Source organism: Ceratotherium simum, chromosome 20 (assembly GCF_057802395.1).
Source record: "Ceratotherium simum simum isolate JZ-2026a chromosome 20, ASM5780239v1, whole genome shotgun sequence".
Taxonomy (NCBI): domain Eukaryota; kingdom Metazoa; phylum Chordata; class Mammalia; order Perissodactyla; family Rhinocerotidae; genus Ceratotherium; species Ceratotherium simum.
The window spans coordinates 289,377-361,465 of record NC_141919.1 but is presented as its reverse complement, the minus strand read 5'-3'; the positions used below and the strand labels follow the sequence as shown (position 1 = coordinate 361,465).

General features: G+C 42.7%; 1 protein-coding gene, 1 long non-coding RNA gene and 1 pseudogene across 2 annotated transcripts; 2 read left to right on the top strand and 1 right to left on the bottom strand.

Annotated features, from left to right (window-relative positions):
• The first annotated feature begins 3,851 nt into the window (after positions 1 to 3,851).
• On the top strand, positions 3,852 to 3,951 carry LOC147914321 (U6 spliceosomal RNA; annotated as a pseudogene).
• A 15,650-nt stretch (positions 3,952 to 19,601) lies between these two features.
• On the bottom strand, positions 19,602 to 45,452 carry FAM240B (family with sequence similarity 240 member B). Its single transcript, XM_087444244.1, has 3 exons — positions 45,391 to 45,452; positions 32,862 to 33,007; positions 19,602 to 20,338 (listed from the first exon to the last, which is right to left on the bottom strand). The coding sequence occupies exons 2-3, from the start codon at positions 33,002 to 33,004 to the stop codon at positions 20,245 to 20,247; spliced, it is 237 nt and encodes a 78-aa protein (XP_087300370.1). The 5' UTR covers positions 33,005 to 33,007; positions 45,391 to 45,452; the 3' UTR covers positions 19,602 to 20,244.
• On the top strand, positions 32,939 to 38,245 carry LOC147914320 (uncharacterized). Its single transcript, XR_015555336.1, has 3 exons — positions 32,939 to 33,077; positions 34,197 to 34,323; positions 36,809 to 38,245. It is a non-coding gene; the product is annotated as an uncharacterized LOC147914320 (long non-coding RNA).
• Positions 45,453 to 72,089: the final 26,637 nt, after the last annotated feature.

Below are 72,089 nucleotides of genomic sequence, written 5' to 3'. Positions count from 1 at the left end.
ACGAGGAACCGACACCTCAAACCAACAACCAGTACCAACATGCCAGCGTGTGAGTTGGCCAATATGCGTGTCGATCTCCAGCCCATAAAGCTATCAGATCTTGTGGCCCTGATCTACCTTTTGACTACAGCCTCGTGAGAGACCCGGAGCCAGAACCACTCAGTTGAGTTGCTTCTAAATCCTTGCCCCATGAAAACTGCAAGAGATAAATTGAGCCAGCCCTGATGGCCCAGCGGTTAAAGTTCGGCGCACTCCACTTTGGCAGCCAGGTTTGTTTCCTTGTCGCGGGACCACACCACCTGTCAGTTGCCATGCTGTGGTGGTGGCTCACACAGAAGAACTAGAAGGACTTACAACTAGGATATACAACCATGCACTGGGGCTTTGGGGAGGGAAGAAAAAAAAAGAAGATTGGCAACAGATGTTAGCTCAGGGTGAATCTTTCTTGGGAAAAAACAAAACAAAAAAACCTGCAAGAGATAATAAATGTTTATTGTTGTTTTAAGCCAGTGAACTTGGGGGTAATTTGTTATACAGCAATAGACAATATCTATCCTCAGATTTAGTGGTTATGTTTGAGTAGGAGACTTCACACCTGTAAATGATTGAAATGTTTGAGGTTCTTTATATCTTATGTTCTAATCTAGAAAACCAGTTTTGAGTGCTGTGTATAAGGTATTATTTAAATTAAAACATATCTGGGCCTGATAATAAAAAATGCAAGTAATACTATGTTATTAAATTTCTAGTTGTCCCTTTTCACTTTTGGGCCCCAAATGAACACAAAGTCTCTGCATATTCAGAATAGGTTCACTGTAGCCATGGTGGGTAATGTTGGAGCAAACCACTGAGTGAGAACGAGAGATTCATAATAAAGTTCCTCTGAGGAATTTTCCCTTGTGGCAAGCCAGGGCATGAAGACTGAAGACCCCTCTTGTCAAAGTGACCGTGTGAGAGAGCACGAGGAGGAAGCTGCCCCTTCTCCGTGAACAGTTCTTGGCCTCAGTTGCTTGTTGGTCTCATTAAACTAATTTTGTTCTTCTAAACTAGATTTCAAGTCCCTATAAATCATCTTCTTGTTTATGCTTTTGAAGCACTGAGAAGTCAGGTTGGTACTCATCAGATGATGAATGTCTGGTTAGTGCGCATCACAACAGCTGCCACCCAGCTGGCCGTGTGCTCACGGCCACCTTCAGCTTTCAGAACTGGTTACAGTTGCTGTCATTCTTACAACGCACACACTGAATGATCCTACGTAGAAAAGCACAGGGATCTTTCTTGTTGCTTATTGCTCAGCGCATTCGGAGAAATTTAATTCCTAGCAACATGCCTGTTTTGCAGCCCAAGGGTTTCTCCTTCAGATTAGCCCTTTCAGGATTAGTGGGAAGAAAACTGCACAGATGCTTCCCGCTCAGTGTGCTTGTCTTTAACACTGCTTTCCTAGCCTTGCTATTCGGTCCAAAATTTCAACAGCAAGTTTGTTAAATGAGCCTTTCAAAATACATGGTCATGAATCATTTTAAGAGTAAAATGGTTTAAACTATAGGTGCTGGAAACAGGTAAGCACCTGATAATGGATATGTAAGAATTTCCCCTCAAGAAGTCATTAGTATTTCTCTACAACCACTAGTGGTTTTCTTAGGGCATCGATTTTCTCAGGAAAGGAAGGAAAAGTTAAAGGACAGGAATAAATATCTGAATAGCCAGGCTCTTCTGTGCTTCTGGGGAGTTGTTGTCCCTGAGCTCAGGCATGCTCTCGACGCCTTTCACACACACAGTGTGTCCTTGTGTGAAGCCTGACGCTAAAAAACAGTTGGAGGGGAAAGATGAGCAGGTACAGATGGTAAAATACAGACATCAGTCGAAACTATTCTTAAGCTGACAAAGTCAAGATTCAGTAATAAAACCATTAATTTCAAGGATACAGAAGCAGAAGGGTTTTATGTCAGAAGAGATAATTTTGTAAGCAAGGATCAGAGTGGAAATCAACGCTTAATAATAATGATAGTGATGACAGTGATGATGATTTAAAATATCATGAAAATAACATAAAAACACTTCTTCCCTGAAAAGCTTGAAGACCTTTCAGAATTAGGTGGAAAATGAGAACACTGAAGTAAGATGATAGAACCCTGAGAAAATTTCTTTTCTAAACAAAGGAGCTTTGGAAAACCTAAGATGGAGGTAGATAATAAAAGTTTGGGGGATGTGTGCATGCACTGTTGTGTGAATAAAGCTAAGTTGCCTGCATTCTGCTCCAGCTGGAGTTTTGACAGTTAACATGAAATGAAATGAGCTGTGGTCAAGGGAAGAGGAGGTGAGGGTCCTGGGGAGCTGAGGGGAACACGCAGCAGAGGTGATGAAAGGCAGATTTATAGACAAAAAAAGGAAAACCTAATGGGGAGATGGGAAATGTCAGACTGAGGGACATTTTTGGTCACTGGAAACTTTGGCTCAGTGGGGCCAAGGCTGGACACGGTGGTGGTGGTGAAGGGACAGGTGTCAGAAGGTTTTGGTCCATAACCTCAGGACAGGCGCCTCTCTCCCTTTCATCGCCTCCTCAGCCAAGAGCCCCTGGGCTTATGTACATTTGATCCTGCAGTGGGAGTGTTATGCATTTCGTTCTCACTTTGATCCGAGAGATTAGTGTGTTCTTCACCATGTTCTTCATGAAGAGGGTGGGGACAGGCAGGATTTAGAGGAACCCAGGGGACCCAGCCTACAGAGGCTATGCTTGGAGGCAGAGGGCGTCGTAGCTTTTTCCCCAAGACAAAGTGAAACTTTGCAGAAAGCCAGGAGAAGACTCAGCTCCCAGAGTGTGCTTGTGTACACGTTTGGCATCAAAACCAGATGCCAAATCCAGCCCAGCCCCTGCTGAGGGATCTTGGGCCAGCTGCTTGACTTCTGCGAGCGCTCCTCTCATCTGTAAAATCAGGACATTGTTGCTGATGATGATATGGCTCCTTAGCTCCTGGTGTTATGAATAACACATAAAATGTGCAGGGGCGCATGCATGTCAGCTGTTCTTGCTGTAACTCAGGGATGGAGTCCTTGGTCCCATGAAATCCCAGATCCACCGCATCTGGCCTGTAGCAGGGCTTCCTGGAATAGGGTGTGACAAATTCTTCATGAACTTGCTGAGTGCAGACGCACCTCAGGTTCCAGGGAAAGCCATTTCCAGACCCCTGATCAGCCCCAGTAGGCGGTAGGGGCTCCTCTGCAGACACGGTGGGGCAGGAGCAGACCTAGTGTCTTGCAGCTTATGCAAGACAAGCTCCACTTTACATAAGTTTCAGCAATTACAAACTGCTTCAGAGGTCTGAGTCTAGATTCAACAGTTTGAAACCTTGATGAATAGAATCAAAGAAAACATACTATTCAAAGGCTACCAGGTATTTTCCTCTTTTCTGAGAGGTAAAGTCTGAATTAATAATTATTCTGTTTGAGAAAAGGAAAAAAGAAATCCCACTATTGGTTTTAGGTTTTCAGAGGTGAAGCCAAGATCCTACTCTGGAATGGAGTTCAAGACAATGCAGAACTACATGTTTTTCTACACTAATGTCCAAGGTGGTCCTCACTGTGGGTAGATTTGCATTTCTGTGTTGATTTGTTCACTCATTCATTTAACTAGGATGCACTGAGTCCTACTATGTGCTTCGCTCTCCACTAGGCCCTGAATGCTGCCCTCGTGGAACTCAGCCTAGTGAGGGAGACAGACACCAATCACACCATCATGTCTCTCATGCTGAGTGCTGTGCAGCCAAGGGCATGCGTGGTGGGAGACAGGCTTGGTCTTGGAAGACTTCCCTGAATAGTGACTTTTAAGCTGAGATCTGTAGGATGAGTCAGACTCGCTTCAGCAGCAGACAGACTAAAATTGGAACAATACAGAGATTAGCATAGCCCCAGTGCAAGGATGACATGCAAATTCGTGAAGTGTTCCATATTTTTGCACAACAATGTGAATGTATTTAATGCCGCTGAATTGTACACTTAAAATGGTTAAAATGGTAAATTTTATGTTATGTATATTTTATCACAATAAAAAAGAGGAGTGTGTTGGGAAGGTCCCATCCTAGGCAGAGGGAACAGCAGGTACATCTTGTGGGAAGAGGGAGCGTGGATGAGAGGGAATGTGGGTTAAAGCCATCAGAGCTGGTTTGTCAAGATTTGGGGGATTGTGTTGTCGGGGGAAGAGGGTGAATCTCCCTCTGCCCTTTTCCTTAAGGTTCTTATGGCTGGCCAAATAATTAACAAGACAGGTTAGCAGGAGAAAATAATACCAAGTTTAATAACATGTATACATGGGAGAAAGCAGGGACACTGCGTTTCTCAACACAATAGCAGAAATTCTCATCTTAAATACCATGTTCAGCCAATGACAAAGGAGGATTTTGGGGGTGGGGAGAGTCAGTTATAGGAGATTACCACTAAAGCACAGTAAACAAGAGTAAGGTTTATTATGCAGCCCCAAGGCCTCACCTTCCACATTGATAAGTCTCTAGAAATGAGCTCATCCCCTCTCTTCTCAATACAGAGAGGGAGATACCTTTACAAATGGAGACTTCCCTTGTAAATGATTGTCTGGCAACTCTTCGCAGGGCCATCCAAAGAATGTGGCCAGAGAGACAGAACTCCCGATAAGATGGGCTTGTTGGTACCTTTTCTATTGTAACCTCTATCCTACATTATCTTTATAGCCATCATGATAGATCTGTTCTAGGAAGGAGCCACCATGTCAAATTCTTTAGGCAGTTAGTGGGGGAGGTCAAATGTCCTTCAGAGAAAACAACCAAGGCAAAGAGATAGATTTCAGGGTGGCCAAATTTTGATCTCCCACAGTGTGTAGAGCAAGATGAGGCTGGAGTCGCAGGCAGAGGCCAGACCACAGGCCAGAACCTGGACATTGACCTGTGTCCTGAGACTAGTGGGATATTGTGGAGGGCTTTCATCAGGGTAGTGACATAATTTGTGTTTTAAAAAATCACCCTGAACTAGGGTGGAGAGCAGGTGGAGGGGCAGTGATATGGCTGACCATTTGGGAAGGTGTCAGTGTGCTTCAGGTGAGAGATGGATGCTACTTGCACTAGGGTGTTGGGGTTGAGTTGGAGAGAAGTGGATAGATTTGAGAAAAGTTGGAGGGCAAAGGGCTGAACTTGTTGATGGGTTGCTCTGGGGGTGAGGGAAGGGACCAGTCAAGAAACACCTCTCTGTTTCTGGATGGATGGTGATGCCAGGGACTGGGACAGGAAGCAGAGAGAAGGATTTTAGAGAGGCAACTCTTGATTCTTGTTTTGAACATGTTGAGTCTGTGGGCCTCAGGGAGGTTTGCAGCTGCCAGCGCAGGAGATCCTATGCACAGGGCGTTGGCTCAGGGCTCACTTAGGCCCACGCTGGTTTCTGGCAGGGTCTCTGGTGATACTACCTGGGTCACAGCACAGTGCTGTTCTCTGAGGCATATCTGTCACCAGGCACGTGAGGACATAAGGCTACTCCCGAGAGAAAACAGACAGAACGCCCAGTCTGCCTCATGCAGCAGGCTGGCCTGCTCAACTGGGCAGCTGACAAAAACAATTTCTTCTTCTTCTTCTGAGTGGCTGCTCCCAAAGAAGCCCCGTTGGCTTTGTGACAGAATCTTGACTAAACCATCCGTGGCGTGGCGTAGATCAAATGGGGTTGGGTGCACACAGCTGGGCTGCCATCTGCGTGTCCAACTGGGGTCCTCTAGACTCGAGGGTGAGCCGTCATCAGAGCGCTTCTGAAATGTCAGCGTGGAGGGCAGATCCTGGTGCTGAGCGACTGAAGCAGTGTTGTGTCCAGTCACAGGCTTGATTCTCTGAACAGCCACCTTTTCATTTAATGATTCTGGAAAATCAAAAACATACACATTCAAGATCCACCCAAGGCAGAAGTAGCATTGTATTTTTGAGCTTCTCTTCTCCCTGCCTCTAGCCTCTCCATAATCCTGAAAACCATCCCAGACCCATTCTGAAGTAACCTCATTCTTTATTCACGCCCCACTGATAAAAGATGTATAAAAGCTTCAGCCGAACAATCAAATGTCAAGAAAACAACATTTTAAAAGGCTCTAACTCTAGGACATACCATCTAGGCAACTAAGCACATAATAAATGCCTGCAATTAGTCACACATGCCTCAAGAAGTAAATCCTGGCAGGACTGAACGGCAACTTCTCATCTTGCTCAGGACTGAGTCCTCTCAGCATACAAATGTGGGGTGTGCTCAGAAATTTAATGCTCTGGAAGGGGCTGGTCATAATTAGTTTAAAAGTGGATAAGGGTGTGAGACAAACCCTTCGGTTTGGTAGTAAATATGTCCTGAGGGAAACTAGTTAATCTACAAAGGTCAGCCAAGATGACCTTGATGTGTTCTCAAGAAAATACAAGACTATGTATGTAAAGCTACAAATAGACAGATAAACATTATAAGCGTGTCTGAGGAAAGCATTCTATTATGAAAATAGAAGGGGAATAGTACACCTGGAGTGGAGGAAAATGGGTCAAACAGCAAGAATGTCGGGTTTTGCCACGGCTGCAACTCCACCTTAACCAAGCAGCATTCTTTAATTAATTTGGCTCTGAATGTTGGCTTTGCTGCAGGTGGAAGAAGGCGCCAACAAGCTGGTACAACAATTCTGAATCACTGAACAAAATATTCCTTACTGTAAATTGCTACATTGTTATTCAGATTTATATAAACTCTTTGATAAGTCTGGTTTGTGCTAGTCAGTTCCATAGCCTCTACACTGCTTTGATCTTCCTCATGAACCCACAATCTGTCGGGTGGCAGGACACTTTAGACAATTAACAGTATTCTGGCTTAAACAGAACATTTTGAATTTGAGCATTTGGTCTATTTAAAGTTCCATTCTGGTTTAGGGCTGGTTTAAATATTCTCTTCTGTGTGGCTCTTAAACAAAAGCTCAGTCTTTGAAATGTCACCATCCTGTTTTCCCCCTTCTACAAAATGGTGTCCCAGAGTATGAAGCTTGTTGTATAATAACAAATTTGACTGGGCTTTGTCCCTGGATCCTGGGAGACTAAATCCTAGGAATTTCCTGAGTAATAGGAGTGTCTTTGTTATTCATGAGCCCCTTGGATCACACCCCAGTTTATCCTAACAAGATGACTCAGAATGGAGGACCAGCCAGGTGATTAGAGGGCTGGGGCTTTGGGCCTGCCCCACCTCCAGGGAGCAGAGGGGAGCTGGAGATTGAGTTCAGTCACATGGCCAATGGTTCTGTCAATCACGGCTATACCATGAAACCCCAAAGAACTTGGACACTGAAGCTTGTGGAGCTTCCTGCTCGGTGAAGACCTTAGTATGCTGGGAGAGTGATGCACCCTGACTCCACGGGTACAGGCCATGGAAGCTTTATGTTCTTGACTCTTCCAGACCTCGTCCTATGTATCTATTCATTTATCTGGTCCTGATTTGAATCCTTTATAATAAAACTGTATTTATAAGTATAGTGCTTTCCTAAGTTTTGGGAGTCATTCTAGTGAATTATCAAAACTAAGGGGAGGGGGGCATGGGAACCTCTTGGAACTCGGGCCATTTGGTCAGAAGTGCAGGTGGCGGGGGGACCCCCAAACTTATAGCTGACATGTCGAGTGGGGACAGTCTTGTTGGCACCATGCCCTTTAAGCTGCGGAGTCTGATGCTAACTCCGGGTATTTGCATCAGAGTTGAATTGTATTGCTGTGTGCAAAGGCTGTACTCGTGCAGGGATGGAGAGTACCTGCCCTGCCTGAGTGTCCTCTGGATTCTTGCTGGGCCACATCGCCCCGGTAAGATTAGTTTCTCTTAACTTCATTTCATTCCATGTCTTTTTGTCTCTAGTTCACATATGTCTTGGGAAAGAGTCATAAATGCATAAGTTGTTATTTTGTTTATTGTTATGCCATTCACACAGCTTGTAACTTTTCTTTTTTAAGTAGTTAAAAAGTCAAAATTTCTCAGGAGGTCTGAAAATCATATTTTCAACAACTGGGGTCTGTGCATCCAGTATATGGGCCGTTATCCAGGATGATGTTGAGACGAATGATGACAGTACACTTCTCTGAAAAACTGATTCCAGGATCAAGCACTGAAGTGATGTAAGGACCTACTCATGAACACAGATGCTCTGCTGCCTTAAGAAACAAACTCCTCCCAACTCATTACTCAGGGGAGGCAGAGGTGGGGATCAGCCGCTGCCACCACCACTCATCTCAGTTGGCTACACAAGATTCCTTGAGCATGGGTTCTGCTGAGGGCCCTCTGCTCCACCCCTGGGGCATCTGTTCTCCTTGGGCAGCAGCTGCCATCCTCCACCTCATCACTAGTGCAGGTTCCTCCACCCTGGCTGCAGGTGAGCATCACCACGGGAGGGTGATAAAATGCCCACAGCTGTCCTTACCTTCAGAAAGTCTTGCCTACCTAGGATAGGTAATTCTCCTGGGCTCTGCTAGTCATAGCCTTGCAAGGCACTGTGCTCTGTGCTTGCCTGCAGCTGCTGGCTTGGTTAACGCCAGGGAGAAAAGGTCTCTCACTGGCTGTGTCTCCTGATGCACTCTTGGGCCAGGCACATTCCGTCTCACTCTTAGCTTTTACAACTAGAAAGAGAGTTGTCAGTTTGAAATCCTTCATCTAGTTTTGCTGGTCCAAATAAGCTTCTCCAAATTAACATTAATAAAACCAAAAACTACCTTATTTCATGAGAACTTATGCTGTGTTAAAGGTTTCACATGCATTTTCTTTTTCTTAGCCTTTTTATTGTGAAATATGACACACCTATACAGAAAGACTACAAAACAAAAATATATATCTGAGTGAATTATCACAAAGTAAACACTCATGCAAACATCACTTAAGTTAAAAAAGAGATACAGCATGGCCAGCACCCCAGAAACCACCTTCTCACCAACCCCTCATTCCCCATCAAAGGTAGCCTCCACCCTGACATTTAAGGTAACCACTTCCTATTCCTTTTGATTGTCCATCACCAAATATGCATCTCCAAAGTTGAGTTTTGTCTTGCAGTTTGTCAGTTTCACACACATGGAATCTCATGTCATGCGTTCTTTTGTGTCCAGCTTCTTTTGCTCAATATCACATTTGAGATTCATCCATATTGCTGTATGTAACTGCAATTCATTCATCTTCATTGCTATAGAACATAGCATTGCAGGAAAAAAAATCCATTTATCCACTCTATTGTTGAACAGCATCTGAGCCAATTGTAGATTATGGTCATTGTAACAATGCTGCTATGAACATTCTTAATGTGTGTCTCCTGATGCACACAGGAATTGCTGGGCCGTGGGCCATGCTCCTCCTCCAATTGAGTAGATGATGCTGAGCCATTTTCCAAAGTGGCTGCATCAATTTACATTCTCACACTCCGTACTCTGGTCAACGCTTGGTATTGCCAGTCATCCTCAGGTCAGCTGTCCTGTGAGTGTATATGACAGCCACTATGGTTTTGCTTTGCATTTCCCAGTACAGTGAGGTTGAGCACCTACCCTCTTATGTGTTCATTGGCCACCTTGGTATCTTCCCCTGAAAAGCGCCTGTTCAGTTCTTTTCCTCACTCCTCCACTGGGTTATCTGCTCATCTCTTATGAGTCTCAGGACATTCTGAATGCAAGCCTTCTCTGTTATATATGATAAAACACCACTTTCGCTCCAAGGCCTGACTCCTTATTCTCCCAAATGATATACCCAGATGAACCAAGGTTCCAATTTTAAAGTATACCATGTACCTTTTCTCATGTGATCCTTCCAAAATTCCTATGAAGTAGAATTATTGCCCCCATCCTGAGGGTGAGGAAATCGGTGCTTATGGAGGTTAGCTGACGTGCCTAGTAAGTGGCAGACCTGAGATTAGTTCTCAGATCAGCCTGACTCCAGAGCCCATGCACTTAATCCCTAGGCTCTGCTAGTAACGACTTTGTGTTTGAGCCTTGGTCATAGTCCCAGCAAGCAACACTTGAAAAGCATATTTGTGGATTTCTGTTCCTTTGTTAATCACTCTCCCACCCACTACTCCACACAGGACAGGTACACATTAACTGTTGACTGCTAAGTATTAAATATTTACTCAAAAATACTGTGAATTTAATCCTGGGACAAGTCTTGGAAGAGAAATATTATCAGGCTACACTTGATAAAAAGTTAGCTCTAGTTAACCTCTTTTATTTTTTTCAACCAAGTTTTAACACCCAAGCTCAATCACTTGGCATGGTCCTCTGAATCATAAGACTTGGCATGGGAAAGATCAAAGGTGAGAATTCAAGCGACATCTTCTGTGTCCCCCACGTGTCCACTCAGCATCACAGGGTCCCTGCCCTGGGTTGCATTTGGGAGCACTTGGCTGACTGCATGTGGTAAAAAGGACAAGAGTGATGTCAGACTCATGGTGTTTTGTCCTATGTTCAGTGTATGTCAGACACAGGACAGCGAAAAATAGAGGGATGGAAAAGGAATACCCAACAAGTGCTAACCAAAGAAAGCTGGGGTAGAAATATTAGTATTAGAATAACTCTAAACTCTGTGATTTCTTTGTTACACACAACAAACATTTCCAACCCCACCTGCCAGCCGCTCAGTCTTCGGCATTCATCCAGGCTACCAGTCCTTGCATTCTATTTATTTTCAAGTGGTCTTGTAAGAAAGCGTAAGGTATCTTCCCTTCTGCTTGTGGGTAAAGAAGGGCAATGCCTGGTGGTGAGCTGGACACTCTTCTAGTGCAAGGCTGATGAGAGAAGTTTCAGCTTTGACCTGACCTTGAGGCGTCACCATTGATTCTGAGGTTTTGCACCAAGACTAATTTCTCTTGAGTCCTGGCTCTATTCTCAGCTATATTTATGACCAAATTCTCAGAGTCAGATCTTTTGTGTTAAATTAACCTCTGGCAGGAAGAGAGGCATGTGTCAGTTGACCTAGAAAGAGGGATGGATCCTGAAGGCTCCACTACTGACGGAGGGCAGACTGCTGGGACAGATGTCTGGAGGTGCCACTGCGGGCCTCACACAGTGGACCCTCCCAGCAACACAGGGGGCCTGCAAAGAAGTGAACTCTGCTGAAGAAAAGTTAGTTGCTTGGACTTAAAAAGTTCAGTTCGCTCCTCCTCTCCCTCTTATTTAAACTAGAGAAAAAGGTGAAAAGAGTAAGTACAGAGAAACAGAGAGTGGAGGGAGGGAAAGAATTGGTGTCTAAAATGCTGATCCTTTGAAGACATCTGATCAGTTTCCAGGACTGGCCTCCCTTGCAGCTCCCTCAGCTTCCTGTGCTGTGGGGCCTCTGGGGAGCAGCTCTGTGAGGGAGCTGTCCTTGGCGTCGTACTCCTCTGGGTACTTTGAACTTTTGTCTTACTGTGGGTGTGTGATACTGTTTGAATTTTTAATATACAGAAATAAACGAGCAACTGCCCAACATCTGTTTAGTGCTCTGGGGTGACAAGGACACTTTCCTAGACATCAGTCAGCCCAGAGCAAGGGGGAAACTTCTCTCCTGTCCTTGCTATGGGGCAGGGGTCCCAAACCTCCACTGCTCCAACACCACAGACACAATTTTTACCAATATGTGAATATGTATACACTTCTATTAAGATTCTACCAGAATCTCAATCAGGTTTTCCCAATATGAATATGTAAACATATCCATTAAGCATTTTTAAAAAGCCTTTTACCCATTGTCTAATTGCCACATAGTAGGAGGTGCTGGAGGTGAGAAAAGACTGAAAAGACTCATTCCAGTTGGGGTGAAGTAAAGGAGGCTTCCTCCAGCCCAAGGCTTCTGAGAAGCTGGCCTGCGCCACTGAGGATGGATAGGTTTTTAAGGAACCAGCCTGTATTTATTGCACTGGGGTGCCGCCTGGGCATCAAGGAGATCTCTGAAGAGATGAGAATTTTCTCCCTGGGACGAACTGTAGCGTACTTTAGGACCAACCGAAAACAAACGATGTTTAGAATATTGAGCCCTTGGCGGAAGTTCACAGGCAGGGGTGACTGACAGGTTAAGATCACCACCACAGGAAGTGTCCTTCTGAGATGCAGTGCAATCATAAACAGTCCACTCTCTTGCCTACCTGCCTCTTGCTCTCCTAGGCCCAAGAGAGTGGGATGTGTGGGATCTAGAATGTTCCACATCTCCATTTACTCCAGTTACTCCAGTGTGCACCATTCTAATCAAAACTTTCATTTTGAATGTCAACATTTCTGAGACTGTGAATTCCAAAGGTACAAAAAGAGAAAAGGAAAAAAATGTCCTGAATCACAGTCCTGAACAAACCTCAGCGGAGAAGAGCAGCTCCTCCGGCAGCTGCACTGTGACCACAGTTTACACCTGAAAGACCGCAGTGGGCACTAAAGCCAGTGTGGAGGCCAGCAGTCAAGGTGACCTTGGCTCCCAGCTGATTCATTTGATCTTGTTGCTTAAACCACACCTTTCTACTATCGCCTCCTCTCAACAGGCCTCCGGCCACATCAGCAAGCAGTGGAGCCCGATCTGCTAGCTGCCCCTTGAGGGTTGTACGTGGGGTATAGACACAGGGGCAAATAGAATGTAGGGGACCTTGCATTTGGTCAAGAAGACAAGTGTCCTCAGAAGAGGCAAAAATGGAAAAAGTACATTGTAGACTTGAATGCTGAAACATTACTAGCTGACATTTATTGCAGACTTCTGATGTTTCAGGAGCTGTTCAGACACTTTGCTTCTGTGATCTTCACAGCAGCACCAAGAGGTAGGAACTTTAGCAATGAGGGAACTGAGGCTCAGACAGGTTCAGGGACTTGCCTAAGGTCTCCAGTGTGGAAGGTGCAGGCCAGGACTCTCACCTGGCAGCCTAGGGGCTTTGGAGAGTCTTGATGCATATAAGCATGCTAATTAGCCTGAGGAGTTCAGCAGTAAACCTGGAAAAATGAAGCTATTTATAGCTCTTCAGAGTTTCTCACACTTAGTTCTAACAATGAGCCCCCCTTGCCCACACCTCCCCCTGCCTTTTTAAATGAGGTTATGATTCCCCAGAACATAGAAGGAAGTGAGCCAAGGTCCCTGTGGCCATCTTGGTGCAGGCGTGGGGGGAGCTTCTCTTCCCAGCTCAGCTGCTGACACGGTTGTCTCAGAGCACACCCGTCTCTGGCCAGGCTCCGGGCAAGTGTCCTGCCCAGGATCAGTTACTGCGGCCAGACAGCTGGGCGGGATCGCTAGGTGCCACGTAGTCAGGGCCCTGGGGCTGGTACCTGTGTACTGGGGCCCAGAGAAGGACTTTTTTTTTTTCCCTTATTCAGATTTTTTTTAATTACAAGAGAGAAAGACAACTGCAGTGATTTGAGAAAAAACAAAAGGAAGGAGTATCTATGTATATCAGCTCAAGAAATCAAAGGATCTAGGGGATAAAGCTGGCTCCAGATCTGTCTGAGTCCAGGGACTAAAATAAAGTCTCTCTGCGTCTTCCCATCTCTCAGCTTTGCCTTCCTGTGTGTTGTCTTCATTCTTGGGCAGCAGGCTCCCTGCGGTGACTGACAGCAGGTCCAGGCTCCATCAGCTGTACTTCTGGCAGACCCTATAGCTCCAGCCCAGGCCCAGGCCCTGGCACTCCCTGGACCCATTTGGGTCATGGGCCATCCCTGGGCCAATTTCTGGCATGTCTTTGATTGGCCAGGCTTGTGTCACAGGCCTAGGGGTAGGGTTAGCCCTCCCTTTACCACGGAAGGTGAGTTGGAGAGGTGCATCTCTCCCTGCCCCCATTGTAGTCTGTTTTATAAGGGAAAAGGGGGAATGGATGCTGGTCAGGCAACACAACAGCCCCAGCGTGAGGGGGTTGCTGTGAGCCAGGAGTGTCTACTCTGGATCATCCTCCCGCAGAACAGTTCCACTCCCTAGAGTTTATCCTAAGCAGATAATCGGACAGACACAAAAAAACATATACATATATATGATGTTCATTGAAATGTTGCTTATCATAGTGAAAAAGTAGAAAGTCTGTCAAAAGGGAGTTGTTTAAATAAACTATTCATATCCAAATGCTATGCAGCCTAAACAAAGAGGATGTAGATCTGTAATTATCAATTTTAAGATGTCCAGAGCATATTGTTGTTTTTGTTTTTGTTTTTTTTTTTTGGTGAGGAAGATCAGCCCTGAGCTAACATCCATGCCAATCCTCCTCTTTTTGCTGAGGAAGACGCCCTGAGCTAACATCTGTGCAGATCTTTCTCCACTTTATGTGGGACGCCACCGCAGCATGGCCTGACAAGCAGTGCGTTGGTGCACACCTGGGATCCGAACCTGGGCCGCCAGCAGTGGAGTGTGCGCACTTAACCGCTACGCCATGGGGCCAGCCCCCAGAACGTATTGTTGAATGGAAAAACAGGTTACAAAAATCATTTGTGGTAAGATTACACTTTTGGAAAATTATTTATCTTTTTGAGTCTACAGGAATGGAGAGAACTCGCTAGTTTACAAAATCTTAGCATGCTTTTGGCTGTGTGGTGGACTTTGGGTAATTTTTACAAGCTTTTTACTTTCCTGAATTTTTACCACCAACATGTATATTTTGAGTGCAGTTTTTCATTATTTTTAGAGAAATCTCTTATTATTTTCTCAGCTAACGTAAGGTTTCCGGCGTGGGAGAATCCCACTGTTTCACCTCAGAATCTGTATGTTCTCAAGGAGCATGCTGGCGAGGAGACTGAGGAGACTGCCTGGAGCCCCATTCTTCTCCCGTCCCAGCCGTGGCCGTGGGGAGGGCTGGCTGTGTGCATCAGTGTGCACAGGGCATCAGTGTTCCTGGTGTTTGGGTAAGGCGGCCCGGTGCTGTCAGAAGTCCTCCGATTGACCCAGTGGTCTTTGAGCACTGCCCATCTTGTCTGAACATCTAGGACAGTAAATCTTTTCTGACCAGTGTCCCTGCCTCTCTCCCCTCCTCCCTGTTTGCAATGTCTCTGGCAGCAAATCCTCCAAGTGCCATTGTGTCTCCTTGCTGGGCGCACGAATTTCTGCTTGTCTGCACCAAAAACAGCCTGGAGGGTGGGCGCTCTTCACAATTTTACCATTAAATTGCTTTGTGAAAAGAGCCACTTTCTGCTTTAACTTCTTCTGTCACTGACACTGAATCATTTGTCGAAAGGACTAAAGGACCTTTTGTTGCTACTCATTGTGGATCATAAATAAAGCTGTGGTTTAAATTCAGTAGAGCCTTTTTGAGCAGCTGAGCTCACCTCTAAGTTGGTTTGATTCAAAATTTTGCCATTTTTCAGTCTACGTTTCACACAAGGTTATTGAAGGAAATATGCTAATTAATTTTGAAATAAAAAGCTGGAAGTGTAAAGGTGTTTAGCTTGAGTCGTGGCATAAGGCAAATGGCCATGTTCTTCCCTGGATTTCATCATGCAGACCACACTCTTATTTGTACTTGCACTCACCTTGAATGGAGTGGAGGATCACATAGGGCGTCTGTGTTCCAAATTGAGCTGTTTGGATAATCATAGTTCTAACAAAGACAATCTCTCACATCTGTAGAGTGCATTCTCTAGCCTGATGCCAGGGTTGTTTCCCTCAGTTACTAAGACAAGTTCTTAGCAAGTTACTGCCCTGCTTAAAAACCTTTGATGAGCCTCCATTGCCTTTGTGATTAAATCCAAACTCCTTAGGCAGCATTTCAAGGGCCTTCCCATTTAACACCAACCTCCCTCTCCTTTCCCTCCATCCACTCCCCATGCTGACGGCACAGCTGATTCCCATAGAGGATGGTCTTCCCTCTCCTTCAAGGCTTGATCTCATCCTCTCTGTGAGACCTCCGTGCCTTCCCCCAGGCTGGGCCCCCATAGCACATAATAAGTCCTTCTTACGGCCTTCTCATCTGACTCAGTTTCCCCATCTCTTTGTTGAAATATAATTGACAAATAACAATTGTATGTATTTAAGATGTACAAGTGATGTTTTAATACACATATACTTTGTGAAATGGTTACCAAAATCAAGCTAATTGGCACTTCCATCACCTCACATAACTACCTTTTTTTGTGTGCTGAGAAAACACTTCCAGTCTACTCTCTTAGCAAATTTCAAGTATACAATACAGTGTTATTAACTATAGTGGTTGCCAGGGGCTCGGGAGTGGGGGATATGGGGAAATGTACAAAGTTTCATTTGTGCATGATGACTAAATTCTGAAGATCTAATGTACAACCTGGAGACCAACTCAGTTTTAACTGTTTGTCTTCTCCACTAGGTCCGGCTCCCTCTGGAGGAGCTGTTCCCAAGTCTGGCTAAGCATCAGAATCTCCTGGGCAGCTTGATAAAAATAGAAAATTCCTGAGTCCCACACCAGACCAACAGATTAGAATCTCAGGGAGGGGAGCCCAGGGATCTATACATTTAAAAAATTTTCCAGGTGATTCTGACCAGCAAGTGGGCTTGGTAACCACGCCCCAGGATGAGGCATGCATTTTCAGTGGGCCCAGCCCAGTGATAGCAAGAGGTGGAACAAGGCAGAGAGCTGAGGTGCACCGAGGTCTTGCTTTGTGCCAGACCCTGCTCTAGGAGCTTTCACGCGTATCATTTAGTCTCAACCTTCTAGAGAAACAGATGCTAATGCCCATTACTACAGACGAGGAAACCACAGCTCAGGGGGTTAGGCCCTCATCCAAGGTCCCCCCTGGTAATGGAACCAGCTCTGCTATCTCTTTATGCTCATATTGTTATCAAATATAAAGACATGTTCGTTTACCCACTGCACAGGAGGGCCAAAAACTGGAAACACCTGGCTTGTGGCAAGGAAAGAGGTTTATTATTGAAAAGCAGCCAGATGAGGAGATGTGAGTTAGAACTCAGATCCACCTCCTAGAAGGGAAAAAGCTAGGGGTTTTTGTCTGGGGTTTAACGTAGGAGAGGGGGAGCATGTGGCCTTGCTTGCTGGTGCCTTCCCACCAGCCTGCATTTGGCCTTGAAGACTGAATTTCTTTTCTGTTGACTGGACTTTTCTGGTTAGTTTTCATCTTCAGCCTACGTTTGGCCCTGTGAGGCTGAATCTTGATGTCTGGACCCTGACTTCCTGGGAAAGACAGCTCACACATATACTAAGGAGGGACAGAAAGACCTGGTTAGTTTGAAGCAACAGTTGATTATGCTGAATATGCACAGCTGCAGTTAGCAAAGCTCATCTCAAAGTTTTTTGCTCTAGGGAAGATTTTTTAACTTCTTTGTTCTTGGTTTCAATATTATTTTACTTAACTCGTGTTAATTAAATATTAGTTATAATAAATTCACATCTATATTTTTAGAATCTCCATGCTTTGCTCCTGTACATTCAATCAACCTGTAAGATCCATCCACTCTGTCCGTTCATCTCCATTCTCTGTCACGTAGACCTGGGAAACAACCTCCTAATTCATCTTCCACCATCTCCTGCCGTCTCCCTGCTAATCCATTTGCCCAGCTGCAGCCAAGTGATCATTTAAACTCACAAATCTACCAAAGCCACTCTGCTTATGGTACCTGTCAGCACATATAAGCTTTTCATTTTTACATAGAGAAATATGTCTATTTTTTCCTTTAAAGCTTCGGTTTTCAGATTTGATAATGGGTGTTTAAGCAAGCCTTCCCTGCCCTCCAGATTTCTAATGCAAACAACAGTCCAGGGGGAAAGTTCTACAGTGTATGGAGAGTTTATACATATTGTAGAAAGGCAAACCTTAGAAAAATGGGCAATAGGTCTGAGTAAGCAATTCACAGATGAGGAAATTAAGCTAATAAACAAACAAATGAAAAGAAACCCCAATCACTAGTGGTCAAAGAAACAAAGTGATGCCACTGTACACCCTGAGGCTAGAAAAACATGAAAAACGGCCATGACACTTATTGCTGACAGTGAGGTGGGGAGGAGGGCACTCTCGTAAACTGCTGGTTCAAACGGGAATTCCGCCAGCCTTTCTGGAAAGCACTGTAGTAACATTTTAAAAGTAGGAACTGTAATACTGTTTGTTCTAATGTCCCATTCCTGGGGCTCTATCTATTTTCCAGCACAAAACCACTAGTATAAAGAAATTGTGGACAAGAGCATTTACTGCTGCATTGTTTACATGGCAAAAACCTGGAAATTGCACAACTGTCCATCTCTAAAAGAATTGTTTGCTTTATTATGGAACATCCACATGATGGTATCATATGATCCCATTAAAAATGTGAAGTGGGGCTAAATTGACCTGGGAGCATTTGTATGAGGTGCGGTTGAGTGAGGAAAGCAAGACGCAGAAAAGCGTGATATGATCCTATTTTGTAAAACGTCAGCACACGAACACATGCACACAAAGCCCTTTAGATGTAGAGCGTGTGTGTGAGTGTATGTGTGAATGGGTGAGTGTGTAAGTGTGTGTGTGTCTGTAATGGCTTTGTGAACACAGAGAAAACTGCAGGAGGACTCACAGCAGGTTATGAACATGGGTTAGGGCTACTGATGGTAGGGAGTGGAGGAAAAGGGAGGGAGCAAGCCAAGAGAGTAAGGACAAGGGAGAAAAGGTTAATAACAACTGTAATCAATCATATCAGCATGTATTATATGATCATATTTATGCACTTATATAAAATTATAGATTTGGATGTCCGTATATTACAAAATCTGAAAAAATTAAAAATGCAAATCTAGTCAGTTCATTCCTCTTCCTAAAACCTGTGAATGGCTCCCTGATTCCTGTGGATCAATCCAGAATCTTTAGCCTGGGCTCCAGAGGCCCTGCCCACCTCTCCACCCTCCTACCGAACAGCTCCCTCCTCATTCTGTGTCACAGACACATTTCCAGTTCTTCACCTCGCCATGGACGCCCAGTCTTCCTCTGCCCTGCAGCCCTCCTGCTCCTCTTTAGTTCTTCACATGCTGTTGCTCTCTGCCCAGGGCGTCCCCCCTTCCTATTTTCCTGGATGACTCTTGTGATTTTTGTAGGTCTCAGCTTAAATGTCAGTTCTCAGGAGGCTTTCTCTGACCCACAGACGTGGTGAGGTATCCCAATATTTATTCCCATAGTTCTCTGTCCTTGCTAAAATTCTATTTTATTATGAGCCTGTTTTCTCACACTTTGCTTGGATTTTCCCAGCTGTAGTTTACTGCTCATGTGTTGCATCCAAATTGGATAAGAGCCCATGGCAGGGACGTGAGCACTGTCCCCTGGATCTCAGAACTGTGGGGACGTGGTTTCAGCCATGACGAGCCCTGCCGGTTTTTCAGGGGCAGCAGTTTATGCCAACATGTGGCATCCGTGAGGGCTGCGATGCCCACCCCAGCACCTCTCAGAAGATCTCCCACCTCGCCCTCTGGGTCCCTCTGGCCATCTGTGTTCCGTGGCTTCCCAGGGCTCCCCACTCTGCTCCTGTCCCCCAGTGAGGAACCCCTGGGCAGAAGAGCCCTAGTTACTGTGACTGGTAGGGTCTCTTCCCCTCTGCACTCATGATCATGCTCTGGGCCCAAGAGGTGGCTACAGTGAGGGTGACTTTAAGTCCCAGAAGGGGGTCCAGGGGCAGCTGGAGCTGAAACCTGCTGTGACATCAGTGAACCAACCAAGACGGGCACGAGGGGGGTGACACAGGGCACACACCAGTGAGGGCACAATAACCAAGTTTATTAAGCATGATTTTGCTCTCACTGCATGTTTCTAATTAAATATGTTTGCAGGGAAAAAAAACCTAATTCATATGAAGAGGGAAAAACTTAGTTCATTTTCAAACCATATTGTTAATAAATTCTTATTTTTTATAATAATTGCTTTATTTCTGTAAGTAGTTGCATTTCCGTATTCACAAAAAGGGGGGACAGGAAGAAAATATTGTATGACTGTTTTTCCAGAAGACCCAGGAAAGCCAGATTCCCACCAAGGTCGTTGCTTAGATAACCTTGTTCTAAGCTTAGATAAAACATTCAGACTTCAAAATGAGAAGAAAATGTGGAAATAAATTACACTACATGGATCTTTGAAACCTGGGGAGTGCTAATTCCAAGAGCTTTTTATATTAAATAACCCGAGCTTCATATCCCACTGGCAGTCATCCTGTCCTCTGTGCAGAGAGGACTGAGCTGGCTAATGACTCCCATTAGCACTGGGGGAGGTTTCACATGTAGATCCCCTCACAAATGGGACAGCAAATAGAGTGTCCTGCTTAGTAAGTCAACATAACTTGGGTGTTAGTTTTTTCTCCTACGAAAGTGCCCTTGGTGCTTGTTGTCTTTGAAGTCCATGAGGCAGGAAGCTCTCAGCCCATGGTGTTTGCCTGCTTTCCCTTCTCATCAGGATTGTCCAGCATCTGCAATCTTTTCTCCAGCCTCTGCTTCCATTCTTCTCTGAGCCTAAGGAGGGGAAACAACACACAGTTAGTGTATTTGTCGGCACATCTGCTGGTCCAGTGAAAATTTTTTTCCCTTCTAAAGAATATTTTTAAAAGAAACATATGACTTTTACAAATTAATGAAGAAGAAAAATCAATAGACAAATGAGCAAAGTCTGTGAATATGTAGTTTTCCCCCAAATTTATTCCTTCCTAAATTGATATGTGGATTCAATGTAATCTCAATCAAAATCACAGCAGGACTTTTCCGTAGATACCAACAAGCTGATTCTAAATTTTATATGGAAAGGCAAAAGAAGTAGATTAGCCAACACAATTTTAAAGTAGAAGAAATTTGGAGTACTCATACTACCTGATTTTGAGACTTAATATAAAGCTACCACCATTGAGACAGTGTGGCATTGGTGAAGAAACAGACAAATAGATCAATGGAACAGAATAGAGAATCCAGAAATAAATATGGCAATTGATTTTTGACAAAGAGAAAAGGCAACTCAATGGAGGAAGGATAGTTTTTTTTAACAAATGGTGCTAGAACATCATACGTCCATATTCAAAAAATGGACTTTGATCCATACCCCACATCTTATACAAAATTAACTCAAAATGGATCATAGATCTAAATGTAAAATGTAAGACTTAGACTTCTAGAAAAAAGCCACAAAACAATATCTTCATGATCTTGGAATAAGGAAAGAATTCTTAGATACAACACAAAAAACATGATTTATAAAAGAAAAGAAAATTCGGGACTTTATCAAAATTAAAAAATTTGCTCAGTGAGAGACACTAGAAAGAGAATAAAAGACAAGCTACAAACAGGGAGAAAATATTTTCAAATCCCACATCTGTTAAGGGACTTGTTTCTAGAACATATAAAGTTTCAAACTCAAAGATAAGAAAAGAAACAACTCAATATATAATGGGCAAAAATTTGAGCATTTTACCGAAGAAGTTATATGGGTGGCAAATAAGCACATAGAATATGTTCAACATAATTAGGAAAATGTAAATCAAAACCACAGTGAGGTACCACTCACCTCACAGAATGACCAAAACAAACAACAAACAAAAAAACCTCCAAAACCAAAAACAAACAAACAAAAAACCCACCAATAAAAACAAAAACCTCTCACAATAAAATCCAAACCAAGTGTTGGCAAGCATGCTGGGTAACTGGAACTCTCTTACCTTGCTGTGGAAATGCACAATGGTGCAGTCAGTTTGGAAAACAGTCTGGCAGTTTCTTATACAGTCAACCACACATGCACCATACCACCCGATAGTCTCGGTCCTGGGTATTTACTCACGAGAAGGGGAAACTTACGTTCACACAGAAACCTCTATGTGAATGTTTATAGCAGTTTTATTCATAGCCAGCAAAAAGTGGAAATAACCTAAATTTCCTTCAACTGGGGAGTGGGTCACCAAGTTGTGATATGTCCATACAACAGAATAGTACTCAGCAATGAGAAGGAATGGATGATCGATACACACAAGAATTAATCCCAAATACATTTTGCTAAGTGAAAAAAGCCAGACTCAAGACCACATACTGTGTAATTCATTTATGACATTCTAGAAGAGGCAAAATTACGGAGCAGAGAGCAGTTGCCAGGGCTTGGAAGTTGGCAGAGGAGTTAACCACAGAGGAGCAGCATGAGGGAATTTTTCCAGGTGATGGAGCTGTTCTATATCTTGATTATGGTGATTACATGACCCTGAGTGTCTGTCAAAATTCCCAGAACTGTACAAATAAAGAACAGAAACTCTCGGTGCTTATAAATCAATTAAGACAAAGAAAATCTAGAGTCAAAAGGGCACAGACTATAAATAGGGAGCTCAGAAGAAGAAATCCAGCTGTTTCTTACACATGTGAAAAGATCTCAACCAAACTTGTAATTAATTAAATTCCATTTAAAACAGTAAGATGCCATTTTCACCCGTCAGATTAACAATGATGAAGAATTTGACAACCACAGAGTGCTAGTGATGGTGGAAATTGGCACTTCCATGCTCAGGCTGAGAGTTTAAATTAACACAACCTCTTTGCAAGACAAGGAGGCAATAGCTATCAAAATTTTAAAAGCTCTTAACCTTTGACCTAATATTTTCATTTCTATGAACTTATCCCATAATACTTATCCATGTAGGCAAAAATGTATATGCAAGTATACTTATTACAACATTATAAAGCCGGAAAATGAAAAACAACCGAACTCTCCTTTCATGAGATTGGTTAAATATATTGTTGCATCGTTGCAATGGAAAAAATTAAAGAAGAACTAAATGTATTGATACAGAAAAACTTCTAAGACAGACTAAATTAAAAAGGCAAAGTGCACAAGAGTGAAGATAGAATAGTCCCATTTGACATAAAAATACAGGATACATGTTCTTTTGCTTATTCAAACTGGAGTTTGGGGGAGAGATATACAAGAAAGTGTGAGCGGCAGTTTTCTCGAGAGGGCAGGCCTCGGAGGTAAGTGAGAAGGAAACTACCTCCTAAATATACACCCTTTTGTCATGCTCGAATTTAAAAAAAGTATGCACTGGTGTTAGTTTCCTAAGAATAAGAATAACCAAAATGAAAAGATTAGATAAATGTTTTTATTAGTTTGCTAGAGCTACCGTAACAAAATACCACAGATTAAGTGGCTTAAACAACAGAAATTTATTTTCTCAAGGTCTGGAGGCTGCAGCGTTGGTTTCTCCTGAGACCTCTCTCCTTGGCGTGTAGATGGCTGTCTCCATCGTCCTCACACGGTCTTTCCTCCGTGTGTGCATCCCTGCTGTCTCTCTGTGTGTCCATCTCCTCTTTTTATAAGGGCACCAGTCAGATTGGTTTAGGGCCCACCCTAAAGGTCTCATTTTACTACATCACCACTTTTAAAGGTCCTATCTCCAAATATTGTCACATTCTGAGGTCCTGGGAGTTAGGACTTCAACATATGAATTTTGGGGGGACATGATTCAGTTCATAACAATACTAAAGCATAGTAATGCATGCTGTTCCAGGAAGGAATATACAATAAAGAGTAAAGGAAAATTATTGGATTCAAACTTACTTTTTTCACTGATATCTGAGTGTGATTATACACTCACCATAAAATGAGTATAATACCTAATACTCTTTCCATACATCAGTCTATTTTCCTTGGAGAGACTCCCAGAGGTGAATAATTTAGAGGGTATAAATATTTTGAAGACTCTAAGCACCCACTACCAAACTGGCTCCTGGAAAATTCTTACTTAAAACTCTGCTCAATTATGGGCCCAAGAAAGAATGGAAAGAATCTGGAGTTGGTCTCTTGTTTGGTGGTGTTTGTTGCTTAAGCACATTAGTAATCAAGGATTGAAAGTTGAAATATTGAGAGAAGAATTAGGACATTGGGAATATTGTTAAGACATTGGTTATCATCCTCATTCCACCTCAAGTTTAAATAAAAGTGAATGACATAAAAATATTGTTTGCCTGTTTGAAAGGGGAGATAAGGGCTGGTACTGCTGCCCTCCCGCTGTGGCGGCTGCCTCATACATGGGTCCTTGCACACTTTACTTAAGGAGTGATGACTGACTGAGCTATATGACCTTCTATTGATACCCACCTATTAGTAATTTTCATAGTTATATTTCTTCATTATGGTTATTAAGTATTCATCCTATATTTTAATTTGTAACCAACCTCTCTAACCCGGAGAATATCCAGGCTCACAAGCTCTCCTTGTTAAGCATCTCTGAAAGGTTCCTTAACTAAATCCACCTCCAAAAGTACATGATTTTTGACACTTGGGATCTTTTAAAGCTGACTAATAAGGGTTACTGCCTGTGTGCTTCACTGAACTTGACAGGCTTCCTAATAGAATATGGATTCATTCGTTAATGAAAGGGGCTTTCAGTTTTCCTTGGTGTGGTGGGCATGAAAGTGTGCCACTGAGAGATCCTGCTGTTGGGAGCACACATGACTTCCCATCTGCATCTGCCCCAAGCATTCACACCAAGGCCAGACTTCTCTTGGGCTGCTGTCAGCCACTGACTGAGCGTGGCAGAGGTACTAATAATGCAGGCCCATCTCTGCAAGATGCAGGACTTCTTTAACTGTTGACTTAGACTCCCCACTAGTCTGGCCAAAACTTTATTAGGCCTGCCCTGCCGTCTACCCAATCTCACTTCCTTCCCTTTCTCCTTCATGGAGGTCAGAACTGCATCGCAGTCTGATGACTCTCCTTAACTTGTCTGGCTCCCTCCTAGTGGTATGCTATTAGTTTGTGAGGGCAATTATTAATTTCTTAGGAATTCTGTGAGCTAGTTATTAAACACAGACATTACTAAAAGTAAATTATACATGAGCCAGCCCTGATGGCTTAGTGGTTAAAGTTGGGCGCTCACCGCTTCAGCAGCCAGGGTTCGTTTCCCGGTCTCGGAACCACACCACCTGTCTGTCAGTTGCCATGCTGTGGCAGCAGCTCACATAGAAGAACTAGAAGGACTTAAAATTAAGATTGACAACCATGCACTGGGGCTTTGGGGAGGGAAAACAAAAGTAAATCCTACAAATTTATAATTAATTAAATTATATGAAAAAACAAAGATAACTGTGGAAAATTCATCACTTCCTAATTATTTCACTACATTTTACAATAATCTATGCTCTTCAGGTTATTTAGGTCTCTTATATCTGTATGGCAAAAGTACCATATGGTGGGGTGCTCTGACCATACATCCCTTCTCAACTCACCTCCATTGATGTCACATTGGTAGCTTGGAGTAGACCATGGTGGGAATATTTACATCATGAAAGTTGGCAAACACTATAATATAAACACTATAAAGGCTTGATTTATTCTTTTGCTCATTGTCTGGACAAAGGATTGTCCATTTGACCACAGGCCAAATCTAAGCACTTGCTTGTGTTTTGTAAATAAAGTTTTATTGGAATACAGCCCTGCCCATTTGTTTGTATATTGTCTAAGGCTGCTTTCACACAACAATGGCGTAGTTGAGTACTTGAAACAAGACACATGCTCCCCAAAATATTTACTACCTTGTCCTTTATAGAAAATATTTGTTGACCCCTCGTCTAGACTTAAGAAAGTGATGGAGAAAATTTTTTTTTTGTGAGGAAGATCAGCCCTCAGCTAACATCTGCCAATCCTCCTCTTTTTTTGCTGAGGAAGACTGGCCCTGAGCTAACATCTGTGCCCATCTTCCTCTCCTTTATATGGGACGCCGCCACAGCATGGCTTGACAAGCAGTGTGTCGGTGCACGCCCGGGATCTGAACCTGGGCCACCAGCAGTGGAGCGTATGCACTTAACCGCTACGCCATGGGGCCAGCCCTGGAGAAAATCTTAATAATGCAGATTAAACTTAGAAGTGTGCTGTGTCTGTAGCTATTACATTGTGAATAGCAAAAAAAAAAAAAAAAAAAATTGTGGAAATATTCTTCCAGTACTAGAAAATTATCTTTAATGATCTAACTTATTTTCTGAATTAGATAGTAATTAAGCATTTATTTGTCAAATCATTGTTGAATTGCAAGCATAGGTTGGCTATACATAAAAGAGGTTGACAAAAACCAATAAAAGCATACTGTGAGAATCAGTTGGCTATATGGAATTTATAATAAAGAGCATTGTGTATTTTCTTATTGCAGGCATCCCTCTTTATCCTCTGGGTTTATGTTCCAAGACCCCCAGTGCATGCCTGAAACCAGGGATAGTACTGAACCTTATATATACCATGTTTTTTCCTATATATACACACCTATGATAAAGTTTAATTTATAAATTAGGCACAGTGAGAGATTAACAACAATAACTAATAATAAAATAGAACAATTATAACAATATACTGTAACAAAAGTTACCATAGATTTTAGCAACCTCTGCATATGATTCTTTCCTTTCCTTATTAAGTTGAGAACTTTCGTCTTTTCACTTGAAGGAAGCACTTTATGGCTTCTCTTTGGCATCTGCCAATGGCCAGCATCACTACTTTTGTGCTTTGGGTCCATTATTAAGTAAAATAAGTGTTATCTGAACACAAACACCGTGATACTGCAACAGTCGATCTGAGATGGCTACTAAGTGACTAACGAGCAGGTAGTGTATAAGGTGTGGATCCACTGGACAAAGGGATGATTCATGTCCTGGGCGGGACAGAGTGGGACGGCGTGAGATTTCATCATGCTACTCAGAATGGTGTGCAATTTAAAACTTATGAATTGTTTATTTCTGGAATTTTCCATTTAATATTTTTGGACTGAGGTTGACTGCAGGTAACTGAAACTGAGGAAAGTGAAACCGCAGCTAAGGGGAGTTACTGTATTTGTAAATTGTGTACTACACATCCTTTACACCAGTACCATTTATAATAAAACTTACGTATGAATATACGTGTATACATTTTTTTCTGCAGAGAGCCAATTGTTATATATTTAAAGCACAGTACAACATCTTCCTCATTTTTCTTTGACAGGTGCTTCCCCCAATAAATCTCACACCCATCTAATCTGGCCTTGCCCTCTGCTTCTTGGAGGACCCGAATTAACCCATTTGGAATGATGAATTTATTCTAGGAACAGAATTTAGGAATCTGGGGTTTATGACATATTTATTCACTTTTTATAGCAGCTATATCACTATTTATTGTCAGATGGTGAAGGATTCAGGGCTCCATCTACCCAAGTTCCCTTTAAACCCTGTTTTATGAATATTTAGATTGTTTGCCGTCCCTTTCTGATCAATATCTTTCATCACTGTGTTGCTTCCATTTATATTCAGGTTCTCAGTAAATCGGTGAATACAAGTGCATATATGGACTTTTATTTTGTAGTAAGAAAAGGGCAATATGAGGAAGATAACGCTTAAAAATTGAAGTGCAGACTCATACAGCAGAGGAGCAATACGACTAGCACTAAGGGAACATTTTTTCCTTAAGCTTAGAAATATTGACCTCACTTTTCAAGTGGAGACCAAAAAATGTTTACTGTTTATTGTTTCAGATTCATCTGATTTGTGGAGGAATTGTAGTTAATATCTAGGAACACAGATTCTCCTTGATAGGTATGCAGTTTGACTAGACAGCAGGATGTTTTTTGTGAGGTCCTTAAGCCAGAATCATAATGTCTTTACTGGGAAACAGTGAAGATCAGCTGGGAACATAATTAGGTTTTTTTCTATCATGTTCTAGGCACTAAATATATGTGTCAGTTTAGGTCCTCCAAGAAGCAGATTTGGAGGAATCACCCATGAAAAATAAACTGAAGTGGTAAGAGACAGCCTTCAGACTTCCATGCTGGTCTGATGCCTGTGAAAGGAGAGAGGGAAGGAAGGAGTGACTGCGTTGGAAGAGCCCCACACCTAGCACAGTTCTGAGAAAGCTTGGGCTGGGCCTATGGGGAGTCCCTGAGCAAAGGCTGCCCGCCAAAGGAGGCCTGGCACGCAGGGATTGCCCAGGACTGGTCCCACTGCCGTGTTTGTCATGGGATAGGAGTAGTCGGGATAAGTGTGGCTTCAGCTCGGATGCAACAGCTGATCCAGAAGGCAGCAGCTGGAGCTCTCATCACTTGTGCTCCCAGTACAGGTGGTCTTGAAGGAGCTCTGAGCAGAGCACTTCTGCGGCTACCCCAATACGTAATGAAGAGCAGTGGAGTAATAATCCATCACCAGGAGGTTATAGTTTCCTGAGCTCCTGATGTCCCCTTTCAGATCTCAGTGCTCTAATCTTAATCTCTGTACTTTTGTTTCAATATGAAAGGTCAGATGATGATTTTGCTGCTCCTGCTCCTGTGTAGGAACACACATGCCTTTGCAGTATTTTCTCGTTGGCAAGGAGAGATGGGCCGGGTCCTGGTTTCCCTGTGACCTGCAGCTCGCTGGCTGGCTCTGGTCATGGTCAGGTCAATCACTCAGCACCGGCTGGCGGCCTCGGCATGCCCATCTGATCAACTTAGTCTACTAGCCGCATTCCCCATCCCGCAGTTTGAATGAAAAATCTAAGTAAAATTTTTCTCACTGGTTATTCTTTGTAGACTAAGTCTCATCTTATAAAAACTTTGAATAATGATTTCATCTGACTGGGAGGTTTATGAGTTGCATATTTGTTGCCCGCAGCTGAAAGCATCCTGAACGACACAGTTGATAAGCAGGAATCAGAACAGAGGGAGGTGAGTGGTTGTGGGGTGAGGCTTCTAAACCCCTCTCCCCACTCAAGTCCACCAGACTTAGTGTCGACCTGGCACTGTGAGTTCTGCTAAATTCTGAAGAAGTAATTTGAAGACTGTTCTTGCAGTAAACCATTATTTTTTCATATAAACACTGTACAGTTTCTCAGTTATAGTTACAGGCTGGCATTTAGACTTAGATGTCCGTATAACTTATCATGTAAACTGAGTAGTTTTGAAAATTAAAGGGAGTGCAATCCAGAATTATAATGGAATGATAGGCGTCCCCCTGGTGTGTCCCAACAAACCAAGAGGTTTGGTCATCGCGCCTATACTGCACTTGACTTTTCTCAAATTGCCTCAATCAGTTATTTGCAGTTTGCAACTCCTCCAGGGGGCCAAACCCACCCCTGCTCTGTTGCTTCTTTCTGGCCAGATGCAGAGAGAGTAAGGGGTTTCCAGCCCTGGAGCCTTGTGCTCTCACCTCTAGGGCCTCTGCCAGGTACATCAGTTACCAGGGTGAATGGATTCTCTGCAGTTCTGGCTGCCTTCCTCCCCGTCAGTGAACCTGCAGGTGAGTGCTAATGCGCATGCCCATGGCAAAACACCTGTTTCCACTCAGCCAGCTTTGGCTCAAGTTCTTGCCAGTCAGCGAGGCAGAGAGAGAGGAATAAGGCAATACTGGCTTTGTCCTATCAGCAAAGAGGTTGGTGGAAAATTTGAGGTTTTTGTCTTCTACTGTTCACTTAGAACATTTCTTGATTGCATAGTGACTTGAGTCTGCCTTTTACAACTGGAGGGTAGAAAAAAAGAGTGAGTGTTACATGTTGGGCACATGTGCTTGTGTATAGTGGAGTGTGGAGAGGCATAGCCCACAGGGCTGGGATCGTGACCTGTGGGTTCACAACATTCATTGGTCTGCAAGTGTACGCTGGAAGATTATTCTGTTAGGACAGCATTTCAAACTTTGCTCAGATCAGCAGGATTTGAACAAATGTTCCAACATTCTGGTTTTGGTTTGAAAACATCTGGTTCATCTGAGATATATGTGGATGTGTTTTTTGTTTTATTTTTTAGCAAAAATAATAAAACCACTAGGTTTTCATTCATTGTTTACCAAATTAAGAAGGCTTTGGGGTTTTATTCACAGTTGTTAAGGGCAAAAGCTCTAGTAAGTGCGACAAGAATAGAGGTGGGACCACAGGATGCTGCCTCTGCTCCTTGGCTCCAGTGATCTTCCTCTGCTCCCAAGCAGTGCAGCGGCTCTGTCCACATCTTTAAACACTTATTTGGGGGACACAATGATGAAATGTTTCATGATAAGCACATTTTGAAGATTTATTCTCTTGGCTATAGAAGGAAGAAAAAACTGTTCCAAACTTTGAAGGGGGTCATTTCTGGGGTACACGGGAGCCTGGAGAATTAATGCATTTGTTCTATGGACTATTTGCAATTGGTTTCCTTTTTTTATAAATTTTTTTTCCTAATTACAAAATGGCACAGTATCATTGTAGAAACTTTGGAAAAAATAGGAGAGCACATACATACAAAATCTGCCATCCTACCAGCCGAAATAACCTTAATATCTCTGTATTTTCTGCTAATGTTTTTCCTTTACATATAGATAGATCATATATATATTTTGACAAAAATCAAATCATATTGCAAATTTTGCTTTTAATTCTGCAACCCAGGGCTTCTGGAAAGGAGGACGCAGTACAGAGCCCATGCTGGGATCTGCCTCCCGGTGAGCTTGTGGGCCGGGACTAGGGGAAGAAGACGGCAGGGCCCACACAGCTGACTCTCCTGGCTCCCCTGGAATCTGCAGGACTGGATGCTTTAACACGTGACTCCTCCAGCATGTAGGAAAACTGGTTTTGCTTGCTGGACAACCAGGAGTGTAGCTGGAATGATGCCAGAGCTCTTCTCTGGGTATGGAGGGAGGTTATTTCCCCTCAGGGGCTTAGGAGAGGTTTTTAGAAGTTAATATTGGTTCAACACATGTGAATTACACGTGTTTTCATCTCAGAAACATGGAGGCATAGTGCCTTGCTGGCTGGCAAAACACACAGCTGCCACCTGGGAGTGGGCATCTTAGCAAACAGACAACCTGCTGGGCTGTTCCCATTTTAGGGATGGAGAATCCAGACAGTCCCTGAAGAGTTGAGCTGGTCTGTCTGCTCCAAGGCACTGCACGTGTGAGGGCAGGACTGACCCTTTCAGCGACGTGGACACATGTGACTCGTCTTCTCAGAGAAGGAAATGTTCCCCTCTCAGCAGACGCCTTTGGCTAGAACAACAAGTTCACTTGCCAGTGAGGGGAAGACCACATTATCCTTCCTCCAAGAATCTAAATATGTATCATCTCAGACTGGGCTCTTTCACACTTACATATATCTGTTGACCTAACCCTGAAATTTAGTGTGACTTCATGTGCTGGGGATGACAACAGAGGCAGGGTAAGGAGGAGATATTTTCAGTTTATCAAAATATAAATAACAGAACTTCATTTTTGTTACATAAAAAAAGCCTCATTCATATCTGTAAGTCATTGGTTCTCAGTCAGGGGTGACTTTGCGCTCCAGGGGATCTTTGGCCAAGTTAGATTGTTTTCAGTTGTCACAGTGGGGGAGAGGAGTCCTACTGGTATCTCATGTTTTTTATTATTTTTCTTTTTTTCTGAGGACAATCATCCCTGAACTAACATCCATGCCAATCCTCCTCTTTTTGCTGAGGAAGACTGGCCCTGGGCTAACATCTGTGCCCATCTTCCTCCACTTTATATGGGATGCTGCCACAGCATGGCCTCCCAAGTGGTGCGTCGGTGCGTACCAGGGATCTGAACCCGGGCCGCCAGCAGCGGAGTGCACGCACTTAACCACTACGCCATGGGGCCGGCCCCTGGTATCTCATGTTTTGAAGGAGGCTGCTAAACATCTTGCAAAGCACAGGACAGCCCCTGCAAGAAAGAATTATAAGGCCCTAAATGTCAATAGTGCTGAGGTTGAGAAACCCTGGTATAGATTGTGGGAGATCAAGATTTGGCCACCCTGAAATCCATCTCTTTACCTTGGTTGTTTTCTCTAGGGACATTTGACCTCCCCCACTAACTGCCTAAAGAATTTGACATGGTAGCTCCTTCCTGGAACAGATCTATCATGATGGCTGTAAAGATAACATAGGGTAAATGTTACAATAGGAAAGGCACCAACAAGCCCCTCTTATCAGAAGTTCTGTCTCTCTGGCCACATTCTCTAGATGACCCTGCGAAGAGTTGCCAGACAATCATTTACATTTATAAGGGAAATCTCCATTTGTAAAGGTATCTCCCTCTCTGTTTGGAGAAGAGAGGGGGATGAGCTCATTTCTAGTGACTTATCAATGTGGAAGGTGAGGCCTTGAGCTGCATAATAACCTTACACTTGTTTACTGTGCTTTAGTGGTGATCTCCTGTAACTGACTCCCCCCACCCCCAAAATCCTCCTTTGTCATTGGCTGAAAATGATATTTAAGACGAGAATTTCTGCTATTGTGTTGAGAAACGCAGTGTCCCTGCTTTCTCCCATGTATACATGTTATTAAACTTGGTATTATTTTCTCCTGCTAACCTGTCTTGTTGATTATTTGGCCAGCCAGAAGAACCTTAAGGGAAAGGGCAGAGGGAGATTCTCCCTCTTCCCCCGACAAGATGGTGGCAAGTCTGAACTAGTGGATGAATTAGTCATGTCTTTAATTTTCTATATTTTATCATGTTTTGACATCTTAAAAAGCTTGGTGGCCAGGAAAAAATGCCCTTCCCAGGGCTAGCCCTTTCTTAGAGATAGCAAAGGGCTTGGCTGCGAGCATGTCAACCAATCCAAAGTCTGTGGCCCCAGCCACCTCCTTATCTAACTCTCACACAGGAAGCCATAATTCCCCTGCCCAAAATCATCCCAGGGCCAGACATCTCAAGACCATGTCTACAGCCCAAAGCCTTTGGAAATTACTCACACTAGCCAACCCTAAGCTGTTTATTCTGCCCTGTCTTGTCTTTTGCTCGGAAACCCCAATAAAGGCTATGGCTTAGACTTTCCCCTTGCTTCTGCCTTTTGCCACCTGACCATAACCTGGTGCTTCCCCTGTGGCCTTGCATGGCATGTGGTGACCCCTTCTCTGAGACCTATGAGGATAATAAACTTCTTCCTTCCAAGCTTCACTCTCCTTCTTCTTGTTGCTACACCAACTTTACCGTACCATATCCAACAATCAGACTCTTAGAACAGTGAGTAATGAAAATAATTCATTCTCCCCGTGTTCACATCTGGTATATTTCTGGGGAAATCTACTTTAAAAAAACAGAAGAGAAGCAATCCACCTACTTTTTCAGGGCGCTCCTTCCCTGACGATCTTCCTCCAGTTCCCGGTAACAAGTCTGTTTGCTAATTTCTTTTTCCCAGAAGCTTTTGAGCTCGTGACAAGTTTCACAGCAGAAGACTTCCCGACGGATGTATTGATTGTTCATCCCCTGAAAAATAGAAGAAAAAATAAGTCCCAGTCCTTCAGATAAAGCCACTCTTCTTTTGAAGTCATGAAAGGTGAGTTTGAATCCAGATACTGTCATTCACACTTTGTGCTACTGTAAACAAACCACACAGTCACTATGATTTTGTTTCCTCAACTGCAAATAGGATAATCATGGTTATGTCAGAAGATATTGTGAAAAATTTTGAAATGAACAAAGATAAAAAAGGGTATCTAGTAACCCTTCCAGATTATCTGATTCTACAAGGGCCTGCCTCTTTCATTGTCTTTGAGCTATTTTACAACTCTGTAAATTATAGAAAAAATATAGTAATGCAAATGATTGTTGAACATAGAGATTCAAATAAATTTTGTCCAGTGGAATGCAATTAATATTCCTGTGAATATCAACCAATTTTTATCTACTTATAAATTCATTTTAGTATTCTTGATTGTCTATATGTGTGTTTTTTTCAGATTCTCGTTGAATCAGTTGTAATATCTTACTAATTTTCTCACTAATTCATAAGTTAAATAAAATATTTAACACATGTTTACTTTATATTTGTATGACAGTCATGATTTTAACTTCAAAAAATGATCCTTGAACAGTTACTTCACAGTCATGTGTGTATAAAATGAGATGGTACATACAGGCGCCCTAAACACAGTGGCACGGCAGATAACAGAACTCAGCGAATGTTGTGCTCTTTCCATCCTTCCTCATAGAGTAACAACAACCTCTGCCGCTTACTGAACGCATAATGTGTGATAAGGCAGTCTATAGACACTGTTGCATTTGATCCTCACTCCAGCTCTGTGAGATGGCTGATTCTACACTTGTAGTTCAGAGCAGGAAACTGAGAGCTACAATTTGTCTACAGCCTCAAAGCTGCACATGAAAGAGTGGGAATTGCAACCTAGGTCTGTCCCTCCTCAGAGTGGATGCTCTCTGCTCTGTCAATCCTCATGACAAGCAATGGCCACTGTATTTGGAAATGCCTGTGTCCAGCGTAAGCTCGTGTGGCGTGTGTGTGTGTACGTTGCATGAAAGTACATGTCTTTTTTTTGTTTTTTTTTTTGGTGAGGAAGACTGGCTCTGAGCTAACATCTATTGCCAATCCTCCTTTTTGCTGAGGAAGATTATCTCTGAGCTAACATCTGTGCCCGTCTTCCTCTATTTTGTATATGAGACGCTGCTGCAGCATGGCTGGATGAGCAGCGCGTCGGTTGGCGCCTGGGATCCGAATCCACGAAGCCCAGGTGGACGAAGCGGAGTGCGGGAACTTAACCACTACACCAGTGGGCTGGCCCATGAAGGTACATGTTTAATACTAAAAGATGTTGACATTTTCCCTGAACATTGCCCATTTTCCAGATCTTAGTGGCTCTGGCAGGCAGGTAGATGCAAAAGACTGCAAAACAGGTCCCTCTCTGCCCGCTGGTGAGCACCTGCACCTTCGGCCCTGGCTGGAGATTGGAAGGGACCTGGCCCTTCACTCCCCCGCTCCAGGGTCCCAGTGATCCCATAAAGTGGGATTGCCTGGGGCAACCAGAGGATTGGAGGTGAGAGGGTTTAGAAAAGGCTTCAGGGAATAAATAACACATTTATTATTTTATATTTATAACATGGAATAGTAATTCTATGTTGTGGAATTATAATATTTTATAACATAGAATAATACATATTAGAAGATAGAATATGTAATTTATAATACATATTCTGATACACCTGTATCAGAGAGGTGACAAGATCTTCCCATTTGGAGGGATGTGTAAATGTCCTGAAATAGGAAGAAGCTTGGTTTTCTGGAACTGAAAGCAGCTCTGAGTATTCTATGAAGAGTCTTTAAAAATCCACTTCTTTTTTTCCCTACTAGACCCATCTTCTAATCATCTGGTCATTTCTGTAGCTACAACTGCCCTGGGCAAAACTGTGCTGGGAGCACGTGGGAGGGCGTTTGTGGTGATGTGGGTCAGAGTGGGGATGACAGCTGGTGGGTGGGGGGAGAGGAGAGGGAGAGAATATTCCAGAATGCCTATGCTCTGCCAGGGGCTGTAAGGTGATTCTCACTTCTTGTCACACACAGCTACATGAGAATCATTGTTTTCTCACTTTGCTCATAAAGAAGTTGATTTCTGAGACCTGTGACTTCCCTGCCACACCCAGCCCTGCCCTAGAAAGGAGGATGTTTGGCTTTGGCCCTCTCTGCCTTGGAGATGCTTAGAGGTCTTGCTCTTTCCTGCAGCTGGTAGACACTCACGTGTTTGTGACTTAGCGGGGTAGTTTCTTGAAGAGAGGGACCAGGTCTTATTTCGTTGCTGATGTTTTTAATGTCTTGAAGCACATAAAATGTGCTCAGTTATTCTTCATTAAATTAAATTGAATGACCCTCTTCCAAGTTAATTTTTTCCTAAGAGAGCTTGCCTGAAAATGGCAATGGCCCCTCTGGAGTGTGTCAGACACTGAGGGAGGGTCCGAGTGGAAGTGATTTTCATACTTTCTGGGTAAGAGAAGCACTCAAATCTGGTTGCCTTCTGTCAGCTCCACAGGCTGGCGCTGTCCCCTGAGTCTCTCCAGGTTCTCCCTGGGCCCCTGCTTGAGCCCTGAGGAGCAGGGCAGGGCCGTCTTCCAGCCTGACTGGAGCACATGCTCCCTCTTCTAAGGGTACATCCCCACTGATTTTCTTTCCTAGGCTAATGGGTTCAGTGTGCAGAATTCTAATTCCTAGTCATTTGACATTGAGAGTTGTCAACAAAGAAGCATTCACCAGATTTTACATTTCCTTCATGGAACGTGCGGCCTGTGCCCCTCTGCAGCACTTAGGTTTCCTGTGAGTTTAGTTCAGGCTGCAGGGGCTTCTCAGGCCTCAGTTTCCTGCTGTGACTTCTGCCTGTATAAATGCCAGATGAGAAAATAGCACTTGTTTTGACCTGGGAGGAAGGTGTTAACGCAGAACTTGCAATTCAAGTAGACAAAAAGTAATGCATGATTTATGCGCACATTCCTTTATTACAAAATTCTCCAAAGAATTTCAAGTTTATATTAGGTATCTGGTATTCAGAGAAAGGAGAGTTTTCTCAAAGAAGTCTCCATCAGAATTTTTTTCTTTTCTTGAAATTTAGAATTAACATTTTCTTCTAAAGAGCTTTTCATTAAAAAAGCAAAACAAAACAAAGAGAGGCCTATGCAGGAACACAGACTGCTCCCATGGTCACGTCATTTCACATGGGCTCCATTGGAAAAGGTGTGGTTTGGGTGTGGAAGGAGGATTTATTCTAGCAGAGCCTGTGATTGCATAATTATGAGCTGGGTTAAGAGAAATAGCTGAAAGCAGAGCAGTGTCCACACACTCAAGGAATCAGTTAAATCAGGGTAAGTCCAAAGGAAAGCAGGCAGCAGGCTCTGAAGAGTCTGATGCACGCTGGCTCTGCTTCTTCTTCCCCTTGGATCAGGGAGCAAAAATGGAGGGGCCTCCGCTTTTGTGGAGAGCTTGAGTGCAGTGGCTGTGACCTTAGGGAGGACTTCAGGAGGTGTCACGAACTCGGACACCCTCAGGGGCCAGGCAGCTGTCGTAAAGGAGTGACACTACTGGACCCGAGCACCAGGGAGCAGAGGGCACTGCAGTCGTCGGCGGAGCAAGACGTCACTGTGCTGGACAAAGAAAAGATGGCTCTTTGCTGGGCACAGTGTGAGGGCTCCCTGGTTGCCCATCTTAAGGGATGCTTTCTCTAGCTACAGCTTTAGCCTATGTCTTTCTTCCTTAGCTTTTCTCAAAACCCCCTCCATGTGCTCTCCCTACAGGACATCCTGGACTATTTCTTTCTGCCTTCCTCCTTCCTACTGAGTCTCTCTGAACAGCTCTTTCCTGCCTCTGAACCTGAGCATGCAAATACCACCCTCGTCGGCCAGATTTGCTCTTGAGGCCATCTCAGCAGCAGCTGGGATCGGACCGCTCCACTGAGCCTCACCTCACCCACTCGGTGACATGTGGACACAGCTGTCCCACCTGCCAAACACAACGCCATCCCTGCCTCACTCACCAGGCCTGGAGGCTGTGCCCTGACAGCCAGGATGGCCAGGGAGCTGAGAAGGAGGACAGAGAACTGTTGTCACTATTGTGACTTTGGGCAATAAGTCCTTCACTGCTCTGAGCCCCAGTTTCATTTTCTATGAAGTGGAGATAAAATGTAATATAGAAGAAAGTGCCTAACACTCTGCCATCCGTTTCCCAAATGTTCGCCTACCGACATAGCACGTGCTGCCCATGGGGAGCACCTAGTCTGTTGTCGTGCCCTTGGTCAGCAATCAAAAATGTTAATGGAATTTGAACCACCATCTCAATAAGTTCTCACTGTACTTAGTTTGTACATGATGTTAAATGCCTTGCTTCTTATTGGCTCAGCTCTGTTAAGGTTTATTTATCTCTGTTGCTGTGCTGTCAGGACCAGAAAGCCTTAGAGCGCGGGGATAAGATGTTTCCCTTCTTGTCCAAGGCCCGGGGTTGGACTGCACACAGAGAAGCCTTTGGCAAAAGCTCTTTGTGATGAGTTTCACCCTTACATCATTTAGGATGTTATATTTGGAGATCTTTGTAGTCAGAGCCCATAGTCACATTCACTGGGTGATGCCCAACATGTTTAAGAAGTGACTTCTTACTGAAGTTGACAGCTGCCACTCTGCTCAAGATTGGACTCAGATCTCCCACGTGATTTTACAGCCTAACTGCTTGTTCTGCTGGGAAGCCTGAACTTGATCATTTAGGATCATGACAACGTGTAAGAATTTCAATGAAAGGGGCCAGCCCGGTCGCACAAACGGTTAAGTGTGCGCGCCCTGCTGCAGCGTCCCAGGGTTCGCCGGTTCCGATCCGGGGTGCACACCGACGCACCGCTTGGCAAGCCATGCTGTGGCGGCATCCCATATAAAGTGGAGGAAGATGGGCATGGATGTTGGCCCAGGGCCAGTCTTCCTCAGCAAAAAAAGAGGAGGATTGGCAGATGTTAGCACAGGGCTGATCTTTCTCACACACACAAAAAAAGAATTTCAATGAGAGGGGATACATCTTGTTTCAGACGAGCTGCCGTCCTCCCTCCCTTTTTGGTGTTTACTTGTTTACATTTTTGCCTGTTTACTGTGCTCACTGTGAGCAGCACTGTGGTAGCTGCTGTTGCCTGCTTTGTACCCTCAAGAAACAGAATTGATAGCAACTTTAGAAAAGCTTTTTTAGGAAAATATCAAAATAAGGCAGGGAACAGGAAATAAAACGTGTCCAGTCTTCCCTGGGGAAACTGATGGAAAGCCTGGCACTGACGGTTCCTGTCCCTGCCCCTGCCCCTGCCCCTGCACCTGGTTCAGGCAGAGAAAGCCGTCACTACATGCCCTGTGTGCTGCCCCCGAGGGGCTCCGAGGAAAGTGAGAAGGGTTTCTTTCCCAGGTTGTTCTCCCAGTGGTGCCAGGAAGAAGGAAAACCGAGTGATCTCCTGTGGGACAGATGGCTGGTGCTTTTGTAATTACAGAAATAAGAAATACTAAGGAATGTGAAGACACATAAACCCACCAGATACCTGAAGCCTCCTGAGATCTTAGAGATTAAACTCCTATTTTTTGCATGAGGAACTTTTCGAACTCGGGTGTCTCCAAACTGTTCTTGTGCAACTGACTTTTTTGTAAACCCAGGTTTAGATCTCGTCGCTCACTCCTTGTAAATTTCTACTTGCTATCTCACCCCATGGCATACGCAGACGGGGGGGATAGACTTCTCAGGTAAGCATGTGTGTGATTTCGATGACTTCTTAGCTCCCTCTAATCCTGAGATTCCCTAAGAATTTAGGATAATTTCTTTTTCTTGACACCCAGATAGCTGCGTTTTCCTCCACCCTCAATGGCTCAAAACTCAGAAGAAGCAAATTTAAATAACTATAATGAGTTATTCTGGTCATTTTCATAATAAACACTTACAGATAGTATCTGCTTCCCCCTGTTTAGAAATACATATCAGAGTCACTGCATTTATCTTTTTGTTTTTTCAATTTTGATAAAAACATGGGTACGGAGAAATATCTCTCTTCTTTAAGATAGGCAATAGGATAAAATGCATTGGTATTGGCAACTGATTCTCAGCCCTGGAGTGACAACAAGGAAGGAAGTGAGTTCAGGGATGGAGCAGACCTGCCCCCACTAAGGGGCCAGAGGAAACCTGCCGCCCTGCGCTGTTTCTCCTCCTGGCTGGTGCTGCAGTCTGTGATCTCTGGTTGGTTTTAATGCTCTTTACCGAGTACTTACTGAATACCTTCGTTCTTCAAAGTGCTTTATATCATGCATTCCTTTCTCACAACCCTATTCTTATCCACATTTGACAGAGGTGCAAAAGAGGGAACTATTGCCCAAGGTCACCTTGTCGGTGACGATGGAGCTAGGATTCCAACCCTGCCCAGCTTCAAAGCCTGTGCTCGCCACTGTCACACTACCCGGCCAGAAAGACGGCAGCTCAGGGAAGAGCTGAGCAGCGTGCAAATCATCAATGCTTTATCAAGGCAGAACTAGATTAAGTTTTGTTTTCAAGATTATTCCATGCTTATTGCATAGATACAAACTTCTCTTCTCCAATACTTTCTGTTAGAGCTGCCTACCATTATCAGTGTTATGTGCATCATGATAAGGACTAAAACAAACAAGCAAACACATACATGCACACTAGGGGCACCGACTCCTCCTGACACCAGCAAAGTGTGCCCTCCCCACCATCCCTCGCAAATGCCGGCCCATCACCAGGAGATTCTGCCTGTGCAGCTGCGGCGGGGGGACACACGGTATGCCGTCACTCCATTTCCTCTCAGGTGGTCTTTTTCACTTACAGTGAAAATACCTTTAGGAATGACATGCGTAGGTCCGGCTGCTAAGATGACTAGCTGGCTGTGGCTCAGAGACATTTAGATGGGTTTCTTTCCCCTCCCTCCTTCAGGGCCCACCGGTCAGAGTACAGTGAGTTTTCTTCCCTGTTCCTCCTTCCAGACAGGAGTTGGAGCACTACATGAAGTGGTTCTCCTCGGGTTAGCACTGTGTCAGGAAATGTTTTCTTTTTAACCTCTCCTCCAAAATTCAGTCAGGCTATTTGAATTTAAGTCTTGAGTCCCTCTCCACAGTTTTCCCTCCAATTAATATCCTTCAAAGCCACCTCACGTTTTGCACACAGTATGACATTTGGGTCTTAAGAAAAGGTGCAGATGAAATAAAAGACCTCCTGGGACAGTACGAGTGAGTTCTTGGATAGCTGGAAATTTTAATTTAAGAGAAGACATAAGAAAAAAAATGCTTATATTGAATGCGTCCATAATAACTCAGCCCTATTGTTTCCTCTGAGTTCATCTGAGTTAGTTGGGATGACACTAAGTCATGAAGGAAGGACACCGACAATTATTAGGCAAATAATTAATAGTTAAGTAAGTAAAGGAGCAGCTTTGACTCCATGTGACCTTGGGAAACTTATATAACTTTTCTTTTTTTTTTTTGGTGAGGAAGATCGGCCCTGAGCTAACATCTGCCAATCCTCCTCTTTTTTTTTTTTTTTTTGCTGAGGAAGATTGGCCCTGGGCTAACATCCATGCCCATCTTCCTCCACTTTATATGGGACCCCGCCACAGCATAGCCTGACAAGCGGTGCGTCAGTGCGCGCCTGGGATCCGAACCGGCAAACCCCAGGCTGCCGCAGCGGAGCGCGCGCACTTAACCACTGGCGCCACCGGGCTGGCCCATTCTTTTTTTTTTTTTTAATAACTTTATTTATTTATTTGCTTTTCCCCCAAAGCCCCAGTAGATAGTTGTATGTCATAGCTGCACATCCTTCTAGTTGCTGTATGTAGGACGCGGCCTCAGCATGGCCAGAGAAGCGGTGCGTCGGTGCGTGCCCGGGATCCGAACCCCGGGACGCCAGTAGCAGAGCGCACGCACTCAACCGCTAAGCCACGGGGCCAGCCAGGGAAACTTATATAACTTTTCTAAAGCTTGTTTCTCGTATAAAAAATGGATTGTTCTGATAATTAAATGAGATTAGCATCCAAAGCACTTAACATAATATTTGGCCCATGAAAAAACACTCATCATCATCATCGTCTGTATTCATATTAGCAACCTGCATCGAGTTAAACGTTATCTCATTTAATCCCGAACATATTGTGGTAGGTTCTATTATTCCTGTATTTGTGGATGAGGACATGAATCCGAGAGGCAAGTGACTTTCCCCTAGTCCCAGGGCTGACAGGGAAGAGAGCCAGGAATCCGGCCCAGACCTGCTGACTCACAGGCCCTGGTCTGCTCACTTGTGGGGTGCTGACATCGCACGTAAGTAACGGTGAGCAAGGAATCACGCTTTGCAGTTGCCAATGAGATCTTGAAAATTATCTCATCTAATGATATCAATGGCTCTGGGAGGTAGGATTGTTTGCCCAGTTACCAGACAAGAAGCCAGGCTTAGAAAATTTAAGTTTTTGTTTAAATGTAAATGCTGGTGCTGAGCTCTGAACCTATGCTGTCTGATTCCAGAGGTCCTGTCATCACCTCCCACAGTCTGAACCACTCATTTAGGGGAAAGTTCACCTACTCTAGAAAAAATAAGGACTAATTAGTGTCTGTCATCAGATAATACCCCAAATGCTCTGCAAGGGTGTGGCTTGGACCCACTCAGGTCCAACCTGCGCTCTCAATCCTCACATTTCAGTGGGCTTGGTCTGGGAGCCACAGTATCAGGATCAGACAGAAGCCTGTGGAGGAAAGGAGCTCTGGGCACCCAGCTGGGGTCAAGGACCAGTGAGATCACAAACATCAGTCTAGTTAGTTGATCTGTTCAAAAATTAAATTTCAAAATGCTATAAAGGTCAATATTGAATCAACGGACAAATTTGGAATATGGACAATAGCAGGATTGCATCAATGTTAAGTTTCCCGAGGCCAACAACTGTGCTGTGATTATGGAAGATAACGACCATGTCCTGAGGAAGCACACTGAAGTATTTAGAGGGGAAGGCTCATGATGAGTCAACTTATTCTCAAATCGTTCAGAAAAAATATGTAGATAGCTGAAGCAAATGGAAAAGCAAACAGGGGGGTGACAGGTACATCTGAGTTATTGGTATGTGGGAATTCTTTGAACTATTCTTGTAACGTTTCACAATCTTGAAATTATTTCCAAATAAAAAGTTTAAAAAAATTACTTTTCTCTCCTTTCAAGAGAAAAATTGCTATTCCCTTGCTTCTCTCACATTTACCCCCAACCACTTATACAGACCACCAACCTCTGTAAATAAGCCCGGGACACACTTTACCTTTTAAAATCCTTTGCACTGAGCATTTTGTAATGCCAAAAAGTAAGGAAGGGCTTAAAGAATAGGTGGGGGGGCAGGGGTGTCGCAAAATGACAGAGGAGCCAACTTGAAAGAGCTTCCAATAGCGCAAACTGAGAACAATTTGAGAATAAATAACATGGTACTAGTTACAACCCAAAGAGTGAATAAAAACTGATATAAATTATTGAAATAAATAAACAAGGAAGAGGGACAACTATTCCTTTCAGAAGAATTCTGATGAATAAAAGTAGAAAGAATGAGGGGAATAGGAAATCACCATGAGGACACCACAGCAATAGCCACTGCAGGCAGGATCCTGCATCAATTCCATCATTGATGAATGATGGAATTAGTGGATGAAACTTTAAGGAAAAACAGTATATTTGCATAGCCTCAAAAATACCCGTCCAAAAATTTACTAATTACTGTAGTGGTTTTAATATATGACCCCTAATTCATTGATTATCGCCATGCTTCCCAAAACCCTGGGAGCTGGAGCCGAATTCCCCTCCTCTTGCATCTGGGATAACTTGGTGACTGAGGGGAAAATAGTAACTTGACAGTGGAGAAACACCACCTTGACCACGTGGTGAAGGTTCAAGTCACTGGTAATGAGCAATGTTGATATCACATGCCCCCTGATATGATGCAACAGAGGAGCACATCATCTCTGTATTGAACTTCCCCTAACACCAGAAAGTTCAGTCTATTCATGAGAAAATTGCATAAAATTCAAATTCAAGAACATTCTACAAAATACCTGGCCACTACTCATTAAAAGTGTCAAGATCACAAAAGACAAGGAAAGACAGAAAAATTGTCACAGATTGGAGGAAACTAAGGAGACATGATATATATAAATGATATATATATATGATATATATGCCACATAAATACAATGTAGTACCCTGGATTGGATCCTGAACAGAAAAAAAGACATTAGCGGAAAACTGGAGGAATCCAAATAAAGTCTGCAGTTCATTTTATTGTACCAGTGCCGATTTCATAGTTTTTTATGGATATGCCATAATTTATTTAACCATTCTCGTATTGATGGACATTTAAAATTGATAAACATACCTGGTTATATAAGATGTTAACATTAGAGAAAACTGGGTGACAGATTTTCATGTTTGTCTAAATCTAAAATGATTTCAAAATAAAAAGTAAGAAAAAAAAAGGCTTTATACCAAGCATGTGCATCTTCCTGATACTATCGACAATTATGAACTGTGGACCAATCTCTTGCTGAGGAACATTTTCAGTGCCCACAGAGATGCCCCATCCTGGAGGCAGCAGCTAATGGAGCAGAGCCCTACCCGTGTCATGGAAAGAGCCCTGGATTAGGAGTTAGGAGACCTCTACACTCCATATGGGCAAGTTACTTGCCCAACTAAGTCTGTGTCCTCATCTGTAAAATGGAGCAATATGTACTTTCACAGGGTTAATGAGTTTTCAATTGAAAAATCTGCTGTAGTAAATGTTTAGCACCTGAGACAGAAAGTGCTTAATAAAATCCTGGGTTGTCTAATTTGTATCCATAATGTTGATTACCTGCAAATCAAGGGCCACAGACTCAGAAGCCAGCAGGGTCCAGGTGTGTTTAGAAGGCTCTGTGGAACATTCTAGAATGCATGGCCCATTTAAAGGAGACACTGCCACGCAGCTCCAACTGACTGTTGCCAGTGGACCGTGGTCCCCATGTTGCCAAATATTCAAGTTTTTCAAGAGACGCTGGAAATTCCAATTTTTAAAATGTGTAATCTCCTCATTTTTTAATTGTTGATAATGAATTTGAGACATTTTAAAGCATCGCACGGAACATCAGAACCTGTCTGTTGGCCAGATTTGGCCTCTTGGTCACCAATTTTTGAGCCCTACGTGGACCAACGGGGAAAACCTCTGAGTTCCCCATGGACTATGTAGCTGTGCCTTAGCTTCCAGAAGAAACATACACTGGCGCCTGCGGAGTTAAGACAGTACATCTCAAAGCAGAAGCAAACAGAGTTTAGCCTCCCCAACTCCCAGGTCACTGCTACACTGCTAACCACTGCAGCTTTATATTGGTCACGTCTTGGCTGTTCTATTTGATGTCTTGTCACCTTATTGGGGTTGGAAGGGAACTGGGAGGCAATTAAACCCATCCTGCCATGCACGGGGAAGCCCCTGGGTTTGTGTCTGCTCAATTCCATTGAAGCACGGAGAGCCTCCATGCCTGGCTGAGTTGGGACCAGGAGCCAGGTCTCCATACTCTTGTCTCATTAACTAGACTCTAAACTACTGTGGAGTAAGGACATTGCTTAATATGGTGCCCTTCACACAGTGTACCATAGACTTGTTTGTCCAATGGACAAAACGCCTATGATTCCCCTGTGCCAACACCACTCATCCTGTCAGTAAAAATTTGCCAAATAATTTTGAGCTAAAAGTGATAACTTCTCTAGCAAGTTTTATATTCTACTTCTATTAAAAACTTTTAAAGGTAAAAGTTGGCGACAGCTGTAAAGGAGAGTGGGAAAAAGAATCTTTATTCTGGGGGCGGAGTCAAGATGGCGGCGTAGGCAGACTCTGAACTCACCTCCTCCCGTGGACACAGCCAATTTACAACTACTCGTGGAAAAATTACCCCTGAGACAGAACTGAAAACTGGATAAGAGGAACTCCTGCAACAACGGACAATCCTAACTGGGGTAGAAGAGGCAGAGACTCCCTTCTGGAGAGGAAAAACGCCACCTTCACAAGCCGCCAGCTTCATGGCCGCCCGGAGCAGCTCACAGGTACGCAGCCTCCCTGGAGGCGCGGGGCCCTGAGCCGGGGAGCGCCCGCGCTGTGGGCATTTTGTGGACCCAGCACAATTGAGACCAGCAGCATAATATCTGACTTTGCCTGCTACTAAAGCATTGGGGAGCACCCCCAGAAAACCCGGTTCACAAAGAAACTAAAACTGGCTCTTAAAGGGCCCGCGCACAAACTCACCCGTTCCAGAAAGCATCCTAAAATCACCAGAAAGAAAGGTGCACAGTGCTTCGGTGACAAGAGACTCACCTAATAGGCCCTGAGTGCATCTCGGTGAGGGGTGAGACCTCTCCAGGGACTGGGACATTGGCGGCGGCCATTGTTGTGGCCTGGTGTGAGCGTGCTGACACAGACGCCATTGGAGTTCTCCCTGAGACCTGCTAGCCCAGGGTCTGCTCCACCCGCTAGAGCACCGATTTAATCCAGCTCAGCCAGGGCAGGCAGCCCACCCTAGAGACTAGCCCCACCCAACAACAAGCCCTCAGGCAACGTGTGGGCCTGCATAGATTGGTGACTGGATTCTCTGCAGCCTGGCAACTGAGCTGACTTGAGCGGGGCAGGGTGTGCACAAGGAGCGGGTGGAGAGTGTGGGGCGGTGGCAGAGTGTGTGGGGCTCCCGCCGTGGAGAGACTGGGTCCACTTGGGAGGTCGGGCGCCACACGGGCAGGACTGTGTTGACTGTGTGTGTGGACCTGTGGGCGGCAGGGCTTCTCAGCCACAGAAGACTTGTACTTCTCAAAGACCCACATAGGAGGTTTGCTCCACCTTCCAAAACCTGAAACAATTGGGTGCTCCTGTGCCTGAGGCCAGCCCCACCCAGCTGCAATCCTCAGAGAGCTGACAAGAGACCTAATAGGCTAGAGGCTTACAGCAATGGTAAGGCCCTGAGCCTAACAACCTGCCACGGTGGGGGCCTACTCACTTAAAAGAAATACTGCAACACAAATGTGGTATTAGAACTTGCAGCCAACTGTGCTGGGGCTCCCCACAGCTGATAAAGAGACTGAAGGGCCCACAACAACTACAAGCAGCTGAGCATTACAACAGCTGGCCAGGAGCATAACTCAGCCTCCCTGGGCGCCTACAGGGAGAGCAAACAGGCCACAGCAGAAGGATACACGTAGCCCACATAGGGGTCCCCCCTGGAACATTGAGAACTGAGGGAAGCACACTGGAAGCCTCCTAAGCCATCACTTACATAAGGTCACCTATCCAAGAGCAGGAGACGTAGCTGACCTACCTAATACGTAGACACAAGCACAGGGAAAGAGGCAAAATGAAGAGGCAAAAGAATACATTCCAAGTAAGGGAACAGGACAAAACCCCAGAAAAGGAACTTAGTGAAACAGAAATGAGCAACCTACCCGACAGAGAGTTCAAACTAAGAGTGTTAAGGATGCTCACTGATCTGGGGAGAAGAATAGATGGACTCAGTGAGAATGTCAACAAAGAAATGGAAGATGTAAAAAAGAACCAATCAGAAATGAAGAATACAATACTGGAAATGAAAAACTCATTAGAGGGACTCAAAAGCAGAGTAGAGGATACAGAAGAACGGATCTGTGAGCTGGAAGAAAGACTAGAAGAAATTACCCAAGGTGAACAGGTAAAAGAGAAAAGAATTAAAAAGAGTGAGGACAGTCTAAGGGACCTCTGGGACAACATCAAGCGCACTAACATCCGTGTTATAGGTGTCCCGGAAGGAGAAGAGCGAGACAAGGGGGCAGAGAATCTATTTCAAGAAATAATAGATGAAAACTTCCCTAACCTAAGGAAGGAAACAGACATCCAGGTACAGGAGGCACAGAGAGCCCCAAACAAGATAAACCCAAAGAGGCCCACACCAAGACACATCATAATCAAAATGTCCAGAATTAAAGATAAAGAGAGAATCCTAAAAGCCGCAAGAGAATGTCAAGTTACATACAAAGGAAACCCCATAAGGCTATCAGCTGACTTCTCAGCAGAAACCTTACAGGCTAGAAGAGAATGGCATGATATATTTAAAGTGCTAAAAGGAAAAAACTTACAGCCAAGAATACTCTACCCAGCAAGGTTATCGCTCAAAATGGAAGGAGAGATCAAAATTTTGCCAGATAAGCAAAATTAAAGGACTTTGTCAGCAAGAAACCAGTGATACAAGAAATGTTAAAGGGACTGATTTAAGGGGAAAAGAGAAGACCACAAATAGGAAAAAATATCTATTTCCAAGAATATATCGTAATGGATCCAAATGCACAAAAAGAGGTTGGATATGATATCAAAAACATAAAAGGAGGGAGGAGGGGAGTTAAAGAGTACAGCTTTCAGACAGAGGTCAAACTAAAGTGACCATCAATTCTGTATAGAAGAAGTAAGGAACAGAGAAGGACTACTAAAACACTGAGAAAAAAAAAAGTTAAAAAATGGCAGTAAGTACATACTTATCAATAGCTACTTTAAACGTCAATGGACTAAATGCTCCAATTAAAAGGCATAGGGTGGCTGACTGGATAAAAAAACAAGACCCATATATATGCTGCATACAAGAGACACACTTCAGACCTAAAGACACTCACAAACTGAAAGTGAAGGGATGGAAAAAGATACTCCACGCAAATGGCAATGAAAAGAAAGCTGGGGTAGCAGTACTCATATCAGACAAAATAGACTTTAAAACAAAAACTGTAAAACGAGACAAAGAAGGGCATTACATAATGATCAAGGGAACAATCCAACAAGAGGATATAACACTTGTAAATATCTACGCACCCAATGTAGGTGCACCTAAATATATAAAGCAATTATTAACAGACATAAAAACAGAAATAGACAGTAACACAATAATAGTAGGGGACTTTAACACTCCACTTACACCAACGGATAGATCATCCAAACAGAAGATCAATAAGGAAACATTGGCCTTAAACGACACACTAGAACAGATGGACCTAGTAGATATATACAGAGCATTCCATCCAAAAACCGAAGAATACACGTTCTTTTCAAATGCACATGGAACATTCTCCAGGATTGATCACATATTAGGCCACAAAACAAGTCTCCATAAATTTAAGAAGATTGAAATAATACCAAGCATCTTTTCTGACCACAAAGGTATGAAACTAGAAATCAACTATAGGAAGAAAATCAGAAAAGCCACAAATACATGGAGATTAAACAAAATGCTACTGAGCAACGACTGGGTTAATGAAGAAATCAAAGAAGAAATCAAAAAATACCTGGAGACAAATGAAAATGAAAATACGACATGCCAGAATTTATGGGATACAGCAAAAGCGGTTCTAAGAGGGAAGTTTATAGCAATACAGGCCTATCTCAACAAACAAGAAAAATCTCAAATAAACAATCTAACAATGCACCTAAAGGAACTGGAAAAAGAAGAACAAACAAAGCCCAAAATCAGTAGAAGAAGGGAAATAATAAAAATCAGAGCAGAAATAAATGAAATAGAGACCAAAAAAACAATAGAAAAAATTAATAAAACCAAGAGCTGGTTCTTTGAAAAGATCAACAAAATAGACAAACCTTTAGCTAGACTCACCAAGAAAAAAAGAGAGAAGGCACAAATAAGTAAAATCAGAAATGAAAGAGGAGAGGTTACAACAGACACCTCAGAAATACAAAAGATTATAAGAGGATACTATGAAAAACTATATGCCAACCAATTTGACAATCTGGAAGAAATGGATAAATTCTTAGAATCATACAACCTTCCAAAACTGGATCAAGAAGAAGTAGAGAATTTGAATAGACCAATCACCAGTAAGGAGATCGAAACAGTAATCAAAAACCTCCCCAAAAATAAAAGTCCAGGACCAGACGGCTTCCCTGGTGAATTCTACCAAACATTCAAAGAAGTCTTAATACCTATCCTTCTCAAACTCTTCCAAAAAATTGAGGAGGGGGGGAAGCTCCCTAACTCATTCTACGAAGCTGACATTACCCTGATACCAAAACCAGACAAGGACAACACAAAAAAAGAAAATTACAGGCCAATATCACTGATGAACATCGATGCGAAAATCCTCAACAAAATACTTGCAAATCACATACAACAATACGTTAAAAAGATTATACACCATGATCAAGTGGGATTTATTCCAGGTATGCAGGGATGGTTTAACATTCGCAAATCAATCAACGTAATACACCACATTAATAAAATGAAGAACAAAAATCACATGATCATCTCAATAGATGCAGAGAAAGCATTTGACAAGATCCAGCATCCATTTATGATAAAAACTCTGAATAAAATGGGTATAGAAGGAAAGTACCTCAACATAATAAAGACCATATATGACAAACCCACAGCTAATATCATCCTCAATGGTGAAAAACTGAAAGCTATCCCTCTAAGAACAGGAACCAGACAAGGATGCCCACTGTCACCACTCCTATTTAACATAGTATTGGAAGTCCTAGCCAGAGCAATCAGGCAAGAGAAAGAAATAAAAGGGATCCAAATTGGAAAGGAAGAAGTGAAACTGTCACTATTTGCAGATGACATGATTTTATATATAGAAAACCCTAAAGAATCCACCAGAAAACTTTTAGAAGTAATAAACGAATATGGTAAAGTTGCAGGATACAAAATCAACATACAAAAATCAGTTGCATTTCTGTACACTAACAACGAAGTAGCAGAAAGAGAAATTAAGAATACCATCCCATTTACAATTGCAACAAAGAGAATAAAATACCTAGGAATAAACTTAACCAAAGAGGTGAAAGATCTGTACACGAAAACTATAAAACATTTCTGAAAGAAATTGAAGAAGACACAAAGAAATGGAAAGATATTCCGTGCTCTTGGATTGGAAGAATTAACATAGTTAAGATGTCCATACTTCCTAAAGCCATCTATAGATTCAATGCAATCCCTATCAAAGTTCCAACAACATTTTTCACAGAAATAGAACAAAGAATCCTAAAATTTATATGGAACAACAAAAGACCCTGAATAGCTAAAGGAATCCTGAGAAAAAAGAACAAAGCTGGAGGTATCACACTCCCTGATTTCAAAATATACTACAAAGCTATAGTAACCAAAACAGCATGGTACTGGCACAAAAACAGACACACAGATCAATGGAATAGAATCGAAAGCCCAGAAATAAACCCACACATCTATGGACAGCTAATCTTTGACAAAGGAGCCAAGAACATACAATGGGGAAAAGAAAGTCTCTTCAACAAATGGTGTTGGGAAAACTGGATAGCCATATGCAAAAAAATGAAAGTAGACTCTTACCTTACACCATACACAAAAATTAACTCCAAATGGATTAAAGACTTGAATGTAAGACCTGAAACTGTGAAAGTTCTAGAAGAAAACATAGGCAGTACGCTCTTCGACATCAGTCTTAGCAACATCTTTTCAAACACCACATCTGACCGGGCAAGAGAAACAATAGAAAAAATAAACAAATGGGACTACATCAAACTAAAAAGCTTCTGCACAGCAAAGGAAACCATCAACAAAACGAAAAGACAACCTAACAATTGGGAGAAGATATTTGCAAACCATACATCTGATAAGGGCTTAATCTCCAAAATATATAAAGAACTCATGCATCTCAACAACAAAAAAACTACCAACCCAATTCAAAAATGGGCAAAAGACCTGAACAGACATTTCTCCAAAGAAGATATACAGATGGCCAACAGACACATGAAAAGATGTTCAAAATCACTAACTATCAGGGAAATGCAAATCAAAACTACAATGAGATATCACCTCACGCCCGTCAGAATGGCTATAATTAACAAGACAGGAAACAACATGTGTTGGAGAGGTTGTGGAGAGAAGGGAACTCTCATACACTGCTGGTGGGAGTGCAAACTGGTGCAGCCACTATGGAAAACAGTATGGAGATTCCTCAAAAATCAACGATAGAACTACCATATGATCCAGCTATTCCACTGTTGGGTATTTATCCAAAGAACTTGAAAACACCAATTTGCAAAGGTACATGCACCCCTGTGTTCATTGCAGCCTTATTCACGATAGCCAAGACTTGGAAGCAACCTAAGTGCCCATCAAGGGACGAATGGATAAAAAGCTGTGGTATATATACACAATGGAATACTACTCAGCCATAAGAAACGATGAAATCCAGCCATTTGTGACAACATGGATGGACATTGAGGGCATGATGCAAAGTGAAATAAGTCAGAGGGAGAAGGTCAAATACCGTATGATTTCCTTCATTAAGTAGTAGATAATAACAACAATAAACAAACACATAGGGACAGAGATTGGATTGGTGGTTACCAGAGGGGAAGGGGGGAGGGAGGAGGGTGAAAGGGATAATTGGGTACATGTGTGTGGTGATGGGTTGTAATTAGTATTTTGGTGGTGAACATGATGTAATCTATGCAGAAATAGAAGTACAATGATGTACACCTGAAATTTTTACAATGTTATAAACCAATGTTACTGCAATAAACAAAAAAATTAAAAAAAAAAAAAAAAAAGGTAAAAGTTGGCTAAAATACAAAATTTGGCTAAAATATTGTTTCTTCCCCCTCCAAATCTCAACTCAGTGGCTATTTGACTGTCACTAATCAATGCTATAGGGAACATTTTTAAAGGGTGGGCTCTAGCCAGAGTCTGATTTCCCAAAATAGTTGTGTTTCCAGAAACATTTTTTTTTCTTTTAGAAAATGGAATATCTGGAACAAAGGATCCTTAATCATCTCTATTGCCCTGTTGAGTGAGAATAAAATTGTGGCGGTGGTTGTCCCACATTTCTGTCCCACAGGGTGTGCTTTCTAAATAAGCTGGATCATTGTGATCAATAGACCATAAATCCTTAGAAACTCAAGAGATGCAGGAAAGATAGCTGAGTCTAAATACACAAATTCAGGAGGACAGTTGGAGGGAACAATGAGCATGGCTGACAGGGAGAGCAAACAGCTGGCACACTTGGTGGTGGTGTTGAAGGAGATGAGACACTTGAGAGCAGAGATATGGAGACAGAGAGCGTTCACTTTCCTTTCTTTCCCTAAGCATTTGTAGGACAGTTTTTTCCTTTGTTTCCTTGTGTTGTGATGGTCCATATATTTGGGGATGCATATGAAAATTATTGCATGCCACAATTTATTCAATCTTTCTAGTCAGAAAATCCCCCAAATAATTTGGTCAATGGGTTACAATGTTTTACACTGTTAGCAAAGATGCTCCTTTAAGACTGCGTTTTAAAAAATGTAGGCATAGTATGTGTACACAGCAAAACCTTTCAAAAAGTACTGAAGGATATAAAACTAAAAATAAAAGTCTTTCTCCTCCTTCCTTGCTGCTGCCAGCTACAAGTCCCAAAGATATCCACTGTAATAACGTCCTATTTATATTTCCATTTTAATGAAAGCGTATGTGTGCGTATATATGTGTGTATAACATTTTCTTTCTTGCAGAAGGGACCATACTGTATACATTGTTCTGCATTTTTCTTTTTCACTCAAGAAAATATTTCCTTACCAGCCCACATTGTTTTTCTCATGGTTGCTATTTTTTATGGATATGCCGTAATCTATTAAACCATTCTCGTATTGATAGACATTTAAATTAATTCCTGTTTGGGTCTATTACAAAATATTGCAGAGTGCATCATACATTTTGTTTAAGTGTATCTGGAGCATAAACTCCTAAAAGCATAATTGCAGGCCAAAGGCCATGTACCATTAGATATTGACTGCATAATTCCATATTGCCCTCTGCAGTTACGTGAGGGTTGGAACGTTTATGGACTTAGAAGACCCTCTTCCATAGAGGTACTTCCAGTCCCCACTGGGGCGGAAAAGGCCAGATTGTCAATGTGTTCAGCTCTGAGTAAAAAAACACAAGCACAGCTTCTGGTCTTGTACTCAGAGAACATACCTAAATGTGCCACCCAAGACAGACCCCAGAAAGTAGCTGGCACTCAAAAAATATTTGTTGAATTAATGAATAAACAAATCATGGCAGTGCTGATATAAAGTCAGTATGTGTTTCAATTCAGTTATGCTTCAAACATAAAAAGAACTAATCATTTAAACAAACATAAACTTGAACCAGTTTTATTGCATTCTTATACTAATAGGAAAGATACACAGTTTGAGGTAAGTAAAAAGAAATGTTCAAAGTTCTAACAGTAGACAGATATTCTAAACAGCCAATTATAATGTCTATTTTGCCTATTTTCTTTGGATGATACTTGGCTTACAGTTATTTCAACAGTATTATTATTAACATATAGTTATTTCTTAAATACATGTTTAAATGCTTTTTATTTTATGGTTTTCATTCATTTTGTTTAAAAAGTTTCCATTTAGATTTTGGCAAAGATACTTCCCTTCAGTCTCCTCATCTGTGATTTAGAGGTTCGCCGAGGTTCCCTCTGGCTCTAACAGTCTGGGAAATCTGCCAGCATCAAGCCCAGGGGGTAGTCTCTACCTTCGACATGATGGGAGCTTTGGATTTCAGTGTCTTCACTTCTAAATGAGGGTATCTGGTTGCCTTGCACATATGTCAAGGCCAGATATCAATAATTAGGCCTTTAGCAAAAGGGGAATGTTCTTTGATAAATGAGCAGTTCTGATTCTCTGCATCCCCCACAGCAAAGCATTTTTTTTTACTAGAGTTTATATCTATTGAGAGAATTAGTTTTATTTGCAGTGGCTCATTCCCATTTTGGAAAAGTCATAATTCCAATGGCAATTTTTAAATTTACTTTACTAATTAACTTACATTAAAGAGTACTAAAATTCCCATTTAAATAAATATCAATTTAATCAAATAACATTTATTGAACCTTGACTTTGAGGCTCATGCACTTATATCTGTCTAATGAGGGGCTAGATAATGGTCAATCATATAAACTAAAACAGAAGAAAATTCTATAGCTTAATTTGTCAAGTTCCAGGTTACTCAGTCAAGTAGAAACCCCAAATTAAAGTTTAACCCTCCTGACCATCAGCTTTCTGGCATTTATAATGAATGTTTCCTTGGGACTAAGTTACCCATCAATCAACATGAGTTATATTCTGTATTTTATTTAATCTTAAGAGAGCCTTGCTCAGTGAGAGCAATACTGATTTCTGTTTTTTTCACACTCTTTAACTTGAAATTCATGCATCACTGACACATAGAAATCAGAGATAGAAAAACTCTGTTGACCTGTCCAAATCTATTCCCCAACTGGTGCAGGGTAGGGTGTTCAAAGTGAGGAGAAAGGAATCCAAGTGGACAACAAAGGACACATGTAGAAGGAACGTGTCTCAATTCCCAGCCCAGATGTGAACTGCTCCACTCCTGACAAGACAGGCTCAACACACTGTACCTTAAGACGAATTTGCAGGTGAACTGATATCCTGCTGGAGTGCAAAAAGGGCAAGTCTCGTAGCCCCACTCCTGACTCCTCAGCTCTGACTTGAGAAGACCGCAGGCGCCGTCCTGAAATCTCATTGTTGCAGCCCTCTTTATATGGAATGGAAGAGTTACAGAATCCCGCAGCCTTTCAAGGTCATTTGAGCCAAATTAGTAGCAGAATCAGACAATATCTTTCCAGGGACATTACAGCCTTCCCTTGTGGTGAGAGATGGCTCTAAACAAATTCTGTCTCTTGCTACCCTACCCACACCAGGGCAGCCAGACTTCTGTTTTGGCAGGTCCCATGGGTGCTATGACTTGGCTTGAACCAAGAGAGATGATTTAGAACATGTACTGGATTATCCATGTGCCCTGTTCCTCTGAGACTTGTGAAAAGCCACCCTCTGCCCCTCAGTGTGCAAAGGGGATTGGAATGGTGGGACGAGTCACTCTTGGGTGTAACGTTACAGGAAGACTTAGAGAGGCATCTCTTTCTTTGGAGCCATTAATCCTTGAATGGAATCTGGTGATGACATATCATGGTCTGCTTAGTTCTCTACCAGTTGGAGCAGAAATTGACCCTGGTGAGTGTTTTCCAATAAAATGCATCCAAGTGAGATCGACTTCTCATTTTAGAGTGGCTCTGATCCCATTATGCAGGAGCACATTTTGTCCTCAGGAAAAACATTTAGAATACTCACTCAACTGATAACAAAATTACCTCTGGTTTTCATCAGATCCTTCTACTATGCTACTAATTGCATACCCATTACCTGGTTCAGTGGGTTATAAATTTATAACTTACACATGACAACCTCATCTAATATCGATGTTCAAATTTTATCTTGCTGAAGTGATAATATTTAATATTGAATCTGTGAAAGTACTTTAATAAGCCTCTTTGCTTTAAACTGGATGCCTACTTTAATAGCAGAACCAAATTTTACAGATGAGAATTTTTTCTAATAAGGAGAGAGAAGAGTTAATTCTGAAACCGTTTTGCAGGGTACTAACCTATACAAAAGCAACAGCTTAAAGAGAGAAAAACTCAATACAAATGTTTCTAAGGAGTACATTGAAATCACAGAAGTGAAATTTCATATATATATATATATCCCACTTAAGAAAATACAGGGAAACTGAATAACTAGCAGATGATGGATTAGATGACAGCTTCTTTCTTTCCCTCCCTCCTTTCTTTTTTTCTTTTCTTTTCTTCCTTCCTTCCTTTCTTCCTCTCTCTCTCTCTCTGCCCCCTCCCCTCCTTTTCTTTAATCACCAGTATTCCAAAAGCTGTGCAAGTGATTTTGGTTACTTGGGATTCCTCAGTCTCTATTTAAGCCATCAGCAAGATTCCAAGAGACAAGTTATCAAAATACTTATGTGGTTTCATTCCAGTTGGCTTACAGTAATTCTGTAAATTCTTATTTAATCTACTAATATGGAATTTTGCACAATCAATAATTTGTTGTACTTCAAAGAATGAACATTTATGTCCTTCCTAGTTCAACTGAGGTTTTAATCTACAAGTATCTGTATGTCCAAATATTGATCTTACTTTTATCTTTTATTTGATTGGGAGAACAGGGGCACAGAGAGAGTAGGTCACACGGCTAGGAAGTGGCAGAATTGGAATTTGACCTCAGACTGTTCAACTCGCAAGCTCTTACTCAAATGAGATGTTCAGTTACGAGGAAGCGTGTGTCTCTGCCCCAAGCTCCAAGCCCTACCACCATTCACTGCCCCACTGATAAAAGGAGGGAGGAAAGAAGAAGAAGAAATGATGGAATATGTGCTCAGCTCAGAGCCCCTGCAGAACCCCTCCTCCTGGAAGGGGGACAGGGCCAGGAAGAGCTGTCTGTGGTGAGGCAGGGGCCACACGGGGGTGGGAGCAGAGCAGGGGCACCTGCTGATGGGGAGCCTCTTCAAATACCCACCTGGGAGCTTGTTTTAAGAATTAAGATGTACTAATGTAAGATGTTAAAAATAAAAGAAACTGGATGCAAGGTATAAGGGAATCCTCTGTACTATCTTCACAATTTTTCTATAAATCTAAAACTGTTCAAAAAAATAAAGTCTATTTAAAAAAAAAAAAAAGAATTAAGATGGGATGCCCCAGCACAGCTCTCGGCACACAGGGACATCTGCTCAATGGATACTATTATTATTATTAGCCTGAGACTTTCTTCTTTCTCTTTATTTTGAAACAAGGGATTTGTGTCGTTTTGCTTTTTGAACTTGTCTTTTTTACCTCCCTGGGGTTGCCCCGGAGAGGAGAAGGGACCTCCAGGGATTGCTGAGCACACTTGCGTTTAGCAGAGGTGTGCACACACACTGCGCTCTGGGACCTGACAGGTTATATGCAAAGGGAGCAAAAAAGAAAGAGACAGCACAGAAGGAGAAATATTCTGTGGAAGAGAAGCACGTGGATATTTATTTAAAAAATCCCTCCACCATCAGGCCAAGGAAAGGCCCTCCAGTGAGAGGGGACTGCTGTAAACTGGAACCTTAACTCTCTTCCCTCAAATATACCACTCTGGGAATTCCTAGTGCCAACCCAACAGATTCCCAGGAACGAGTCCCTCAGGGCCCAGTGGGTTGGAGGTGGTGGGGATCATGCAGGAATCGAATGCAGATGAGAGTCAAGGAGAAACTTCCCGTTCATTAACCGGTAAGTGCAGAATTGGAAGTCTGTCACTTGATGTTCTGTTTTAAAATCTTACATTGCAAGACACCAATGGCTTAATTTGACCGTGGCCTGACCTGTGTTTTAGTTAGCCAGCACTTGACCTTCTCCAGCCCTTTATTCCCATTGCCATGTATCTAGTCTGAGTTCCAATCCTTTTGTTTATGTGATAACCAATTCCAATTTGGCTGTCAGGTATGTGTTAAAATTTATACCTGGGACTTGTTTTAATCAGGTTTGGTAAGACACACAGACCCGGAAATGACTGTCATGAAGAAAGAAGTCTATACTCGCAGATCTCCAGAATCAGGAGGATGGCACACTGTGGTACAAGGGGGAAGGACCAGAGTCAGTCAGGAGGCAGAGGTGTGAGAGCTGAGAGCTTGGCCCAGAGCCTGTACTGGGGTTTTCAAGGGAAGGAAGGGGTGAGGCAGTGTAGGTACCCTGACTAAGCTTAGAATTGGCTAGTTTGAGTAATTTCAGTGGGCTTTAGGCTATCAGGGTGCTTCTTAGTTGTCCAGTATCTGGCCCTGGGGTGATTTAGGGCAGGAGGAATATTGGCTCGGTATGTGAGAATTTTATAACGGAGATGGTTGGGCATGTGGCTCTGGATTGTGGGTGTGTACATCAGAGGTACGCTAGAAGGGAGTCGTTTGCTATCTCTAAGAATAAGCTAGCTCTGAGGAGGGGCAGTCTCTCCAGGATCAAGGCCCCAAAGGCCGGAGCATCAAGAATAACCATTCTGATGAGTGTGAGGTGATATCTCATTGTAGTTTTTTTTTTTTTTTTGTGAGGAAGATCGGCCCTGAGCTAACATCTGCCGGTCCTCCTCTTTTTGCTGAGGAAGATTGGCCCTGGGCTAACATCCGTGCCCATCTTCCTCCACTTTATATGGGATGCCGCAACAGCATGGCTTGCCAAGCGGTGCGTCAGTGCATGCCCGGGATTCGAACCAGCAAACCCCGGGCCGCCGCAGTGGGGCACGTGCACTTAACCGCTTGTGCCACCGGGCCGGCCCCTGGTTGTAGTTTTGATTTGCATTTCCCTAGTGGTGTTGAACATTTTTTCATGTGCCAGTTGGCCATCTGTATATCTTCTTTGGAAAAAAATGTCTGTTCGTATCCTCTGCCCATTTTTTGATTGGGTTGTTTTTTTTGTTGTTGTTAAGTTGTATGAGTTCTTTATATATTTTGGGTATTAACCCCTTATTGGATATGTGATTTGCAAATAGTTTCTCCCAATGGGTAGGTTGCCTCTTCATTTTGTTGATGATTTTCTTTATTGTGCAGAAACTTTTTAGTTTGATATAGTCCCATTCGTTTGTTTTTTCTTTTGTCTCCCTTGCCTGATGAGATATGATATTCAAAAAGATACTGCTAAGAGTATACAGCCTATGTTTTCCTCTATAAGTTTTATGGTTTCAGGTCTTACATTCAAGTTTTTAATCCATTTTGAGTTAATTTTTGTGTATGCTGTAAGATAATGGTCTACTATCATTCTTTTGCATGTGGCTGTCCAGTTTTCCCAACATCATTTATTGAAGAGACTTACCTTTCTCCACTGTATATTCTTGGCTCCTTCAGTGAAAATTAGCTGTCAATACATGTGTGGGTTTATTTCTGGGCTCTCAATTCTGTTTCATTGATCTGTGTATCTGTTTTTCTTCCAGTACCATGCTGTTTTGATAAAATTATAAACCAATATGACCTCGATAAAAAGAAAAATAAGAAAATACAGTCTACACAGTCTGGATAATAGCCAGTAGACCCTCCTGGATAACATCTCCATATTCTCTGTTGCCTCCAATGTCATGCCAGCTGGGCTCAAGGCAAGGAGTGTTGGCCCTGCATGCCCACTGGCCGTGGCCTGGGCACAGCTGGTGACTGTGAATGGTCAGAGAAACCTGGCCACTGGAGCTTCTAGACAAACAGTTACCTGGGCAGAGTCTGGCTCTGAGAACCTCCTGTCTTTTCATAAGGATCTCACCTCCGTATTTCTTGTTCTTCCAGCCTTCTCTTGATGGCTGTACATTTCCAGGCTGAGACCCTGGGGGTCCTCTTCCCATTCTTAGCCACAAACCCTGCTGAGCACGTCAGCAGGAGGCAGCCGGGGTGGCAGAGGAGTCTAGGGGCTCTAGTGAAGGCCACACCTCTGTCTGGGCTTGTGACCTTTGGGAACTCTCATATGTGTGCATATGTACATTGTTTTTTTTCCTGAAGAGAAGGTTCATAGCTTTCTTCAAATCCTCAAATGGTTCCATGGCTCTAAACGGTTTACTGACAACAACAATAATAATAGTAGCACCTAACATCTATTGAATATTTACTGTGTTCCAAGTGTTATTTTAAATTATTTCTAAGTATTCACTCTTTTAATCCTCATACAACCTTCTGGGGAGCAGAGAGGCTAGATAACTTGCTTGTGGTCATGCAGATGGGCAGTGTGGCTGCAGACAAGGCCAAAATCTAGGGCTCTTAGGCCAAATCTGACCCACTGCCTCTTTTTAATTTTAATTTTTTTATTGTGCTAAAATTCACCATTTTATTCATTTTAAAGTGTACCATTCAGTGCCAGTTGGTACATTCACAATCTTGTGCAATTATCATCACTATATAGTTCCAGAACATTTTCATCACCTCTAAAGGAAACCCGTTTCCCATTAAGCATTCAATCCCGAGCCCCCCGCCCCCCATTCCCTGGCAACCATTGATCCACTTTCTGTCTCTTATAGATTTATCTATTCTGGATATTTCACATAAACAGAATCACAATATTTGACGTTTTGTGTCTGACTTCTTTCACTTAGCATAATGTTTTCAAGGTTCTTCCATAGTATAGCATATATCAGAGCTTCATTCCTTTTCATGGCTGAATAATATTCCATTGTAATGAATGTATCACATTTTATTTATCAATTCATCAGTTGATGGACATGGGTTGTTTCCACCTTTTGGTTATTGTGAATAGTACTAATAAGAAAATTTCTGTATAAGTTTTTGTTTGAACACCTACCTTTAATTCTAACAATGCCTATTGTCAAAAAATAAGGTCTTATTGGAAAAGACTCGTGCTTATTCATTTAGGCACCGTGGTGGCTTCCATGCTGCAACAACAGAATTAAGTAGAGAATTGCCCTTAAGAGAACAAGTGTACAACCCCAGCATGAACCACTCTACTAGCAGCTGAGAACATGGGGTTAAAGTATAACATTCCTGAGACGATTAAAAACCCACCCCACCTTCCCTTACCCTGAGAGCAGTGCACAGCTTTGCTCTAAGCCTGTGTCTCAGGTGAGGAGGGCTGCCTCTGACAGAGTGCAAGCTTTGGGAGGGAGGTTTGCAGAGGTGTGTGCAGAAACAAAGAGGGATCCTGTTTCTTCACCAACATCCTCTATCTCTAAGACTCATCAGTTCCCCCAGAGTGGGAGGTGTAGCCTGAGTTGTGCTATCTCAGAACTGGTGGTCTCATAACCAGTCATTGTCATCATCATCATCATCATCTCCTGTCAAAAAGACACCCAGCAACTTCATTGACTTCAAATGGATATCATGAAAGTGGCTCTGACAGCAGGATTAGAGTTTTATTTTAATTGATTAAATGCAATTATGGTGTCAAATTTTGAACATTCGAATCTAATTATATCATCAGTACTAAATTCCAGGCTCATCCAGGTGTGAAAAGCAAAAGGCTGTCCAGAGTGGAATCACTTCAGGCTCTGAAATGGAGGATGCTCATCTTGTCCCTTGCGCTGCATGCTGAGCCTTCTGATTGACATTTGTATGCTCCCCAAAACTCTGGCACTGCTTGAGCAGCCAAGATAGACATTTTTAAAAGTGTGGAGGGCCCCCATTATTTCTCTAATGTGAAACATGGATGGACCTGGTTTTTAATTGTATGTTTATTTATTTGTATAGTAGCATTTCCTAAGAAAGCAAGTTGTCAAGGCAAATAATCCATAGTCAATCTATAAATCAAAATTTGGGTGAGTTTATTATGAGCCAGGTTTGAGGACGATAGCCCGAGGCCTTCCTTCCCCAAAGAAGGAAGGACACTAAAAAAATGGAGTGTACAGAGTGGTTATTACCATCTTGAAACAAAGAGCATACAACCCATATGACAAGAATATCTCTTTTACTGCTGTCACAAGATGCTTAGCTGGCACAGCAGGTCGGTGATTAGCAGGTCAGTGGTCACAAGGTGAGCACGGCAGGTTGGTAATTAATCCTTAGTTCCCAGGAAGAGATGCTTATCCTTAAAGAAATGCCGATATGGGGGGAAGTTACATCCTTGTCTTTAAGGGCATTGTTCTTGTCTTTGGGACATAGGAAATGTTTAAAGCAGATGTATAATGCGTGCTCAACAGGCCATGTCAGGCCCTTTTGGAAAAACAAGTTCAGGCCAAATTAGTTTTACATCAAATGGCTTCCTCATACACTCCAATATATCCTATTGCTTATCATTTATTTATTGAAATAATAGAGTGAAGTCATCAAGAACACTTCTGACTGCGTTCACATTAACAGACTGGTTTGTAGGAAGCAGAAAAAGCATCAAAGCATGCTATTCAAGGAAGTGGTTTGTTAACGGCAGTAAGAACTGTCTTGTGGGAAAATCGTAATGACCATAAAGTCCTAAAGTGAGCTAGAACCCTTGTCACCAGACATGTTTTTATGTCATTATGCTTTCTTTCTTGTCTACTTTTGTGCAATAAAACAATTCCTCTAAAAATATGCAAATATTCTTAAATAACGCGTGTGTGACAGAGCTGACTGTGCGCAGCACGGATGAGGTGAGGAGTGTGTGCTGCACAAATGAAAAGAGGGTGGACACGGTGGTGGGAGCAGGGGCCTCCCAAATGTCTGCTCCCTTGACTGCGAGGTCGTGCAGGTTTCTGAGCTCGAAGAACCTCAGTTTTCTCTTCTGTAAATTGAGCAGATGGAAACATGTTTCCTAAGATTCCTAAGGACTTGAAAGTTCATGGGTCTAAGCCTCCACTTTAATACCCATAATAGCCTGGCATGTTGCCTGGCATGAGGAGGGCGTTTGAAATGTTTGTTAATTAAACAAAAAGAAAATGAACATAACTTGAGATTTCAAATTTGAGTAAAATATCACAATTCAAGGAAGATCTTATTTTTATGTTCATTGTGTCCTGATGCTTTGGTCTCCAAGACTGTAATTGTAAATGAAGTATGATTGCATTTCTTTTAAGAGGTCTCTTTCACTGTTGAATCCTCTCTCTCTCTCTCTATGAATATATAAGCCACATACATAACAGACAAAAGGTCAATGTCAATCAGCAAAAGATAAATAACCTGAGAACAAATAAACAATAAAAAATGGGCAAAGGACAGAATAGGCAGCTCTTAGAAGAAATTCAGATTGTCACTAAATATTTGAAAATCTAATCTACTTCATTATAAAGAAAAACACAGTAAAATAATAATAAAATATCTTCAGGTATTTGATAAAGAGAGTGATGACACCCAGCGTTAGTGAGGATGTGGGGAAACAGGCACTCTTATGCTCTGTTGGTGGGAGCCTAAATTCAAAAGCCTGTACCATAATTTTCATTCATTTTCAGGAAATAAGTTGCTTTGATTTTCTAATGAGTATAAGATTGGCATAAAATATTTTACTGGTGTAAAATATTGAAACAGCACAGATGTACTTAGAGTTAGACATGGAAGTTTCTCTTCACCTCCGTTTCCTCCCTCTCTGCTACCAGTGCACTCCTCTCCCTGTATGTAGCCCCTGCTAACAGTCCGTCGTGTATCCTTCTAATGTGCATTTACACACACACGCTATGCTTCTTACCGAGTGGACGCACTGCCTGTACAGATCTTCACCTTGCTTTTGTGACGTAAATGTATGTTTATGTGCATATCAATATGAATTATATATGTATATTAAATTTCATATTTAATTTCATATATGAGAGATAAAATGGAAAGATATATACCATTTGTTAGTGGTGGTTATCTCGGTGATGTGGGTGAACAGGAGACTTTCCTTATACAAAAGTGTATTTTTTTTCTTTCAATAGGTGTATATTGCTTTTATAATTGTAAAAACAATGGAAGGAAAGAGAAAAAACATGTTCATTGCTTTGACTCTAGGAATAAATAAATGAAAAACACCACACTAGTCTTTGAAAATATAACAATAAAAGGTTTTTAAAGATGATGGTGGGAACATGTACAATTTTCACTCATATCTCACATACCTGTAACATATGTGGGAAAAAATAGGGGCAAACGGAACTCCATTTGCCTGGATGCCGTCAACCTAAGGACTGAATAGACAGCTGGTCACACGCTGGTGATGGGGGAGACATCAGAGCCGGATGAATGAGTGGTTCATGAGGGCCATGGAGCCGCTGGAAGTCACCCCTGGGTTCTGGGAAGACCCATGGCAGCCTGATGCACTCTCCTGACCTCTGCTCCCTCTCAACTCCCTTTTTGGGGTACACCAAGGACCTGGAATTTGTCTGAAATGGCAAGCTCTCTTGAGAGCTGCACAGGAGAAAGACTGGTACTTCATTCTCCAAGGACCAGGTGGAGAAGAGGCTGGAGGCACAGGCGTGGGCAATGACCAAGCACAGGAAACTCTGTGGATCTGCTTAGGAAGGACCTGGCCGGGAATACTGCTCTTGGGGTGCCAGAGAGACCTGCCAGGCATGCTAACCCCCACAGACCTGGAGGGGCTGCACTGGTGGGCTGTGACATTCCACGACGCCAGCTAGGAGGGGTCTGCTCTTGGCCTCAGAGAATGGAAGAAGGACAGATGTCTCCTCCTTGCCCCTCAGCGGAGAGAAACAGTTTGTTCTCAGCCAAGCCCGCAGGAATATAACCAGCTATGGCTCCCAGTGACCATTGGTTTGCTACATTCTGAGGCACAAATAGCCTGGTGTTTGCAGGTGTGGAGGAGTAAACTACCAAAAGCAAGGACAACCTATTCAAATGGACTCAGGCGCTTGTGGGAGGAAGATTAAGCCAAACCATTCCATTAGTGACTGTGCTGAAGATTGTCCTCAGTTTAGCCCACTCCCCTTATCTCCATAAGCCCCCCAAGGAACCCCAAACAAACCCACAATCTAGGTAAAGGCTGTATGCTTGCTGTGAAAACGCAGCTTAAATACAAATCCCGACCATCGCTTTCTAACTAGATGCCTCCCAGAGTCAATACTGACACAGAAATTGTGCCACCTCGGCACAGAGCAGTTGGCCAGCTACTGGACCCTGAGGAGAATCTGTGCAGAGAAGCAGTGAGAACTCGCAAGGAGATGTATCTATAGAAGAAAGCTGGAATTTACAAAAACATGATTTCTGAAATCTTGAAGAAATCAGTACATAAACTGAAAAAGAGATTGGTCACTGGTGAGGACCAAAGAGCTTTCTGGATGATGAAATTGGATAATAAATAAAGGAAACCATGACTAAAAATTTAGATCCTATGATAATATGTGAATAGTAGGAGAGTCAGAAGGAGACAAAGGAGCAGATGGAGGAAAGTAATTGGTAGGCATGTATTAGGAGGAAATTTCCCTAACTTAAGAAAATCTGGTCTTTAGATTGAACGAAACCACTGAGCCCTGGGGTAGAACTAATGACAAACAAAACCAAAACAAACTCATCTAGAAATATTCTGGTGAAATTCCTGAATTATAAGGACAGAGAAAAAATATTCTAAGATTCCAAAGAGAAAGAAGATGTTGCTTAGAAAAGAAAGGGAATCTGACTAGCATGTTTAGATCATCGAGGGAAATAGAACAGTATCCAAGAATCCTATACCCATCAGAGTGAAAGACATATCTGGACTCTGTGTAGACCCTCAGCGTGTATGCACCCATTGGTGTATCTGAAGAAAATTGTTGAGGAAATCTTGTAAACAAATGGCCCTTAAATCAGAAAAATGATCTCAAGGAGGGCAAGATGAAGAGAATGGGAAATGGTGATGAGGGTGGATCTTGTAAAGTGGGTAATGATGATGACAAATGAGGATTGTTAATCAGAAGTGACATACACTCAAAGGGGAAGTCTAACAGAAACAGGGAAGTGAAAGCGTCAATTGCCTGGATGTGGAAGAAGAGTGTTTGTGGGAGAGAGGCTGGGGAGGGGAAGCATTCTCAGTTCTGGTGTTGGTGGAGGAAGGGGGCACAGTGGGTGAGGAAAAGTGCTGTGAGGGCTCCAAGTCTACGGGAAAGGAGAGGAGAAGTCCGTGATGCCTAGAAGCGGCTAAGGAGAGCTAGCAGCGTGTCTGTGTGCCGGCGCTCGTTAGGACTCCGTCAGTCCTAGCTGATGAGGGGAGCGGGCGTCTGGGTGAAGTGCTTAGGATTTCATTTTGATTAAGGAAATGTTTCCTCAGCAGACCTGTAGCACACTGGGCACGGTGCTAGGTTCTGGGGATGCAGAGTCTCTGTCCCCAGGATGTACATTCAGAGGGGCAGCACACACAAGAGGACGGGAGGCGTGACATGGTGCAGGGCTTGTTACTCAACAAATATACAGTTTATAATTTTTGTTTAATGTAATATTGTGTATTTTAAGCCAATGAAAACAACAAAGAGAAAAAACCCATGATTTTCATTAAAGAGAAAAAATAACATTTGTATCATCATGTATGTATATATATATATAGTCCATATATATATACACACATATATATTTTTTTTCACTCTCATTTTCTTTAGCACTTTGAATATGCCATCCCACTGCCTTTGGGCTTGCATTGTTTTTGATAAGAAATCAGTTGTTAATCTTTTTTTTTTTTCCTCTGAAAGTAATGAGTCATTTTTCTTTTGTTGCCTTTCAAGATTTTCTCTTTATGGCTTTCAGAAGTTTCACTATGATGTGTTTAGGTGTCTATCTCTTTGTATTTATCATATTTGGAGTTAATTGAACTTCTTGGATATATAAATTAATGTTTTTTTAAAATCACATTTGGGAAATTTTTACCCATTATTTCTTGAATTTTTTCTGTCTTTTTCTTTCTCTCCTTGCCATCTGAGACTTCCATTATGCACATGTTGGTATGTTTTATGGTGTCGCACAGTTCTCTAAAGCACTGTTCAATTTTCTTCATTGAACAGTGGTTTGTTCATTCTTTTTTCTTTTTCTTTTTCATAGGGATAATTTCTATTAATCTATTAAATTTGTTGATTATTTTCTCCACCTGCTTAAATCTGCTGTTAAGGCCCTCTGTTGGTTTTTTTTTTGGTGTGTGTGAGGAAGATCAGCCCTGAACTAACATCCATTGCCAATCCTCCTCTTTTTGCTGAGGAAGACTGGCCCTGGGCTAACATCCATGCTCATCTTCTTCCACTTTATATGGGACGCCGCCACAACATGGCCTGACAAGCGGTGCCTCAGTGTGCACCCAGGATCTGAACCCAGGCCGCCAGCAGCAGAGCGCACGAACTTAACCACTATGCCATGGGGCCAGCCCCTCCATTTGGTTTTGTTATATTTTTCTTTTTAAAGACTTTCTATTTGACATGTATTTATCATACTTTCCTGTAATTATTTAAACATATTTTTTAAAGAGTTTTTTGAATATACTGATAATAAGTACCCTGAAACCTTTGTCCACTAAGTCAAATGTCTGGCCCCTTCAGATACAGTTTCTCCTAACTGCTGTTTTTCCAGAGTATGGGTAACACTTTCCTCTTCCTTTCTATGTAATTTTTAAAAACTGGTCATTGTAGATAGTATATTGCAGCAACTCTGGATTCTGATTTTCTCTCCTGTGTGTTGTTATTGCTAATTTTTTTTCTTGTTGTTATTGTTGCTTGTTTGTTTAATGATTTGCCTGGACTAAATCTGTAGAGTCCTTCTCTCCTATGGTGTGTAACCACTAATGTCTCTGCTCAGTTTTTAATTTTTATCCTGGTTTTTATTTTTATTTTTATTTTAGCTTAGTAGTCAGCCAATGATTTGTCATACTTTGTGTTCGAAGACCTTGAGCCAGTAAGTCTTCCATCATGTGCTGATGGATCTATGTGTGGCTAAAGAATGCATTCAGAATTTAGGCAGTTTACAAGTCTGCACTAGCTTTTGATTTTTCCTACGCCTTCTCATGTGTCCTTTGCATATCCACATGGGCTCATTTTGAGCCGGGAATAAGTGGACAGCTGGGCCCCTTTCTGGTCTTCTGCTTATGTGCCCAGCTTTGGGCATACTTGCACTCTTGCACTTGCTCTCATGCTTCCCGACAATCAGCAATATGTCTGAGCTCATCAGAGTCTGCTATGGCTAATTCCCTGGATCTCACTGTTAAATTTCTTTCTAGTCTGCCATTCTGTTGCTTGTCCTTACCAGAACTGCAATTTCAGTCTAGCTATACTCTTGGCATTTCCTGTCCATTTGCAACGAAAATTGCTATTGTTCCAAACATTGCCTCTGGGTTTTCTGGGCTCCGCTTGAAATCAAAGGCATCCCCTCTGGCAGTAAAATTGCTGGTTTCCACCAATTGCCCTGCCCTGGTAGAACTACTGTGGTGACTGAAGATGGAGCAGGGGTGGAGTGAGAGGGATGGGAATGTGGAGTGGGGGTCATGGGAACAGGCAAGAAAGTCACAGACTCCCACTCTTCTTTCTTTAGGTTCAGTAGTATTTCTTGAATAAATGGCTCTCAGTGTGTTCTATGCCTTTGGTTGATTCCCAGAGTCCTCAAATAGTTGTTTTTGATAATTTTGTTTACTTTTATCATTGCTTTTTGGGAAGATGATTTGCTAAGCTCTTTACCATTTGGAAGTTCCTCACATCACCATTTTTTTTTTTAACACTTCCAAGGTGATTCCAATTTGTAGCCTTGACTGAGAACCACTGCACTTTAGAGAGAGCTGCTCCTACCATTCAGCCGTAAGTGGTGGGCAGCTCTGATAAAGAACAGCTCCATTCAGGAGCCATTTGTCTCTGCGAAGGTCAAACAACCTTACCTTGTTATTTCTAGTAATATTTCTATCAATAGGAATATCGTTATTAAACTTATCTCTGAAGAAATGACTAATGTTCCTAAATAGGAAATTGTAATGATTTTGTTTGTTGAGCATTTACTGAACACTTCCTGTAAGACTGGCACTGAGCTCAGCAATGCACTTGCATTATTTCATGTAACCTTCACAATAGTCTTAGGACGTGAGCACTGTTGCTATTTTTCTCCCTTTCATAGATGGGAAAACTGATGATCTAGTCACACCACCACTGGGCCTCAGTCCTCAGATCTGACTCCATGGCCCTTAACATAGCCACCTAACTGTACAGTAGAACAGGAGTCCCAGCCCTGGATGCACATCAGGATACCTGAGGGGCTCCTAAAATTCCCATTCCTGGGTCCCATTCCCAGACAAACTGAATCAGAACGTCTGGGAGAATGGGCCCCAGGTAAGGGCAGATTTTAAAAGGTTCCCTGGTGACTCTAACGGATATCCACTCATGTGACACAGTGCCTTGGAACTCTTAATTTATGATGAACTAAACGGTTCAAAATGCCATGATTTTCATTAAATAAATCTCTATATCCAAGGACCTGAATGAAAAGCAAGATAGTGGTGTGTAAAAGCCTTGAGACATGGTAAGAGCCCAATAAATGATGATCATCAGCATATTCAGCAGCATCAGCACCAGCACCACCATCAACACCATCTCTCAAGTGAGGTCACTGCGTCAAGGGGCATAGAGTATGATTGCTGTTGATGCACACTCGGAACTGCTTTGTGACACGATTGTGCTAATGTATACCATCCACATCCAGCCTAGCTAAGCAGAAGGTTGGTGGCTTTGAGAGCATTCCCAGCTGCCCTGGAACAGCTGTTACCAGGGTTGATGATTTCAGGTATCTTGAGGCCCATCAATACCAGACCTGATTACTGAGGGGGTAGAAACCTTGGAGTTTGTTACCACATTTCTTTGGGCAAAAGCACAATCACTGCTGTGCCTGAACTCCAGCTGATTTTTGCTGCAGAGAATGGCTACCTCCACCATGTGGAGCTCCATCCTGCTCTGACTTCTCTGCTATATTTTGGGGCAAAATAGCAGCTTCAGGAGCTAGCATATTAGAGGTTTAGCTGGATCCAACCCCATGGAGCACCTCAGTAGGAGAAGCTTTGAGTAATGTCAGCAAGTGAGGAGGAGGGAGTGATCTGCAACATGCACCATTTAAAGGGCCCACTTTCTCTCCCACCGGTCAGCACTGCTGGTCCTGCCCAAGCCTGACCCTTGTGGAAAGGGCAGTGGGGAGGGAGTGGTCATGCTGACCAGCTGTCTGGTAAAAAGGCCTCCTCTCATCTAGGGGGCTGCATGTTGGTTCTCAGCACTGATTGAGGCTGGAGTAGGGAAGTCCCAGCCTATCCATGACCCTGTGGAATGTCTCCCTCTCTGGGTGGTGGGAAGTTAACCTCACTTAGCATTGTCAGACGGATGATTGCTCAGAGGCCTGCCTCATACGTGGAAAGAATTGATTAACATCTATGTTGTATGTCCCTAAGGCTGATAACCATGTCTCAGATCCTCATGAAATCTATACTAGCTTTGAATGTTTGAGCTTTGTGCCTGCGGTGTGACACATCTTCTCCCATAGAATCATGGAAGCCAGTACCTGAATGTTTCTCTGGGGTCACCCTGTCCTGGAATGTCCAAGACCCATCAGACCACAGGGGCTGGATGTGTAGCCTGAGCTCCTCTCTCACCACAGCCCTGGGGGCAGCCACTGCCAATCAACCAGAGGGAGACCTGTGTGCTCTGCCTGAACAGTACCATCTCCCCAGTTCACAGACAAGAAACAGGATTAATGTGGTGTGGGGGAAAAAGCTGCTGTTTCTGAGGCTCTGACTTACTTAGGAGGCAAACTTCTGGTCCTCTGACTTCACTTGAATGACATGAGTGCCTCACTCAGATATAGAATTTACACCAGCATTCTCAAGTTAGGAAATCTCAGTAATAATAATAATGTAGTAACTTCAAAAATAAAAACAATACATTCACAAGTGAAGGCTCCACATGGGTAGGAACTTTTTAATTAACTGCCTAACAAGTGCTCCATAAATATTTGTTGAATCAACAAATAAAAAAAAAATTGCCGTGGCATGAATTTGTCAGATAATGACAGACAATCACAGGGGGGTCCTCTTAGCAGAGGTGCTATGCTTCCAGCCAGGAGATGGTGCAGGGCCCCATACACCTCAGAGTCACATCCCCTATAGTTTCACACTCCACAGACATGCACCCCACAGCTCCCGAGGATACCTGGTTCAGTTCACAAACCAATTCAACCCTGTGCCCTACTCCAGAAAGGCTTGTGACCTCCCCCTCTCATCTCTCCATTCATCATGCTCATGGTCATGGCCGGTGATGTGGGGACAGACTAGAAACTGCCCAGGACCCAGGTCCCACCACTGTAGGCATCTTCAAGGACCCAGTTGGTGGTGCTGTGACAGAATAGCCATGTCCCTAGCTGTTCTCTGGCCATCACCTCTAAATTGCCACAAGATCTTAGAAGCTGTAGTCTTGTTGTCCTTGGAGCCCAATGGTGTTAATTGTGTTGGTCAGTTAAATCTCACTTGCTTATTCTGGAGATTTAAGACAAACTTCCAAGGGAACTGGCTGGTCACAAAGTGAGCCTTGACAACCTCTGCAGGGGAATCCTGAAGCCCATGGTTAGGGATTTCCCTCCCATCCTCCTCCCTCCCTCCGTCCTTCCTTCCTTCCTTCTTCTCTCCAAAATATGATTCAATTCCAATAATAATGGTTTAACAAAATGTTTAATGCAAGTGTTTTAAAGGGCTAATTTCTTTAGGAAAAAAGGCAGGATTTGTAATGTGTAACTGATTATAGCAGTGTCTTGCTCACTTGAAGGTGTGTTGGAACCAGACAGGAATCTGCTATTGTCTTTATTTTGCCTGTTTTTTAAAAAAATTACACTTAAATCACAATATTATCTGGGACTATGGGAAAAGAAAATTGGGAACAAATAAAATGTTTCTCCCATGAAATAGAAAATAATATTTGAAAAAATAGTCTATTCAGTTTCTCATTTTTATCTTTAAAGGATAAATTTTTCATACGCTGAATTCAGAGAAAACTGACTGAGTTTTGTGTAAGGGCTTTCCTGGGCTGTGTCATCACCTCCCTCCTCACAGTGGACACTGTCGGTCCCCAGGCGCTGTGGGGGGATGTGGCTTTCTGCCCCCAGGGCTTGTCTATATCAGTGAAAATGTCTAAGGTCCGGCTGGCGGGTTTCCTGCTGGGGCTTTTGGGCTGTAGCATTGCTGATTTTTCCTTCATTGCCTTTGTATTTCTCTTCTTGATGGCTTTAAAATTATTAAAATATGAAGCTGATAATGATTGAGGTCCAAAATATTTCAAGAATATGTAGTACATCCATAAAACTAAATAAAATGTATCACAGTTTCCCAGTGGATTGCCTATAATACCAAATTGATTATAAACAGAAGCCTAGAAAATAAAAATTTTCATTATTTTTTTTATGACTGAAGTTCACAACAGGAAATAAATACACAAGCAGTAATTCACACAGGTGTAAAACTTATCTTCAAAAAATATTAAAACTATTTGAATAACATACTTCTTTTTTTTTTTTTTTTTTAATAAGGAAGATCAGCCCTGAGCTAACATCCATGCCAATCCTCCTCTTTTTGCTGAGGAACACTGGCCCTGGGCTAACATCCATGCCCATCTTCCTCTACTTTATACAGGACACTGCCACAGCATGGCTTGACAAGCGGTACATGGGTGCACGCCTGGGATCCGAATCCGGGATGCCAGCAGCAGAGCGCTTGCACTTAAAACACTATGCCACGGGGCCGGCCCACAACATACATCTTTCACCACCTGTAGATTTTAGTTAATGTCGAAAGTGTTAGAAAGATTTATCAATGAGATAGAAAAAA

Bases quoted from the DNA above. Each gene is read 5' to 3' on its own strand.
- FAM240B (XM_087444244.1), bottom strand. From the start codon at position 33,004: ATGAACAATCAATACATCCGTCGGGAAGTCTTCTGCTGTGAAACTTGT. The intron at 20,339-32,861 runs GTAGGTGGATTG...TCCCCTCCTTAG, and splicing joins GGAAGGAGCGCCCTGAAAAA to GCTCAGAGAAGAATGGAAGC.